The 69607-nt window shown below is 43.1% G+C and overlaps 1 protein-coding gene across 1 annotated transcript; it reads left to right on the forward strand.

Annotated features, from left to right (window-relative positions):
- Nucleotides 1-13890: 13890 nt before the first annotated feature.
- LOC112120000 (succinate--CoA ligase [ADP-forming] subunit beta, mitochondrial) lies at nt 13891-41106 on the forward strand. Its single transcript, XM_026648681.1, has 9 exons — nt 13891-13987; nt 14210-14372; nt 18717-18845; nt 19354-19492; nt 28480-28641; nt 28730-28872; nt 37148-37268; nt 37739-37827; nt 40352-41106. Exons 2-9 carry the CDS (start codon nt 14241-14243, stop codon nt 40424-40426), a joined length of 990 nt encoding a protein of 329 aa, XP_026504466.1. The 5' UTR covers nt 13891-13987; nt 14210-14240; the 3' UTR covers nt 40427-41106.
- The last annotated feature ends 28501 nt before the right edge of the window (nt 41107-69607 follow it).

Raw genomic sequence — 69607 nt, forward strand, 5'->3', positions numbered from 1 at the left:
ATATGTACAAAATTAAGTTTGATTTGCAGGACCAATTCCCCCCCCCCCATTCATCCCCTCACCCCTAAGCCAGTGCAATCCCAGTAAAGACAATGGGGTTGCCCAGGGTTATTTTAGGGCAGAACTTGGCCTGCAGGGTCTGTTACTAGCATTGTTTCGAACAGAAAAGAACTCAGTTTGAATTCGGAAAAAAAATCTCTTCACTTTCAAACTAACCTAACCTGATACAGAATCATTGAGGCAATATGTGAAACATCTCCACTAAAAAACATTCTCCAGTCATTTTATTATGTTTTGTCTTTCTAGAAATTCCCTCATTCCTCCTAAATAAGCAAATAAATTAATGTTCCAAGAGACAAACACAGGGCTGGTCCCTGTCTGAAGTTTTTCCCCAATTAATAAACTGTGGATATTCATAAGGGGGGGAGGGATAGCTCAGTGGTTTGAGCATTGGCCTGCTAAACCCAGGGTTGTGAGTTCAATCCTTGAGGGGGCCACTTAGGGATCTGGAGCAAAATCAGTACTTGGTCCTGCTAGTGAAGGCAGGGGGCTGGACTTGATGACCTTTCAAGGTCCCTTCCAGTTCTAGGAGATGTTATATATTAATTAATGGAGCTATCCTAATACTGGCACCTCAGATTTTGATGTCCTGAACAGATGCTGCATCTAAGTATAATTAACTTTCAAGCAGCCACTCTTTTCATCAGTGTTCATTGTACCAACTGTCTGAACAATTTCTGATCTTAAGTCCATTGTATTTAAGTTCCTTTTTAATTTTGATAAAATCCTAGAGAGATTCTTGGACAGAAATGTTATAACTACTAATGAAAGTGTCTGTTCGCTTTGAAATTTGTAGGTTGCATATGTAGCTTTCCTGTGCTTGAGTACTTGTTTAAATGGAAGGTATACCAGTATGAGGTAGGGTGTAAATGTAAACCACTGTAGTATTATAGATATGACTGTTTTATAGATATTATTCCAGTATGAGTTTTTTCCATATTAACTTATGTCACTTTGGAAATGGCATAAGATGAATGGGAGGGACCCCAGAGTAAGTGTGTTTTTGTTTTGTAAGTGTGTCCACATGGAGAGTTTCACTGCTATAACTACAACGGTTTAACTATACCTGTATAACTAGAAAAAATTTCCCATGTAGACAAGCACTGAGAGAACTACCACTTGAGGCATAACATTGTAGTAGTAAAAGTAGATGCTCACTTTATATTTAAAGGGGAAAGTATCACTTTATTTTATATTTTAGTGCTTGGAGGCCCCTATCAAGGCCTTGTTCTAGGTGTTGTATACACCCGTAATAAATAGGCCCAGAACTGCCCCAGAAAATTCATAATCTTAGCATCTGATGGGAGACAACAGATGGCTACAGCAAATAAGTGGAGAGTGGAATAGGACAAAGTAGTAATAAAATTAGAATTTAATATAAACAGTGGCTGTATCAAATGATTTCTTGATATTGCACTGACATTTCCTGTTCACTGTAATATGAGCTACAAGTTCACAATTTCCTTTGGTGGAGGTGCAATACTTCAGCATATGTACAGTTGCACTCCTTATTGTGTAGATGCTAACTTTTGTTCTTTATCGGTCACATTATCATACATCCAAGCCTTGCAGAGCACTTATCCCTGGGACTATGCTCCCTAAAACACCTCACACCATTCCGGTGCCCGAACTAACAGCCAGCGTCTGGCTCACTTGTGGCCCTTCTGTCTGAAATCTATTTTGCCACAAACTTGAAAATCACTTGGAACACTGAAGCTAGTAGGCTTGAGTGGTGGTTCTGACATTGTTTCTTCAAAAGTTTGGTGTTATGGAGTTTACCTGCTTTAGAGCCCAAAAATGTTATGGAACTAAGGGCTTGGCTACATTTGCGAGTTACAGCGCAATAAAGGAGCCCCGGGCGCACTAGCTCCCTACCCGTCCACACTGGTAAGGCATGTAGAGCGCTCTGACTCCGCGGCTACAGTGCTGCTGGTACTCCACCTCGGTGAGAAGAATAACGTTTGCTGCGCCTTGGCTACAGCGCCCTGGCGTCAATGTGAACGAGGTGTTGCGTTACTGTGCTCTGATCGGCCTCCGGAAATGTCTCATAATCCCCTTAAGTGAAATGGCCACTCTTGTCATTGTTTTGAACTCGCCTAGGAATGCGACTTTGAAAGCTCAGTTTCTGACAGCCGGCTCCAAGACAAAGCAATCATTACTGTGGAATGCTGTGGGGGGGAGGGGGAAGGGAGGTCTGCTGCTGTCTGAATTTACAAGACAGTATGCTGACATGCTCTCAGCCCCCCAAAAACCCACTCTCTCCCCCCCCATACACACAACACACTCCCTGTCACACTCCACCCCACCCCTCCCATTTTAAAAGCACGTTGCAGTCACTTGCATGCTGGGATAGCGGCCCATAATGCACCACTCCCAATGCCGCTGTAAATGTGGCCACGCCAGTGCGCTTGAAGCTGTCAGTGTGGACAGATTGCAGCGCTTTCCCTACTGCGCTCTATGAAGGCTGGTTTAACTCAAAGCGCTTTACATCTGCAAGTGTAGACATGCCCTATGATAGGGGTCGGCAACCTTTCAGAAGTGGTGTGCCGAGTCTTCATTTATTCTCTCTAATTTAAGGTTTCGCTTGCCAGTCATACATTTTAACCTTTTTAGAAGGTCTCTTTCTATAAGTCTATAATATATAACTAAACTATTGTTGTATGTAAAGTAAATAAGGTTTCAAAATGTTTAAGAAGCTTAATTTAAAATTACATTAAAATGCGGAGCCCCCCTGACTGGTGGCCAGGACCCAGACAGTGTGAGTGCCACTAAAAATCAGCTTGCGTGCCGCCTTCGGCACACGTGCCATAGGTTGCCTACCCCTGCCCTATGATATGGACAGCCAGCATTGAGGCGTCTAGCTCCGTTTCCTAGTCTTGTGTGTTGAGATAGATAGCTACTGAGCATGTAAATAATGTTCCCTTGCCATTTGCTTTGTAGTACTCTCCAGCAGGATTTTGTTGTGGCATCTTATTCCACCCCAATTAAAGAGGCAGCAGTAATGCGCTTGCTTTCTTAAACTGAGCCAAAGGTTAAGTGAACCTGTCTTTGTTTTTATTTTATTGAATTCTTTACTACCGTTTTTTGCCCGTTTGGGTGGGAGTGTGAGGAGGAGATGACCAAAAACCCTGTTCTAATAGCACTGGGTATCTAACTGAATTTAATGATATGCAGTTTTGTAGAATCTCTTAACATTTGTGATATCGCTACATCTGTTCCATTTAATAGCAGGTACACATATAAAATTATCAAACAAATCAAGACATTTTTACACAATAATTTGTGCAACACCTTTAATCAAGCATGTAAGCTCATTCACTGTACTTCTTAAAGAATGACTATTGAAGCACTAGGCATTAGATTTTTTTATCTGATAAATCAGTGTACAAGGTCCTGTCCATAAAACATTTTATAAATCTAGCTCAGTGATAATTTGAGGACTTTTTTGATATTAGCCAACATTTTTTAAAGTCTTGAAGAAGCTGTGGTGTGTTAACCCATTGACTGGATCACCAAGATGCAATCCTCCACACTAACTTCTTGTCTTGCAATTAAAATACAGACTCAATTCTTGAATAGTCAGGATATTTGGAGGTTATACCAAAGCTTTCATGCTGTTTAAAAGGTCTGCCTAGTCTAAGTTCATTATGGAATCAAAAGTAATGTCTTCTCTTGAAAAGACAATCTCTTCCCCTAAAGAGAATTTGCAAGTACATGAAGTACAGAAATGAAAAGAAATGGAGCCAGAAAGTCAAGTTACTGGGGCTGTAAAGTATTAAAACACTGTGACATTCCCCAGGGTACAATCTGGACTATTGAACAGCGGTGCCCCCTTAAGTCTCTAGCCTGGGATGCCTCTTACACTGACTTGCTGCCAGAACAGCCACACCTGGCCTGTTCATAGACAGCCTCCAGCATGTAACTTGCTCCCAGCTACACAGTATTGAGTGCTACAAGCCTAGCCAAACATAAATTACTTACACGGCGACACCTGCATATACCCAGTCCCAGCCTTGTGCCCCAGAAATGCGTGTCTTGCACTGCTCTGTATTCTTCTGGACAGTGTAAGCTCATCTGTCATTCCAACACTGGGTAATGATTCTGCACCAGCCTTGTCATCCTAAGTAGAGGTTCCCAAACACAACGGTTTAAATAAAACAAGTTTTTCATGTAGAGAAAAATAGATTTTAAGGATTAATAGTGATAAAATATAAAAGTCAGAATTGGTTACAAAAGAGATGAGAAGAGAAACACAAGCTACTACCTAAACGAACTTAAAAGCCAAATATCTCTCGCCATGAGCTGTAACAGTTCACAGGCTGGATTTTCTTTCAGCCAGGGACTGGTCCCTCAGTTCAATGTGCTTTAGTATTTGTTGATGCCCTGAGCAGAGGGATGGGAGGAAGAAAGGGGTGATGGGGAGGTCACTCTCTTCTTCTTAGGCCTGGTCTACACTAGGCTTTTATGTCGAATTTAGCGCCGTTATATCGAATTAACCCTGCACCCGTCCACACCAGGAAGCCATTTAGTTCGACATAGAGCTCTCTTTAAATCGATTTCTGTAATCCTCCCCAACGAGAGGAGTAGCGCTAAATTCGAAATGGCCATATCGAATTAGGCTAGGTGTGGATGGAAATCGACGCTAATAGCTCCGGGAGCTATCCTACAGAGCACCACTCTGTTGACGCTCTGGACAGCAGTCCGAGCTCGGATGCTCTGACCAGCCACACCCCGGGAAAATTTGAATTCCTTTTCCTGTCTGGGCAGTTTGAAGCGCAGTTTCTGTTTGGACACCGTGGCGAGCTCAGCAGCAGTGGCAACGATGCAGAGCTCTCCAGCAGAGATGGCCGTGCAATCCAATAGAAAGAGGGCCCCAGCATGGACGGATCGGGAAGTCTTGGATCTCATCGCTGTGTGGGGAGATGAGTCCGTGCTTTCCAAGCTGCGCTCCAAAAGACGGAATGCAAAGACCTATGAGAAGATCTCTAAAGCCATGGCAGAGAGAGGCTACAGCCGGGATGCAACGCAGTGCCGCGTGAAAATCAAGGAGCTGAGACAAGGCTACCAGAAGACCAAAGAGGCAAACGGACGCTCTGGATCCCAGCCCCACACATCCCGTTTCTACGAGGCACTGCATTCCATCCTAGGTGCGGCCGCCACCACTACCCCACCCCTGACCGTGGACTCTGAGGATGGGATATTGTCCGCGGCCGGTTTCTCCGACATGTTAGCTGACGGGGAAGATGAAGAAGGAGATGAGGAGGACGAGGCAGTCGACAGCGCTGGCACCGCTGATTTCCCCGACAGCCAGGAGCTCTTCATCACCCTGACAGAGATCCCCTACCAACCGTCCCCCCCCGTTACCCCAGACACAGATTCAGGGGAAGGATCAAGCAGTAAGTGTTTTAAATATCTAAACATTTATTTACAACATAACTGGCATATTTAAAATATTAACAGTGGGTAAAGTGCTTCAAAACATGTAAACAGGAAAGTCAAACAAAAGGGGAATCTGTGCAAAGTGTATCATGATTAGTCTGTCTTTGGGCGCCTCAATATGTAGTCCGAACCATTTTCAAAAAATTTCACAATGTCCGCTTCATGATTATAGTGCCCAAAACCCTGCAGTCATTTGTCCCTCCAAGAGCACCTAAGCCAAGAACTGGTCAATGTAACCGGGGATAGAGGCGAGATCCTCCGGGGAGAACTCCTCATACGCCTCCTGCAGGTGTTTTTCCAGCCTCATGAGCAGGTTCCTGGGCAGGGAGAGCTTATTAGGCCCCCCGTGGTAGGACACGTTTCCCTGCCACAACGCCAGCAGGTACTCCGGGATCATGGCCTTGCAGAGCATTGCAGCAAATGGCCCCGGTTTCTGCAGGCTGTCCCGGAGCATCTTCTCCTTCTGGCTCTCCGAGACCTTCAGGAGGGTGATGTCTGGCATGACTCCCTGCTGTGAATTAGGTAGGGGAAAGTTAGTATTGGGACTGCTTGCCCGTCCCTTTACAGAACTGCAACCGCCGGTTTACAGCCACGCGGTTTACAGCCGCGAGGGGGTGGGACAGGGCCAGAGTTCATGCTTGCAGGATTGCTGCCAGCAGAGACTCGCATTGCTTTCTATGTGAAAGGAGGCCAGTGCCACTCTTAAAGTTTTAAGCGGCCACAAGTCTACGGCTTACCATGTTTGCCAGCTAGACAAAGTCCGGTGTCCAGCCCTGCTCCTCAGCTCGCCACAGCAAGACCGCAGGCACTGTAAGCGAGGCCCGAAAATTCGACCTTGTCCTCAGTGCGCGTGTGATAGGTGCTCTGCATGGTCTTGTTCACAGAGAAAGACTATGTTCTCTGTTCACAGATACATTGCTCTGTCTCAGGAATTCACTCCCTTTTTCCAATTCCCACAGCCACATCTGCCCAGAGGCTAGCGCACATTAGGAGGAGGAAGAAGAGGACACGGGAAGACATGTTTGCTGAACTAATGGGATGCTCCCGAGCACAGGCAGCCCAGCAGACACAGTGGAGGGAGAACTTGTCCCAAATGCACCGGGCAAACATTGAACGGGAGGAGAGGTGGCGACAGGAGGACAGGCAGGCTACTCAAACGCTGCTTGGACTAATGAGGGAGCAAACGGACACGCTCCGCCGCCTTGTGGATGTTCTGCAGGACCGGAGGCAGGAGGAGAGAGCCCCGCTGCAGTCTCTCTGTAACTGCCCTGCCCCGCCACCAAGTCCCATACCCCCCTCACCCAAAGTCCAAACACGGAGGGGTGGAAGGGGCCGTGAAAAATTTCACTCCACCCCTGCGGACTGCTCTACCACTAGAAGGCTCTCATTCCCCAAAATTTGAAAAGTCCTTTCCTACCCGCCTCACACAAGACCCCGTCCAAGTTTCACGCCCCCGTTCCATGTGCGGTTGTTAATAAAGAATACGTTTCTGTTCATTTCTGTTTCCATCCTCTTCTTTTGGAGGGGAGTCTGTCTGAAGGGGGGGGGAAGGGGCTTGGTCATTGGACAGGACAGTCACCTTTAGCAGGGGGCAGGTGCAGCAGCAGGGCACATATACAGTGCAGTGACTAGTTATCCTGGTCAGTCTGGGAGGTGGTTTTCATGTTTTATGTGGTGGGGGGGGTGGTGTTGCTCTGTGACTTGGTGGCGGGGGAGGGCAGTTACAGATCTTATGCAGCGGTCCTTACCCTGCATCACAGAGCCGCGCAGCAGGGGATCTGTAACCCTCCTCCCCCTGCAAGACAGTCACATAGCCGACACATACACGCAGTCCCGGCCAGGAGGGCTGGCAGGCTCCGTTGAAACAACCAGTCCACCACCGCGGAGCCTGTCATTCCTGGAGTTTAGAAGCATCATTTGCATCACAACCCTAAACCCGCCCCCCGCCACAGTCTGCGTCCCAGGTTTAAAACATTCCCGCGAAAACAGTAATAAAGACAACGGTGTCCATTAACAAAACTGAACAGATTTTATTTTTTGGGAAGGGGGTGAAGGGGGTATGTAATTGGAGAGGATAGTCGACGGCAACTGGGTAAAGAAACGGGGGCAAGTTCTGCTTCTGTGTCCACAAACTTAAAAGTCACTGGGTACCCTGCTCAGCCTTGAAACTGGCTTTCAAAGCCTCCCGGATGCACAGCGCGTCCCGCTGGGCTCTTCTAATCGCCCGGCTGTCTGGCTGGGCGTAATCAGCAGCCAGGCTATTTGCCTCAACCTCCCACCCCGCCATAAAGGTCTCCCCCTTGCTCTCACACAGATTGTGGAGCACACAGCAAGCTGCAATAACGATGGGGATATTGGTTTCGCTGAGATCACAGCGAGTGAGTAAGCTTCTCCATCTCCCCTTGAGACGGCCAAAAGCACACTCCACCACCATTCTGCACTTGCTCAGCCGGTAGTTGAACAGTTCTTTTTCTGTGTCCAGGGCGCCAGTATAGGGCTTCATGAGCCAGGGCATTAGCGGGTAGGCTGGGTCCCCGAGGATCACTGTAGGCATCTCCACATCCCTAACAGTTATCTTGTGGTCCGGGAAGTAAATACCTTCCTGCAGCCGTCTAAACAGACCAGAGTTCCTGAACACGCGAGCGTCATGAACCTTGCCCGGCCATCCGACGTAGATGTTTGTAAACCGTCCCCTATGGTCCACCAGTGCTTGCAGCACCATTGAAAAGTAGCCCTTTCTATTGATGTACTGGCTGGCCTGGTGGCCCGGTCCCAGGATAGGGATGTGAGTCCCATCTATAGCCCCACCGCAGTTTGGGAATCCCATCGCAGCGAAGCCATCTATGATGGCCTGCGCGTTTCCCAGGGTCACTACCTTTGACAGCAGTACCTTGACGATTGCCTTGGCTACTTGCATGACAACAACCCCCACGGTAGATTTGCCCACGCCAAAGTGGTTCGCGACTGACCGGTAGCTGTCCGGCGTTGCAAGCTTCCAGAGGGCTATGGCCACTCGCTTCTGGACAGTCAGGGCTGCTCGCATGCGGGTGTCCTTGCGCTTCAGGGCAGGGGACAGCAAGTCACAAAGTTCCAGGAAAGTCCCCTTCCGCATGCGAAAGTTTCGCAGCCACTGGGATTCATCCCAGACCTGAAGCACTATGCGGTCCCACCAGTCCGTGCTTGTTTCCCGGGCCCAGAATCGCCGTTCAACAAAATCCACATGCCCCATTGCCACCGTGATGTCCTGGGCGCTGGGGCTCGTGGTTTCTGACAGCTCTGTGCTACTCTCCGACTTCAGGCCCTCACGGTGGTGCCGTAGCCTCCTCGCCTGATTTCTCTGCATCTGCCTCAGGGAAAGGTGTATGATAAGGTGCGAGGTGTTGAGAACGGCCACAACTGCAGCGATGGTCGCAGCGGGATCCATGATCGCAGTGCTGTGGCGTCCGCGCTGTCACTGATCAAAAAGTGCGCAAACTGATTTCCCGCCGGCGCTTTCAGGGAGGGAGGGAGGCAGGGCGGTAGTGACTGACGGATGACGACAGTTACCCAAAAGCACCCTCGCCACATTTTTTTACCCAGAAGGCATTGGGGGCTCGACCCAGAATTCCAATGGGCAGCGGGGACTGCGGGAACTGTGGGATAGCTGCCCACAGTGCACCGCTTCCAATGTCGACGCTTTCCCCGGTAGTGTGGACTGACAAAGTCGAATTACTGTCCTTAGTGTGGACACACACGTTCGACTTTCTAATATCGATTGCACATATTCGATTTAACTAAAATCGAACTACTCTCGTAGTGTAGACATACCCTTATAGCCTTCTCCTCTCTTTGAGGATTATCCCTCCCACCCCCTGGGTTGTAGACAAACAGTTATCTGTGTGCATGAGATTCAAACTGTCTCTGGGATGAAATGTAAATTTCTTGTTTATACCTTCTCCACTGCTGGTGGATGGCCAGTTAAGTATAGTAGGCCAGTTAAGGGCCAGGTAATGGCCCTTTAGCACCTTGCTAGTGTGCCTTTGTCTCTGAGGGCTTGTCTACACTACCAAGTTTTGTTGACAAAACTTATGTCGACAGCCAAAAGTCGACAAAACAAATCGCCGAAGGGTGTTCACACTTGCTCCTTCTGTCCACAGATCATGTCCACATTGGGGACACCATCTACAGGGTGAGCAATGCATCATGGGTATGTATCCCACAGTGCAGCGTTGTGGGAAGGAAGAGCTGATTGCTGCGCATCTTGGGATTCTCTCCCATTCTCCCACAGCCCCCTCAGCTGCGGAGAGCAGCATCATAAGTAGCTCTGTGAGCTCTCTGTGCTGAGGAATGGCAAAGCAGCACAGCAGTTTGTCCCCCTCCTCCTGCAGCAGCAGTCTGCCTGCTGCTGTGTCCCTAGTGCAGGGCAGATCAGGAGCATTCCAATTATTTGCTCTTTGTTTGTTCCTCAAACAGAGCAGCACACAGATACTTCCCCGCAGCTTTGAAACGAGAGGAGTGCATGCCTGCAGGGCAGCAGAGATCAAAACATTGAGCAGAGGGATCAGGGCAGGCATTGTGGGATACTGGCGGAAGCCAGTTCTGTGGACAAAACAATTAGCAGTGTCTACACTGGCTTTGCTGACAATAAAGGGAGGGGAAAAAGACAAAAGTCTCTCCTGGGGTGGAAGTTTTTTGTTGCCAAAACTGTGTGTTCTCCGTGACAAAAGTCCCATTGTAGCGTGTGTGTGTGTGTGTGTGTGCTCTTGCTGTTTTGTTGCCAAAAGGCAGTTTTTGGCGACAAAACTTGCCAGTGTAAACAAGCCCTCAAAAAATAATTTGTGGGTGTTACCCAGATTTGCAACATATTTCAGTAACAATCACATAGCAAAATCTCATCATTTTACATGCAGTGATGTTTGCATATGTTTCAACAAGATAATATTCAGCAGATTAAATTTTCAAATGATCACTCACAAGGCATACTTTGTACAAAATATATCATAACCATATAAAAGTGGTGAACATGGGGTACAGGGTATCACAAATACATAGGTCAGAGCAAAAGGTTCTTTTCAACAGTGTTTCTAAATAGAGAACTGGAGTGTGCTAGTTTTGGCCCCCAGGGGGGAAATGGGTGGTGAAGGTCTGCAGCGGACACACAGTTGAAGCCAAGCTGAAGAAAGAAGGCTAGAATATCTATTTTTTTTATCTATTTCCTTTTCAATAGCAGACTTTTCAAATCTTGATCACAGCTATCTTTTTGGGTCCTTCAGGAGACTCACGAGAAATTTGAATAGAGATGTAGACATACAGGAAATGGAATTCATCATAGCCAAACTCATTTTTTCCCCTGAGATACTTCTAGACAGTGGGGGGTGGAGGGGGATAGCTCAGTGGTTTGAGCATTGGCCTGCTAAACCCAGGGTTGTGAGTTCAATCCTTGAGGGGGCCACTTTGGGAACGGGGGTAAAAATCTGTCTGGGGATTGGTCCTGCTTTGAGCAGGGGGTTGGACTAGATGACCTCCTGAAGTCCCTTCCAACCCTGATATTCTATGACCTGATTAGCCCATAGTTTAATGAAGCAAATAAAAGGAAACACATTTACTAGATAGTATATTCAGATAAGATCTCCTTTAATGTTTCTTGCCTATTCTTAGATGAACAGAAAATGCTGAAGCTTATATTCTCATACTTTGGATTTCTTGTTGCTTCTTGTAGTCCAACAGGTTGGTTGTTTAAGTGAATTAGGATATTTCATGTTTCATGGCAAGAGAAGGTAGAGCTAAACTCTGCTGTATATTTCTCATTCTGTGTAATAGTTTCACATCACTACTGAATCCCTTGAATTGCTTTGAAAATCTCCTCTGTGGTCTGTTGAATTTTGAAATGGCTTGTTATACTTAAGGAGTGGACAGAGAGGTTGTGTACCAATAACATGTCTCAATTTATATATGTATTATAACTGCACTGTCTACAGTTTAAAGAAAACTTTAATGAAAAATAAACTCAGATTCTTCACTACTTATTCTCTGCTCATTTGTTGGAAATTTATTAAATCCAAGGCTGTCAGCTTTCCAGAGTCTAATCCTACTCAAGGGGAGAGAGACTTAAATAAAACCCAACAACAATAACAAAAATCCAAAACTACAAAACCTGCTTTAGTAAAGAATCCCCTTTCTCTCTTTAGTCAGCATTTCAGAAGGGCAAATACTGCTGGTGCTCTCCACAGCTGCCCACAACACTGTTGCTTGAGTTTGAACGGTTCATTTTCTGCTTATACCTGTAAAGTGGAACATACAAACACCCCTGTGTCCATTTCGTGTTCTCCAAACCTGTCCCTTTCAACTTCTTAAGGGAGGACAAAAAGATTGTTTGCGTGTTTCTAGCTGAAGCTGCTCCTTCTACTTTCTCTGGCACCTGGCTCTGCTGTGGTAGGATATTGACTTTTGTTCTAGTAGGTATGATGATGGCTAGAAAGAGGGGTTAAAATAGAATTCTAGATATTCAGGATTTGTCTGCTTATAGGCAGAAAATCTTTGAGTAAACTTAGTGGCTTAGAGAAATTAGGCTAATAAATATTGGTGTCAATCAAAAACAATGCCTGAAAACATCTATAGCAGGGGTGGCAAAACTGTGGCTCATGTGGCTTTACCATTAAAGTGCAGCTCACGAAGACCCCAAGGTTCCCCTCCATTCTTCACCTACCAGACTGCTGAGGGGAGCTCAGGACCTCTGCCTTGCAGCAGGGTGATGGGGCAGAGGCTTCTGCCTTGCGGGAAGGGGGGGTGTCTTGGGGCTTCAGCCGTGCAGGGCAGGGAGTGTCACGGGGCTTCAGCCCCACCTGGCGCAGGATCCAGGCTGAAGCCCCCAGCCCTGTCAGGTGCACCCCGGCTCTTGAACTTCTGAAGATTGTTATATGTGGCTTGGAGGGTCAGTAAGTTTGGCCATCCCTGATCTATAGAGAGGCACCTACTGCTTTGCAGATTTAGCCCAGGACTGGAAGTCCAGAGAACTGGATTCTCTTCCCAACATTGCCACTGAGTTACCCTGTGACGTTAGACAAATTATCCTCTCTTCTGGTTACTGAGTATCTGATGAAGAGCTTTGATGTATAGCAGTATTCCTCTACTGTTATCAAAATACCAAATATACATCTTTGTGAAAATCTTCATAGTGAAATGAGTATAACTTCTGATCTTCATAAAGCCACCCAAGTGGATTCTATCTGTCATGGAAGGATGTCTTTTTTTTTTTTTTTTTGTCCTGCCTTTGTACCTGTTTCTACTTTTCTTTTACCCATGTTGCATATTAACTTTTTTGGGTCAGTTCTCCATTAATGTATTCTTTGTAACAGATTGTTTGTATGTTGTAGAGTTTGAGTATTAGGTCCAGAGGCGGATTAAGTGTTTGTGGGGCCCTGGGCCAGAGCAAGTGGGGGCCCTTCCTCCCCCGTCTGCCTGCAGTCCCCTGGCAGGAGTGCCAGGCAGGCAGAGCGGGCAAGCCCCTGCTCCTGCTCCCTGGCACAAGCGCCAGGCGGGGTTCCCATTTTTCTGTGGGCCCCCCAATTGGCTGGGGTCCCTGGAGACGGGCCCCATTGGTCCAGTAGCTAATAGGCCACTGGGTAGGTCTGTTTTGTTTGCAGAGCAGAGTGTATAGCAATATCATTGGCCAATGAACACTAATCTTGTTTATATCTGGTGGTTGGTTACCTTATGTTTGACGCTAAACATAAGGCTTGTACAACTAAACGAAGACAGAATAGTCTAACGGAAGGGTAACATGAATAATAAGAGTCCAAGTATTTCTTTTATGACTTCTATGAAAATATTAGTCTAATCCAGTGATTCTCAAACTGTGGGTTGTGACTCCAAAATGGGTTGTGACCCCGTTTTAATGGGTTTGCCAGAGCTGGCGTTAGACTTGTTGGGGCCTGGGGCCGAAGCCTGAGCCCCACTACCCTGGGCTGAAGCTGAAGCCCGAGCCTCACAGCCAGGGCTTTGGCCCTGGGCGGCGAGGCTCAGATTACAGGTCCCCCCACCTGAGGCTGAAGTCCTTGGGCTTTAGCTCCCCCCCGGGGTAGAGGGACTCGGACAGGCTCAGGCTTTGGTCCCCTCTCCTGAGGTCGTGTAATAATTTTTGTTGTCAGAAGGGGGTCACGGCAATGAAGTTTGAGAACCCCTGGTCTAATCTACATGACATCCAGTATTCAGTAGATATAAAAATGGAATAGGATTGTGAAGATAATTCTCTTGGATGTAAAGGTCATAGTAAGTCTACATGTACTCACATCTTAACTCACAAACTGTCTTCAAATATTTTATACCAAAGAGATTGATAGTGACAGAAAATTTAAAGAGAGCTGCTTATAGCTTTTTTTTTTTTTTTTTTTTTTTTTCCTTTAATTCTAGGTTCAAAGGACCTTGTGGTAAAAGCTCAGGTTTTAGCTGGTGGTAGAGGAAAAGGAACCTTTGAAGGTGGCCTCAAAGGCGGAGTGAAAATAGTTTTTTCGTAAGTTGTATTTCTAAATTATCAGGTAAATTGAAAATATCTTCAATCCATTTATATGGCTTGGAATTTTAATTTGATTAAAATGCCTTGTGAACTATGAAGACATAAACTAGGTAAGAACATATATTTACTGTAGACTAATATACAGAACATAAATTAATTCATTCTACTCTCTTTACTCCAGCATTTCTCTTGTCACATTCTAAGCTTCTCTTATTCTAGTCCAGAAGAAGCAAAAGAGATTTCCTCCAAAATGATTGGAAAGAAGTTGTTTACCAAGCAGACAGGAGAAAAGGGCAGGATATGCAATCAAGTATTTATCTGTGAGCGCAGATATCCCAGGAGAGAATACTATTTTGCAATAACTATGGAAAGGTCATTTCAAGTGAGTAACTATAGAAATAGTGCTCTTAAAATGAATTTGCTATATTTGGAATTGAAAGAATATTACTGCTGTTCTTCACATGGGTCACATTTATATTTGAAACTGATTTATAGAGTTGTACGTGAACTTAACCTTCTGTTTGGTAGCATGACCTTGGACTGCATGCTTTTTAAACACTTCAACTACCAAAGCAATTTGCTGTGGCACAGTGCAATTAAATGAATGCTACATAACTGGATATCTGTAGTACTGACATTTCTGAACTGCAGAGTTGATCATTGCAGTTGGATAGAGAAATGATCTAATTTCTGTCTCCTTGACCACACTTAATTTTAAGTGCTGGGGATTAATTTTAAACATGCAGCCACATCTGTCAAAGAGGTGCAGAGCAAGAAGATGACCAAGATTTTAAAAAATGGGTGTCCAAAGTCAAGTGTCTATGTCCGTTTAAACATGTAGGTGACCTGACTTTTAAACTGCTGATAACTGGAGGAATTATATTAGCATATCTCCCCCTCCTAGAGAAGTTACATACAATCCAAAAATAGTATGTAAATCAGTGGTTTCCAACCTTTTTACGCACAGGATCACTTTTTGAATTTAAGATCAACCCAGCCTCTATGCCACCCACTTCATTTCCTCCCTCCCTTCATCACTTGCTCTCCTCCACCCTCACTCACTTTCATGGTGTTGGGGTGCGGGAAGGGGTGCAGGCTCTGGGCTGGGGCCCAGGGGTTCGGAGTGTGGGAGGGGCCTCTGGGCTGACCCTGGGGCAGGGGGTTAGGGTGCAGGAGGTGGTGAGGGGTGAAAGCTCTGGGAGGGAGTTTGGGTGCAGGCCCAGGACTGGGGCAGGGGTTGGGGTGTGGGAGGGGGTGTGGGGTCTGGGAGGCAGTTTGGGTACAGGAGGGGGCTCTGCGTTGGGGCAGAGTGTGGGGTGCGGGACGGGGTGAGAGATGCAGGCTCTGACTGGGAGGCGTTTACCACAGGCGACTCCCAGTCGGTGGCACAGCGGGGCTAAGGCAGGCTCCCTGCGTGCCCTGGCCCCACGCCGCTCCCGGAAGTGGCTGGCATGTCTCTGCGGCCCCACCGTGAGCTGCCACTGCCCCCGCCCTCCGACTCTGCAGCACCCATTGGCTGGGAACTACGGCCAATGGGAGCTGCGGGGGTGGTGCTTGCAGGCATGGGCCATGCACGGAGACCTGCTGCCCTCCTCCCCGGGCTGCAGTTCCCAGCCAATGGGAGCTATGGAGTCCGTGCTGGGGGGCGAGGGCATTGGCAGCTCACAGAGGGGGCAGGGGTAGTGGCAGCGCGCGGAGTCGTCTTTCCCCCTCCACCCAGGGCTGCAGAGACATACCGGCTGCTTCCAGGAGGGGCATGGGGCCAGGGCAGTCAGGGAGCCTGTCTTGGACTCGCTGCGCCGCCAGACTTTTAGCGACCGGAGATCGCGATTTACCGGTTGTTGACCACTGATATAAATGTTAGCATTTTTAATACAATGGACACCCGCAAGCCCACAAGCTTAGTTCAGTAAATTTTAACTTAATATGATGTTTGTACAGGTTATTGCATGTTTGTCTCGCCTTCCTCCCTCTTCTTTACTATACAATGGATGTTTAGGCTGTTCCTGTTTAATTCAGATCTGAACACTTAGTAGCCTTCCTTGAAGTCATCTGTGTGACTCTGGTTGTATTGGTGCCCAATTTTTAATTTTATAGAGGAAATGTGTGCAGCAGATTTTCTTTGAGCTAGTTGATTTGTCTATTAAGTACCTCACATTTCATGAAATAAATTTTGTAAGTTACCTGATATATGAACAAAATTAATAAATCATCATGGCTTCACTCCAGGAAAGAAGATGCCTTCTGGTCTCTAGAGGACTGAATCAAATTTACAAGCAGTATAGATACGGGATGAGCATTAAACTTAAAATTACACTAGCCCAATGAGGGTGACATGTAATTCTGTGGTGGTGATCCATTGCAACGTTTATAAGAAGTTATTTACTCTAGTGTCTAGCAAAGCTCCTTCCTTTTTATCTTAAGGATAGTGATGCCTCCTGGAGATGTCAGTGGTGTGTGTGCGTAGGATTGCAGCTGAGTCCTGCACAAACTGTGGGACTGTCCAGGTGGTGGTGGTGGTGTGAGCACCAGAACTATCTTCTCCCCAGGTTACGCCTTTCTGCTAGGCTTATTTCTGTTGAGTACAAAGTACAACTACATCATTAAAGCTCAGACCTGGAGCAGATGGCCTCCGCCAGCTTCCTTGGTTGGTGCAATAATGCTAGAAAGCCCGCAGAGAGGATGGTTCAGTAAATTCTGTAGATCACTCTCACTTATGTTATAAGAACTTTTTGGGAAACGATATCTGCTCTCTGATTTAGAACTTGTATGCAAATCAGGCATAATCGGTGAACTGGTAAATGTTTAACTTGTATTCTATCTACTCCTTTTCCCCCTGCTCTTCCTCTTAGGTTAAGGGGCCTCTTCCTTTTCATAGGAAACTGTCCAACATTTCAATGTTAAACATCTAAAAATCTCTAAACTGCTTTATCATGACATCCAGAGCTGTCTAATTTCTATACAAGAGTGACAAGGGGGTGGCTAAAAAGGTTTACCTCATTTATGCCACAAGGTGGCATTAAAATACCACAAATAGCTATATTTTATCCTCTAAAAATTTCATTGTTCAAACAACAATGTTTATCATGCAAGTTTCAGCCATGATAAGTTTAACCAAAGTAGATGGCCTTTTTCATGTTTGACTTGTAAAACAAAACTGTGTTGACAGGGTTGCATTGGTAATTACACCTCTACCCTGATATAACGCGACCCGATATAATATGAATTCTGATATAAGGTGGTAAAGCAGCGCTCCGGGGGGGGGGGGGGGGGGGGGGGGGGTCCTCGGGCGGATCAAAGCAAGTTTGATATAACGCGGTTTCACCTATAATGCGGTAAGATTTTTTGGCTCCCGAGGACAGCATTATATCTAGGTAGAGGTTTAGTTTATTGCTTATAAATTTGGGGACTCTTCTCTTTTGGATAAGAATTCTCCTAGTGATGGGTGATTATCAGCACCCAATTAACACCATATGTATTTTCCTAGACTTGTAAGAGTTTTTTAAAAAAACCCAAATATGAGGATTCTGTGGTGTATATCCTGCATTCTGATAGTGTCAAACCTTGCTTCAAAAAAATAAAACCCTTGCGGGCAGAAGCAGCTGAAGGAGTGAAATGTACTTGTCATGGCTTAAGCAAAACTAATACTTTTAGGCTCTAATGATACTGAGTAGTAATTATGCCTGAAAGTTTTCAAAAGCACTTGTAGCTCTCCTTGCAGCTGCATTCATTATGTAGTTGTCAAAATATTAAGAAATGGTTCTAGAATCTTTCTTTTGGAAGAAGAGCATCCAACATGATTTTCTTTTTATTTAAAAAAAAAAAAAAAAAAAAAGCCAGTCCAATGCAGCAACAACCATGCTCTCTACAACTGTAATTGAAGTTACACTTGTGAAGTATGTTTTTTAAACCCTACTTAGATGCTCACTGGAAGTACTGACTTAATAGTCTAGCTAGTGGAAGTCTCTCATTATGCATGCAACAAGTACTACACGTGTAGTGACAATGAATGTTGGTTCACTCATATGAGCAAACATGCCTCAACCCTGAACTTGATGGATCATTTCCAGGGTCATAGGATTGTTCAGTCTCCATGCCCTTTGAGTTTTTGGTGCCTCTGTTGGGATTAATTGTGAAAGTGGCTTTTTTGACACATTTTATGCACTGTGAAACGGTATTGACACCACTTAACTCATGTCACTGAACAGTCAAGCACTGTGTGAGAAGTTTTCAGAGGTGGTTATAGTTATCAAGGCTTATGATCCATGGTGAATAGAAATAGAGTGCAACAACTATTGCAAATGGCTGTGCAGACCTAGATTTACCTTCAGAGGCTGGAGTGTGGTAAACTATGAACACTGACAGCGTAACCAGAAGTGATACACAGGGTGTGATGTACCATTTCATAACTGCCTTTTTCTGTCCTAACTTTAAGCCAGTATGGTATGTTCTTCCCATAGTATAAATATGATAACCTAGGAAAAGCTTCCTTTTGATATAAGAGTTTAGAGTTGGAAAACTTCTTTGGTGATCGTATATCATAAAAGTATTGTGTAAGTATCTTGAATGAAAAGATAGCAACAGTAAGAGAATAAAAGACAACTTTAATGGATTGCCAAAAGCCAAGAATCTCATACTGAGAACAAGAGGTTCTTTGAAATATTTGTGGAAAGAATTAACATAGTGAATGATACAAATCTTACATTGAAATTTTCTCTTTCTTTAGGGTCCTGTACTTATAGGCAGCTCTCATGGTGGTGTTAACATTGAAGATGTTGCTGCAGAGACTCCTGATGCGATAATTAAGGAACCCATTGATATTGTGGAAGGCATCAAAAAGGAACAAGCTGTCAGGGTACTAAAGAGTACATTTCCACACAATCATAGTTAGAGGGAGTTTTGCTTTTGTAAATATACTTAGTAAATTTTATACAGCCTTTTGGCTGACTAAAGAAAACTGACACTTCCAAACATTATTAGTAAATTATTACTAGATATTTTAATGTAGTGTTTAGTTTGCAATAAAGAATGTAAATCTAGCTCCAGATGTGGGTACTTAGGCCAGTGTATAGCCTGGGAACCTTAATTTCACTGTCCCTTGTAGGATAAATGTGATTGACTGTTTTTAAAAAAAACCAAAAGCCAGGAGCCACTCCCTGCAGGGTAGGTAAAGTTCTGTAGCTACAGGCTAGACTTGTATAGCTGTGTTAAAATAATATATAAAAGTAATATTTAATAATAATCATACTTATATATTTAATATATAAAATTATTATATATAAGTAATATATAATAATTTATAAAATATTTTAATGCCTAATGTTATAAACTGATTACCAAAATACTTTGTGTTTTACTTTCAGTTGGCCCAGAAAATGGGATTTCCCCCTAACCTGGTGGATGAAGCAGCAGATAATATGATCAAGATATATAATCTCTTTATGAAATATGATGCCACCATGGTAGAAATAAACCCTATGGTAGAAGATGCGTCAGGAGTTGGTAAAGTACCTTCTTTATAGAATTTTTTAGATGGGCAGTTTGAATCTGCACAGAACATGTCTGTTTTAGGGGTTCTGCTAAAGTTTCTCCAACTATATACAGTAAGAGGATTTAGCACTAACATGGTACGTTGAAAAATGTAGTAAAAACTGACACTGGCACCTAAACATCTGCAAGCATATTCATCAGGGCTGTGGAGCGATGAAAAAGATTAATCGTGATTAAACAATAGAATACCATTTATTTAAATATTTTGGGATGTTTTCTACATTTTCAAATATATTGATTTCAGTTACAACACAGAATACAAAGTGTACACTGCTCACTTCATATTTATTTTTGATTACAAGTATTTGCACTGTAAAAAAAAGAAAAGAAATAGTATTTTTCAGTTCACCTGATACAAGTATTAGTGTACTTTCTTTATCATGAAAGTTGAACTTACAAATGTAGAATTATGTACCAAAAAAACTGCATTCAAAAACAAAACAATGTAACATTTTAGAGACTGCAAGTCCACTCAGTCCTACTTCTTGTTCAGCCAATTGCTCAGACAAACAAGTTTGTTTACATTTGCAGGAGATAATGCTGCCTGCTTCTTGTTTACAATGTCACCTGAAAATGAGAACAGGTGTTTGCATGGCACTGTTGTAGCTAGCGTCGCAAGATATTTACGTGCCCGATGCGATAAAGTTATATGTCCCTTTATGCTTCACCCACCATTCCAGGGGACATGCGTCCATGCTGATGATTGGTTCTGTTCAATAACAATCCAAAGTAGTGCAGACCAACGCATGTTAATTTTCATTATCTGAGTTAGATGTCACCAGCAGAAGATTGATTTTCTTTTCTGATGGTTCGGGTTCTGTAGTTTCCACATTGAAGTGTCACTCTTTTAAGACTTCTGAAAGCATGCTCCATCCCCCCTCCCCAACCCCCCTGTTCCTCTCAGATTTTGAAAGGCACTTCAGGTTCTTAAACCTTGGGTTGAGTGCTGTAGCTATCTTTAGAAATTTCACATTGGTACCTTCTTTGCATTTTGTCAAATCTGCAGTGAAAGTGTTCTTAAAATGAACAATGTGATGGGTCATCATCCGAAATCGCTATAACATGAAATATATGGCAGAATGCAGGTAAAACAGAGCAGGGGACATACAATTCTCCCCCAAGGAGTTCAGTTACAAATTTAATTAATGCATTATTTTTTTAATGAGCATCATCAGCATGGAAGCATGTCCTCTGGAATGGTGGCCAAAGCATGAAGGGGCCTATGAATGTTTAGTATATCTGGCATGTAAATACCTTGCAATACCGACTACAAAATGCCTGTTCTCACTTTCTGGTGACATTGTAAATAAGAGTGCAGCATTATCTCCTGTAAATGTAAACAAACTTGTTTGTCTGAGCAAGAAGTAGGACTGAGTGGACTTACAGGCTCTAAAGTTTTACATTGTTTTGTTTTTGAGTGCAGTCATGTAACAAAAAACAAACTATATTTGTAAGTTGCACTTTCATAACAAAAAGATTGCACTACAGTACTTTTGAGATGAATTGAAAAATACTATTTATTTTGTTGTTTTTACAGTGCAAATATTTATAATCAAAAATAATATACACTTTGATTTCAATTACAAAGCAGAATACAATATATATGAAAATGTAGAAAACATCTAAAAATATTTAATAAATTTCAATTGGTATTCTATTATTTAACAGTGCGATTAAAACTGTGATTAATCGACAGCCCTAATATTCAGCACTGGATCTGGGAGCCCTCTGCATGGCGTGAATTCTATGCAAATTACTGGGGGCTGGCTTCAAATTTCTCTAATGCTTTTTGGAATTTTCTTTCATTGTAAATGTGGACTGCAGTATTCATGCTAACGCCCTATATATTTAGATGTTCAAATCAGTTTTTGAATAGTAATTAAGGTGGGACTTAAAGTAGTTTGTGACATATTTGTGCTGTAAATATACATTCTCAGAGCATACAAAACTAGTGGACCATGCTGCTACTACTGAATGCATCCTAATGCTGCATGCATGGTAATCCATAAAGGCAACCAAGGTTTAACGTTCAGATTGAGATTGACACTGGTGTTATAACAAGCTTTGGTAGTATAGTCTATCAGAGTAAGTATTTTTTCCTGAGGAGAAGAACAAGAATGAAGTTGCATTCAATTGTGTGCAATAATAGCTTTTCCTCTTGGAAAGAATCCAAGCTCTTGCAATTCTTTAACTACAAATTTATCTTATTCCCTTTTGGCTTTGATGTTGAACTCTTCAGACAAGGTTTTAAGAAGTGACTTCACTTTTGTGTGCCCAACCTAAAGCACTTTGAAAGTGCAATTTTCAGACATTAGGCCCTTTCTGAAAATTGGGTCCATCTAAGATTTTTTTTCAAGCTGGCACCCAAAAACTGAGCAACCCAAAATACTAGTGACTTCTGACTCTTCATCTTAGACACTGAAGGAAGTGTAATGTCTTAACCCCACTTCCTTGCCAAATGTACTCTAGGTGCTTGAAGACACTTTGCTCTTTAGGGTTAGTTGCCTACCTCTTACGTTGCCAGCAGTAGATACTCTCTCGATGCCCAAACACAGATAACTAAATCCAAAAGATTGTTTCTTGTCTGAGTTGGGTTTGTTCCTTAATTTAGATCTCCTACTCTGAAGAGACTACAGACATGGGTGTAGTTTGGGGGAACACTGGGTGTTGCCCCCCAAACTGCAAGCCTCGGGCAGGTACAGAATTTGTGTCTCCCCCCTCCTCCCCCCATGCGCAGCCACATTAGCCAGACTGGAGCTGTCTCTCTCCCTCCCCTCCCCTCCCCCCCCCTCAAAATATAAAAGTCAAACTATGCCTATGACTACAGGATACCCAAGAAATGCAGTTTTTAATCAGATGTGGATTATTTTAAACTCTCCTCTCTGAAATAAAGCTATCTCAAAAGTCTGTGTATAAAATATTGCTTCTTTAGAGGATATTTCTTTTCTTCAGTTTTGACTTTGCAGCAATTAAGAATACCTGCCTTAAAGGCAACTGATAGTCTTAGAAGACTTGTTCAGACAGCTTGAATTCAGATACAACAAAGGTTAAATTATAGCTATTCTTCCTTCACCCAAAGCTTCTTACAGCATTTCATGCAGTTTCTTGGTGTGTAGTTAAGTTATAATGAAAACACTATCTTAATTTGGAAATGTAGTTTAAATAACAACCAGTTATAGTCCTTTCAGTAGAGTTCTACGGTTAGATTGGGTATTTGCACCTTCTCTTGTTTCTCATTTGTCTTAACTTTCCCCAGTATCTGTGATGGTGGGGTGAAAGTACAGCTACACACTTGAAGTGTCTTTCAGCCACTACAGGTTTGCTTTTTGTTGTTAGTAAGTATTTCTTTTGAAATCTGCTGGAATGTTGTAGGAATTGGCACATCTCTACTGTTCCTCCTTAAACATTTTCAGTATTAGTCTCAGCTTGATCCTTGCTGTTCAGATTTGCACATCTAGTTTGTGCAGGCAGTTCAGTGCACTTTTTATACAAGAGTGTTAGGATGAAGACTGTATTGTATGTCACTTTTTTTAGTGAAACTGTGCTTCACATTCTGAACTTAAACCTAACGTAATTGGGTCTCCTTTTTGTCAGTTTCCTTAGTACATGGTTAAGTAAGCTTGTCAGAGGTCAAGGAAGTAATGGATTCTGTGACTTTCAGAGACCTCCATGACATTTTTAGCTTCCCCCCCCGTTGCGGGAGGTTGAGGAAAGGGTGCCCGGAGGTCCCAGCTGCTGCAAGAGGGAAGAAAGGGGGCCCGGAGTTCTCAGCTGCTTTTGGGGGGGTGGGGAAGGAGGGTGGAGCTTCCATCTGGACTCCTCCTCACCACCCCACGGACCAGGGTTTGGGATCTCTTCTTCCCCCTTGGGGCCTGGGCTTCAGTTGTCTCCCCTCAGCCAGCTCCCCACCCAATAATTCTGTGGGCTTCATGAACTTTTGTTTCTTGCCCGTAACCTGTACATGACTTTTACTAAAAATAACTGTGACAAAATCTTAACCTTATACATGGCATTTCATTGATGCAAGGAGTCTGCTTAGGCTTTTAATATCATCTTCCCCAATGTCCCTCCACTATCTGTGGGAAAAACTTCCTTGGTGTTCTGCTGAGACTTTCTGCATTTCTTTTGACTTAGTTATATGCTCTCTTTAAGAAGCACATAAGTTTAATTTAAAAGCAGAAGCCTAAGTGGGTGGCTTTTTTAAAGATATACAAAGGGCATGGTGGAAGGATTAATCTGGTGCACAGTTTCTTAGGCCTGGTCTACACTGGGTGGGAGATCGATCTAAGTTACGCAACTTCAGCTACGTGAATAATGTAGCGGAAGTCGACGTGCTTAGATCTACTTACCACGGCGTTTTCAACTGTGGTAAGTTGTCTGCTGATGCTCCCCTGTCGACTCCGCCTGGGTCTCACTCTCCGGTGGAGTACCAGAATTGACGGGAGAGCGCTCGGCAGTCGATTTATCGCGTCTTTACTAGACGCGATAAATTGACCCTTGCTGGATCGATCGCTCCGGAGGTAAGTGTAGACATACCCTTATTTAGGTGAGTTTGTGTTAACTGTTCTAGACACGTTATTACTAAAAATGCAACAAATATTGTAAAAATCGCTCTTCAAAAAATGCATTTATACGTGTAAAGATACTTGCAAGTTAGGAGGCCAGAGATCAGGTAATGCCTCTAATGTGAGGTAATCTGGTATTAGCTAGTCCTGTGATATTTACCTAAAGTATTTTTAGCAGAACTTTGCATCCCAGGGTTTTAAAAGAGCTTGCTGAGGAGTTTGCTGAACCATTAATGTTGATTTGCAGTAACATTTGGAAGAAAATTAGTGTTGTGCCAATATTTAAAAGGGTAAACAGGATGACCTGGGTAGTTATGGGCTTGTCAGTCTAACATTGATCCTGGGCAAGATAAAGGAGCAACTAATACTCAAGAATTGAAGGAAGGTAATTGGGTTGATTAACAATCAACATAGGTTTATGGAAAATAGATCCTGTCAAATTAACTTAATGATTTTTTGATGAGATTATAAGTTTGATAAAGGTAATAGTGTTGATGTAATATACTTAAAACCTCTTCTGTAAGGCATTTGACTTGGTACTACAAGACATTTTGACTGAAAAACTAGAACATTACAAAATTAATATGGCACATCAAATAGTTTAAAAACTGACTAACTGATCGGTTTCAAAATACGATTGTATTTGGGGGGGGGGAGTCATCAAGCAGTTGTGTTTCTAGTAAGGTCCCACAGGGATTGATTGATTGGCCTGATGCTTTTTAACACCTTGATCAGTGATCTAGATGAAAACATAAAATCATCACTAATAAAGTTCGCAGATGACACAAATTGGAGGAGTGGTAAATAAAGAAGTGGTAAATAAAGAGGAGGACAGGTCACTGCTAGTGATCTGGATCACTTGGTAAATTGGGCAAAAGCAAACCGCGTGCATTTAATACATCTAGGAGAAAAGAGTACAGGTGAGTCGCATCATACGCGCATTTAACTTGCGCGAATTCAACTATACGCACTCGGCAAAAAAAAGAAAAACAACAAGATACCTGTAAATAGTGCGGGCGATTCCACCCACCATTCCAGTCAATGAGCGTGTGCCCCGGAGTGAGCATGAGATGGGAGACGTGAATCTGCTGTTCCCTCAGTCGGTCTCAGTTCCTGCGTGCCTCTCATAGTGTGAGCATCTCGCCGCATTGAGTGTGATTCTAGTGTTTAAAGATATGTATTTTTTCGTACAACATGGCCCCTAAACCCAAGCCAACTACTTCATCTGGTGCTCAACCGAAGAAACAGCGATCTGTTCCAACGCTGGAGGAAAAACTGGCTGTGTTGGACTTATTGAGAGACGGTATGTCAGTCTCCAATGTGGCGCGTAAATATGGCCGCAACAAATCTAGCATCTGTGCCATCAAGATTCAAGAGAGAAATTTGCCAAGCCGTGGCATCAAGTGCTCCAATAACTGCTAAGGTGACGAGCCAGGTGCATGATAAGACTCTAGTGAAGACTGAAAAGGCATTAAAGTTATGGCTGGAAGACATGAATCGTAAACGTGTGCCCATTGATGGCAACACGTTGCGAGAAAAGGCTCTTAGCCTCTACACGCTGTTCAAACCTCCTGCTGAAGAGGGACAGCCTTCTGATGAGAAGGAATTCAAAGCCAGCCAAGGTTGGCTTAACAGTTTTAGGAACCGCTTCAACCCCAAAAACGTGCAGATTGCTGGTGAAGCTGCATCTGCCAATGAAGAGGCAGCAAAAGCCTACCCCGAACAATTAAAGAAAATCATAGAAGAAAAGGGCTGTCTTCCGGAACAAGTTTTTAATGCTGACGAGACTGGGCTCTTCTGGAAAAAAAAAATGCCCAACCACACTTACATTTCAAAATCAGAAAGACAAGCCCCTGGCTTCAAAGCAGCTAAAGACCATGTGACTGTGTTGTTTTGTGGCAACGCTGCTGGGCATTTAATAAAGCCTGGCTTGCTCTACAGGGCTGCAAATCCCCATGCCCTAAAAGGCAAGAAAAAAAATCTGCCTGTGTTCTGGCAATCAAATAAAAAGGCTTGGGTGATGGCAGCAATATTTCTGGATTGGTTCCACAAGTGTTTCATTCTGGAGGTCAAGCGGTACCTCGAAGAGAAAGGACTTGACTTTAAAGTGTTGCTGATCATAAACAGTGCTGCTGGCCACCCTGCAGCACTCCGGTTTGCACATAACGATGTTGAAGTAGTCTTTCTTCTCTCCCCTCCCCCCCCAATACCACATCCATCCTCTCGACCAAGGCATGATTCACTGTTTCAAGGCCACGTACACAAGGCTTACGTTCTCACGGATACGTAGTGCTATGGATGCTGATCCCAATCTTAATGGGATGGAGTGTTGGAAGTCCTTAAACATTGCCGATTGCATCACTTATATTAAACAGGCAATGGATGCAATCAAGCCTGAAACAGTCAATGCATGTTGGCAAAACCTATGGAAAGAATGTGTGAATGATTTTAAAGGTTTCCCAACCATTGACAAAGAAGTGAAATGCATTGTTCAGGTGGCCAGGCAAGTGGGTGGTGATGGCTTCATCGACATCCTTGAGGAAGAAATTGAAGAATTAATTGAGAGCCATAGAGAAACATTGACTAACGAAGAGTTAGAGGAACTGATAAAATCGTCTACGGAAGACGAAGATGATGATGATGATGATGACGAACAAGAAGAGCCAGCAAGTTGGAATCTTCCTAAATTTGCTGAAGTGTTCCAAGCAGCGAAACACTTGAATGATTTAATTTCTGAATACTATCCCTCTATAGAACGAAGCCTCAAAATCACACATAGTATTACGGACGATTTGAGACCATATCAAGAAATGTTTGAGCAGCTCAAGAGACAACAGCGACAGTTGCCGATCACTAGGTTTTTTTTCAAGGAAAAACAACCAGCAGCAGATGAGCCTACGCAATCAACTTCTCGAGCTGAACCAGAGCCAACCACTTCGTCTACGACTTGCTCTCCGTCACCTAAGCTCTGTCACCTCCGTCTCCTGGATCGACATCAAGCCCTGACGACCCCCTGTAATTAAAAATACAGTACTGTAAATTATATTTTGCATATGTACTCTTTATTATACTTCTGTACAGGGTTGTATACACAAAACCATGTAAGTATACTGTACTTATGGGCAATTTAAGGGATTTTCAAGGGTAATTTTGACTATATGCGATTTTCGCCTTACATGCTGACTTTAGAACCTAACCCCCGCATAAGATGCGACTCCACTGTATAAGCCATTCTTACAAGATGCGGGACTCTGTGCTGGGAATCATGGCCTCTGGAAAAGATTTGGGGCTCGTGATGAGTATTCAACTGAACATGAGCTTCCAGTACGATGCTGTGTCCTAACGGGCTATTGTGATCCTTGCTTGCATAAATAAGGGAATCTCGGAGGAGTAGAGAGATTATTTTACCTCTGTATTTGGCACTGGTGCGACCACTGCTGGAATACTGTGTCCAGTTCTGATGCCTACAGTTCAAGAAGAGTGTTGATAAATTGGAGAGGGTTCAGAGATGCACCATGAGAATGATTGAAGGATTAGAAAATGTGCCTTAATAGTGAGTAGACTGAAGGAGCTCAGTCAGTTTAGCTCAGGGATCGGCAACCTTTGGCACTCGGCCCGCCAGGGTAAGCACCGTGGTGGGCCAGGCCGGTTTGTTTACCTGCCGCGTCCACAGATTTGGCCGATTGCGGCTCCCACTGGCCGCGGCTCTCAGTCCGAGGCTAATGAGGGCTGTGGGAAGCAGCGCAGATGTGCTGGCCGCGGCTTCCCGAGCCCCCGTTGGCCTGCAGCGGCAAACCGCTACAGGCTCGGCCCGCCAGGGTGCTTACTCTGGCGAGCCATGTGACAAAGGCTGCCGATCCCTGGTTTAGCTTAACAAAGAGAAGGTTAAAGAGTGACTTGATTAGTCTATAAATAAGTGGGGAACAGAAATTTGATGATAAACTGCTCTGTAATCTAGCAGACAAAGATGTAATAAGATCCAGTGGCTGGAAGTTGAAACTAGACAAATTCAGACTGGAAATGAAGAATATATTAATAATGGTAAGGCATAATTGGAACAATTTACCAAGGGTCATGTGGATTCTCAACTACTGGCAATTTTAAAATCCAATAGGATGTTTTCTATAATATGTGCTCTAGAAATTATTTTGGGGAAGTTCTATGGCCTGTGTTATATAGAAGGCCAGACTAGATGATCGCAATGGTCCCTTCTGGCCTTGAAATTTATGGAATGAAGGCTGCATGAGTTAGCATGTAATGCCAAAAAAAGAATTATTTGGTGCCCTAATATACAATAGAATAAGTATTTCAGAGAAGTATTTCACCTTTTTAAAGATAAAGGCATTAAACAATTTTTTTGTTTGTTTTCCCAAGTGATGTGTATGGACGCAAAGATAAACTTTGATAGCAATGCGTTCTATCGTCAGCAGAAAATCTTTGATATGCAGGACTGGACACAGGAGGATGAGAGAGACAAGGATGCAGCTAAAGCAGACCTCAACTACATAGGACTAGACGGAAACATAGGGTGTTTAGGTATGTATGTTCTACATAATAGATGTTTAGAATCCTTTGATGTACTTGCTGCTAATGGAATTCTTAATTGTAACTTTTTTTCTTACAGTGAATGGTGCTGGTTTGGCTATGGCCACAATGGATATAATTAAACTTCATGGAGGCACTCCAGCAAATTTCCTTGATGTTGGCGGTGGCGCTACAGTACATCAAGTAACAGAAGCCTTTAAACTTATTACTTCAGATAAAAAGGTAAAACAAGGATTAGTATTTCAAAGTTCTGCACTGTTGAGTAATTATTTTAAAATGCCTTATGACAATGTATGTATTGTATGTTTCCACTAGTAGACATGGATTTTAAAGGTGAGCTACAAAGAGGGGAGAACTGTGCTGTCTTTGCTACTTTACAATGTGCCTGAAAAACATGTTAAGGTTTTTTCCTACATGTTTCTTTCTTGTCAGGAATATCAGTCTTCAGTCCTTCAGCAAAGAACAGGAAGGAGAACTGAAGTAGGAAGTCTCAGCCCTCAGTTGAAGGGACAAGCATGAGTATTTGAATCTCCCACAGAGCCTTTTCTCAAAATGTCTGTCAATTGCACAGATTTCAGACAGTTGTGATGTAATTCACAGTAGTTCTCTACTTTTTCCAAAGCAGTTAACTGGCAAAATTAGTAGAGGATACCTAACACTTGTAATGTATCTGAGGGGAGGGGAGAAGTAGCAAACCCTGTTCTGAAGAAAACACTCAATTTTTATGTATAAAGTTTTTTATTAAAAGGAGGAGGCTACCAAACTCCCTTCTTTGCAAGTCATTTTTTTAGTGGGAATTAAAAATACTCCTTTTAAAAATAAAACTAGAATTTTCTAATAGAATTAGCATGAGAAAAGGGAATAAATAAACACTTTCCTATGTAATTTGAAGGGAGGTTAAAGATAGTAGCAAATTAAATAGAAACAGTTATTCTCTAGGAGCTGATGAAAGTCATTTAGATGCAGTATAAACATAGAGCAGATGCATTGTTACATGTATTCAGAATAAATAGTAAACAGCTTACCTTTTAATTATCTTCGCAGCTTCAGCTCTAGTGTACTTTTTTAAAGCGCAAATACACTTAGCAGACTCAAATGAACAACACCAGTAACTTGATCCCCAGTTTCAAAAATCACGTCTGTAGTACTGTAAGCAAGTACTGAGGTGCTGTTATTACCCTTTTAAAAAATTCTTAAATCTGTTTAACTGTCCTTGCTGAATAAACTAAGTGATTTCAAACCAGGCTGTCTTATTTTACACTAGATAAAGCAGAATTTCTTTAGCAATACCAAAATTATTTGTACTTAGATCAGTGGCCAGCTAGGCTAATATGGGGTTTCCTAGAATATCCTAAGTATGTCTTTTCCTTGTTTGAAAAGGAATTTGAAACTGTATGTATGTTGGTGTCATGTTAGACTCTTGTCCATCTCTGACTTGGGTACCAAACCTGCAACTAGATTCATGCTGGTGCACGTGTCTGTCTATGCAGATCCAGTTGCAGGATTCCAGACTTAGATTGTAACGGGTATTGTCTGATTTGTACATAAACGTTAAGATTCTAAGGTGCTATTTGGTAACATAGTAACATTGCAAGATAAAATTATTTTGATAACTTGTCTGGAAAGATACAAATGTCCCAGTACTATTTTGAAGAGTTCCAGGATCTTTGAACCTATGTTGGAATAATATATAAATTTTATTTGAATGTTAATTAAAGATTAACTGAGTATAATTTTGGGCAACAGGAGGAAGAACTCTATGGCTTCCCTAGTGACATACATTTACTGATGGATAGGAGTAATACCATGAAGGAAAGCTGAGTTTATTTGGCACTAACAACGTTTCACTTTAAGTTTGAGGCCTTCACCCACCCACTATCTGCTCACATTTTCTCCCCAATCATCCAGCGAAGGTTTTAAAAAGGTCACTCTGTTCCGTCTTCCCATCTTCTTTCCCTGAACCCCCAATCCTGTTTTTTCCTCCTGAATTAAATCATTCCTTCAGTGTGCTCAATTTCAAAGCACATCACAAAGCAGTATTGCCCATGAGTACTCATCAGTATCTTTTTGGAGTATTTCATCTCTCCCTGCAGAATGGAGAAGAGCTTGAAGTGAGTCACTAGAGCAATTCTGGTTTTGCTTATGAAGTACCCCTTTGACTTTGTATTATCAGTCACGCTGGCAAATAGAACTTGGTATCCATGGTATCACTGCTTGCTTGTATTCCACCTCCATTGAGGGTTAAGGCTGCAGCGAAAAGGGCTGGCTGGCAGATACAATGGATGTAAGTTGTGGTTCTGTATAACAGTGGGGCATTTAGTGGATGAAGGGAGAGATTAGTACAATTAAGAACAATACTATTATCTTTTTGTGGAATGCTGAGTGAAGAAGAAATCAGATGGCTAGTGACAGTTATGCAGCTGGAGGGTTGTGGTGATGAGAAGCGAGTGATTCCAGAGGGATGGAGGTTCGTGGGAGCTGGGAAAAAGATAGGAGATCTGTCCCTGGGCAATAGGTGAGGTGGACAGGAAGCAGAGGTGTAGAGACTGATGGTAGGAAACAGAGATGACTAATACAGCGATATGTGCTGCATTAAAAGCCTGAGGTGGCTGAGAGTTAGTAGGGGAGGAAATGCTGAGTTAGCTGTGGAGAGATGAGAGCTGACCAGCTTTGTGTAACCAAAGGGTTGCAGCATGATAGGAGTACTGACTCCTAGTTCACACAGTGACCTTGGTGCACTGTCATGTTAAGATGAAGGATTAGGGTAAAACACTCCTGTTCCTTTCTAAGGTTATAAATCAAGATAAAGTAGGTAATGTTACTTCTGCATAGCTCTTCAGATGAAAGATTCTTCACAGTGTTTTCCGTCAACATTCTATGTATGAAAGTGCATTGAGAGCCTACTTAACGCTGTAAACTCTCTTGGGTAGTAGTAGGAATGCATGTTCAATGTGTGGTGGGCTAGGACCATCTACTTTTTTTCAGGCTGGCTTATCTGCTGCTGCTGTGTAAATACAGAGTGAATGCTTGGATGGCTTGCTGACAAAACAGCTCTTTGATAGAAGCTGAATTGCTCGTCACCACTGTGTGCTGGGATCCCAAGATTTCATGTTTGTTCAAGCACCCAACAACAGGAATTGATAGGAAACTTGGCTGAAGCCTGTCTCCTCTTAAACCCTAAAAACACGTTGCCTGATGAAAACTATTGAGACAACAGTCTTGATACAAGGTGGCCAGTAGCAATGGAATGGTTTCATCAACAGTATTTGGTAAACCCCTGGCATAACCTCCCCATGGAGCATGTTCTATACATGTTGATATAATGTCTGGTCAAGGACCAAGAAGTCATGACATAATAATCCCTGTGAAGGGTATTTATTTGGAATCCAATTTCAGATATTTAATTTAATGTAAAGACCAAAATATTTTTCAGGTATTAATTTAAAGAACAAAAGAATATTCAAATTTTAGTCATTTGGCTGATTGACTGAAAAATGATGCTTGCATGTATAGCTTAAAGCGGCTTTAATGTACATTTAATTTTGTGAAGATAGACTTTCATGTCTTAAAAAAAAATTGTTAAATGATTGCCATTTAACTGCTAATAAGGTCACAGTTCTTACCATTTTTCCATGTTAATTTTGTTCTCTGATCATAGCATTTCAAGGGCTTTAAAATTTAACTTAAATGTATGCAGATTAAAATGATGGTGTTCTGTAGAATCTCTTCACAGCGGGCTGTAAATACATTTTTAAAACTCATGCATGGGGATGTCCTCAGATACGCCATCAAGATAGTTCTGACAACAGATGGGTTTTAAACTGGGTTGTGTTCGTCACCTTAAAGGAGGTTAGACAGCACAATGATAGATGACTTGACTTGGATACATTTTAAGGTGATGGGTGAACACCAATGGCTCTGAACTTGTAGCATCCTCAGAATAAATGACTCCCTTGAGTCATTGTGGTAGCTCAGTGAACACCTCTGTCCAGTGTAAAGCAGCATTTAAAATCTTAAAATGATTGAATGCATTTAGTAAAAGTACAGAAAACTTGACCTGATGAATCATGTACACAGATGAGCATGCTTGCTGTCATTTGCCTGGGATCAGGCATCTATGAAGGGATTGTCTTATTTGTCTCATTCAAGCATTTGGCGAATGCCTCCAATCTTTTCTGTAGCTAGAAAACCCCCTTGGGGGGAGGGATAGCTCAGTGGTTTGAGCATTGGCCTGCTAAACCCAGGGTTGTGAGTTCAATCCTTGAGGGGGCCACTTAGGGATCTGGGGCAAAATTAGTACTTGGTCCTGCTAGTGAAGGCAGGGGGCTGGACTTGATGACCTTTCAAGGTCCCTTCCAGTTCTAGGAGATGGGATATCTCCATTAATTTATTTATTAATTAATTTATTTATTTATTTATTTAAGATCAGCACAAGGCTAGCCCAGAATGCTGTGAAGAAGAGCTTCTGGAAGTAGCCTGAGTTGGCTTCAGCTACTGAATACCAACACTATGCTTCCCTCTGGGCCCAGTGTTGAGACATTGTCATTCTACAAAGCCTTGGGCTTCACTGCAAGCAGTGTGCCTGATATCAGTGGTACTGAGGTCCAGCTCACTGGATGACACTTTACCTCTCCAGGGGAAGTATCAGCAGGAAGTGCAGAGAGCAATTTGCTTTCCTGGCATTCTTCCGTTCTGAAGCCTGAACTCTGTAGCTCCACCTCAAAGCCTCTAGTGTCCTCTTCCTATAGACAGGGCCGGCACCAGGCACCCAAGCTGGTGCTTGGGGCGGCACCTGGAGGGGGGCGGCGCGGCGCGGCGGCCGCTGGGGAGAGCGGGGCTACAGCAGGGCTCGCTGCCCTGCCCCCGGCGCTCTGGCCGCCAGAGGGGGAGAGCCGAGCCCCAGCCGGGGCTCGCCGCCCTCCCCCCAGGGCTCCGGCCGCCCTCCCCCCCGGCGCTCTGGCCGCCGGGAGGGGGGCTCGCCGCGCCCCCGCCGGGGCTCACCGCCCTGCCCCCGCCGGGGCTCGCCGCTTCCCCCGGCGCTCTGGCCGCCGGGGGGGAGAGCCGAGCCCCAGCCGGGGCTCGCTGCCCTGTCCCCACCGGGGCTCGCCGCTTCCCCCGGCGCTCTGGCCGCCGGGGGGGCGCCCCGCGCCCCAGCCGGGGCCCGCCGCCCCGTCCCCGGCGCCCTCGCCCATGGGGGGGGAGAGCCGAGCCCCCGCTGGGGCTCGCCGCCCTCCTCCCAGGGCTCCGGCTGCCCTCCCCCCTGGCGCCCTGCCCCTGGCCGCCGGGGGGAGAGCGGAGCCCCCGCCGGGGCTCGCTAGCCTCCCCCCGGGGCTCCCTGTGGGGGGGGGGGGGGGGGCGGCCGGAGGCTTTTTCGCCTGGGGCGGCGAAAAAGCCAGAGCCGGCCCTGCCTATAGATTCAGGACTGGGAGACTGATCTGAAGTGGTGTTTGAGGACATATGCAGATTGTTCCTTTTCATCTTGAAGACCATAGTATTTCCTTTGATGCTTGCCGCAGACCTTGCTTTGAGAAATGTCAGAGCACTTATTGCAATCAAAGCACTCTTTGTGCATCATGCTGTCATGTCTTCTGACTTGGCTCATTTGGTTCATGAGGTATCGGCATTCACACTGATTTCCCTGCTGCCTTATGCACTGAAAGTCTTAGCACATCAATTGTTGAAATCTTCTGAAGCACTGCTGATGCTCTGGTCTTTCCCATCTCTCAGTATTGGTTGCCTGTGGTGAGAGCAGGACAGTGATCCAGTTAATCCCTTCCCTGTCCACCCTTATCAAATTTCTGCAGATGGGCCTTGTACTGTGCCCTGAAGGTTGTATTGGACTAGGTGAGGGCCCCTAACAACTTTTCACCAGTTTGTGTGTTTGACAGCTGGTTGGAAACTTAAGTTTTAAGTAAATCTTTATTAAAAATCTTTTTTATTCACACTGAAATGTTGTGGAGACTGAGTCAGGAATAGAACCCAGGATCCTGAATCCCAGCCCACATGCTCTAACCAAAAAACTGTGCGTCCTATCTGCTTGCTTTCCAGCCAAGCTCCTTACACCCTTCTGTAGAGCCTCAACCTTCTACTTTTTCTCTGATTTTTCTCCACCTCCCTCCATAATACTTTTTTCATGCCTCGGTGTACCAACACAGAGGCATTGCCTACCTAGTAGCTACAGAAATGATCAAATCACTCCCTCAGACATGTTGTAGGTGTGTTGGTCCCAGAATATTAGAGAGACGAGGTGGGTGAAGTAGTATCTGTTATTGTACCAACTTCTGTTGGAGAGAGAAGCTTTCGAGCCACAGAGGGCTTTTCTTCAGATCTCATCTGAAGAGCTCTGTATGGCTCGAAAGCTTCTCTTTCTCTCTCCCCAACAGAAGTTGGTCCAATAACCGATGTTACCTCACCCACCTTGTCTTCCTCTGAGAGAGGCAGTCAAGTTCTGAAAGTACTTTTAACCTCACAGTCCCGTAGCCTTGGCCTCTTTGCCATCTAGGCTTGTTTGAGGAGAGAAGATCATAACTTTTTCCTTTTGACTAAAATAATTTAAAACGGTTTCAATAAACTTGACTTTGTTTAAAGGGGGCTAAAATGCTGAAGAACACCTTTTAAAATGTAGCTTTTCTTTTTGTTCTAAGCTGAGTTTGTTTGCCTGTTTGGTTGCTTTCCCTACCACCTATATATTGTGTTAAAGCATATTTTCTGGTGCTGAAGACATCCGTATGGTAGCTGCTGTATCCCTTATCTAGGAAAGTAAAAGAATGAACATTGCAATATGCTGAAGTATTTGAAAATGACTTTCTTATGTTAGAGAACTTAATTTAGAGAACTTATTTTAACACACACTGTATTGAGTGGGCATTTTGTCCAGTTGAACTGGTCACTTGCAGTAGCGTCATACAGACTGTATAATAGAGCTCAAGAAGAATTATTGTCATTTTCCTGTGCCCCAGCCCTCTTACTCATAATCTAACTTCTAACATTAAATGTAATCTGCCAAGACATGGTGGTAAAGTTAATGACCTTCAGTCTAAAAAAAGCATGCTCATTCTCTCTTCTCATGTAGGTCCTTCAACAGAGTTCATGTTACAGGTGACAGGCCAAAGTATTAGTTTGAGGAATACTTCTAGCAGGATTGTCTTAAACTGGAAGGCCAAACTGTTGGCAAATGGAACAGTTATGACACTGATTTTAATAGCTGAGGTTTAATTATTTTTTTTCTTTGAATAAAAGTAATTGCTTTCTCCAGAAAATTGGTTGAGCAAGACTATCGAGAAAAGTCATGGTGCAGTCATTTTTACATTCTTGTTAGAGATCAAAAGGTTCTCTTTGGTTTGCATCTTATTTCAGTTACCTTTTAACAAATCAGGAATGGTTATTAGTGTCTGCTACTCTTGGTGCCTTAAAGGGCAAATATAGAACCTTCCAAAAACAAAAATAAATCACGGAGCGTCTTTGAAGTTTAAGTGGCAAACATCATTCTGGGATATATTAGCAGGAGTGTTGTAAGCAGGACACGAGAAGTAATTCTTCCACTCTACTCCATGATGATTAGGCCTCAACTGGAGTACTGTGTCCAGTTCTGGGTGGTACATTTAAGAAAAGATGTGGACAAATTGGAGAAAGTCCAGAGGACAGTAACAAAAATGATTAAAGGTCTAGAAAACATGACTTATGAGGGAAGATGGAAAAACTGGGTTTGTTTAGTCTGGAAAAGAAAAGAATGAGAAGGGGATATCATAACAGTTTTCAAGTACATAAAAGGTTGTCACAAGGAGGAGGGAGAAAAATTGCTCTCCTTAACCTCTGAGGATAGGACAAAAAGCAATGGGCTTAAATTGCAGCAAGGGCAGTTTAGGTTGGACTTTAGGAAAATCTGCCTGGTGGTTAAACACTGGAATAAATTGCCCAGGGAGGTTGTGGAATCTCTATCAGTGGAGATTTTTAAGAACAGGTTAGACAGACACCTGTTGGGGATGATCTAGATAATACTTAGTCCTGCAATAATTGTCTTGCAGTACAGTAGAACCCTGTTTATCCGATCATCCATTATCTGACTCCATATAAACGTAACAGTGCACACTGGTCCAGAAGCGGGCAATCTCTCATGTTGGCCACTAGATGGTGCTGCAGCCTCACACTGTCCCATATTCCAGATTATCCGAATCTTTGATTATCTTTCTCCCAGTCCCAATTAGATCAGATAAACGGGATTCTGATGTACATTATTTTAGAGACGAGTAACTTTTCTGCTGAGTTCTTCTAGAATATGAATGAAGGTTTTCTTAAACCATGTGCTTAGCACTGAATTTCTGGAGCTTGAATTTTTAGAACTGATTTTTGCCCATCTGAGTGGGCTGAATCCCTTTATCTGATGTGATGAGCTATTTGCTGCTTGTTAAAATTCTTCATAATATTCTAGTAGGATGGTGGACTTGATATGTGTTCTATCATTAAATGTATAACCTTACGTGCTGTTTTCTGTATGTAGGTACTGGCTATTCTGGTGAATATTTTTGGAGGCATTATGCGATGTGATGTTATTGCACAAGGTATCATTATGGCAGTAAAGGATTTGGACCTAAAAATACCTATTGTTGTACGGTTACAAGGTGAGCACTCTTCAATACTGTGTAAATCTAAGCCTTTGGATTTGTTTGTCAATAGTGCTCCTAGGTGCTAGAATAATACTAATAATAGTGATCACTGTGTTTAGTAGTTCACTTAATGCATAGCAAAATTGCTTGTATACAGAAGAATATTTTGTAAAGAGAAATATATACTAACATCTAAAATCTAGTGTTTTTCTTGATGACTCTATTAAATATTTATTTCTTACCATATTGTTTTTTTGGTAACTGTTTAGTTGACATTTTAGAACAGCAAATCTAACTTGCAGCTACTGTAAATGCCTTCTAGTGTATACTGTACTTATCTCAATTTTGAGATGTCTTGGTAGATCTGTCCTGGAAAACTTGATCATCACCAGCTCACATGGTCTCTGATTGAAGCGGATAGTTAGTAGGTCATTATTTCATTCAGTACTGAATTCTGTTGTTTAAAACTACTTCTCTTTCTTCAGGTACACGAGTTGATGATGCCAAAGCTTTAATAACAGCTAGTGGTCTCAAAATCCTTGCTTGTGATGACTTGGATGAAGCTGCTAAAATGGTGAGCAAGAAAGAGCTTTTTGCATAACTCTTCATAACAGATGGTATGCTTTAATATGTAGTCTTAGTAAAGTTGTATCTTCCCCCAGTCAACTTAAAACAGGAGTCTAGGATAAAATATTTGAAGCCTTGAAGATCACTGACACTATGTATCCAAAGTACACCTCTACCCCAATATAACACGACCCGATATAACACAAATTAGGATATAACGCGGTAAAGCAGCGCTCCGGGGGGGTGGGGCTGTGCTCTCCGATGGATCAAAGCAAGTTCGATATAACGCGATTTCACCTATAATGCAGTAAGATTTTTTTGGCTCCCGAGGACAGCGTTCTATCGGGGTAGAGGTGTATTTCACAAAGCAGTAACTAACTGGTAGGGCGGTGACTTTATAGGCAGAATTTATTTTACCCCAAACTAGGAACCTGCTCTATATTGCTAGAGAGGAATATTGCCCAGATTATTACCTATTTTTATAAAAGAGCCAAGAGATCTTTAATTTTGTAGATGGGCAGAAGGGGGACCTCAAGTGAAAATCTCATCTGAAAGGCTGCACTTCTAATGGTGCACCCCTCCTTGGTAGTGTACTTTTAGGTCAACACTTTTAGTAGTTCAAGGCCAAGGTAAGTATTGGAACTCCCTAATCAGCAAGGGTGCTACCAGTGTATAATCTGAATCATTTGTAATGTTACCTCCTGGGGTTGAACTCTCCAGAACTAGCTGCGTTCAGGGGAACAACCTACTCACCCTGATCCACAAAACTGAGTTTAAAGGCAGAGTGGAAATTCTGTTAAGCTGATCAAGCCCTTGGTTGATCATTACAATGCTTCTGCAGCAGAGAATTTGGGTTTTAGACCTATATTGCATTTGTATAAGGTGCCCACCATCCAAAGCTACTGGTACCATTTTATAAACGAAGAAATAAGTTTGTCAAGGTTAACATGACCCAAATTAATTTGTTTTGCTAATCTAAAATTATATCCTATATACCAACAGGTAAATCACTTTAAAAGGTACTAGTAGTTTAAAAATAACATAAATTTCTCCAGAGAATATTTACTTGTGTTAAAAAAGCACTCTGAGGCCCCAGTTGGATTGAGGCCTATTGTTCTGAGCACTGTATAAATGTATATTAAAATATAAGGGTTTGACTACACTTGAAAATTAACATGGATTAATTTTAAAGTGCAATGTGTGGGCATTTTCTTGTTCTGGAATGGGAGTGGCTTGTTCCTGTTTAGTTTAACCCACTTTCAACGTGGCTTAAACTAAACAGGAACAAGGCACTCCTGTTCCAGAATAAGAGTGTTATTCACATGCAACTTCCAGGTTAACTCTTCGTAGACAAGTCCTAACTCCCTGAAGAGCTTTGTTTTAAAATAATGCAGCAAGTAGGTTTAACAAACAAACGGAAGAGGGAAAAATGAGGGTGGCAGTAATAGGATCACATGATTGTGTAGATTACTTATGCACAATTTGTTGGTTTTATAACGTTATGAACAAACAACATCATTAGCATCTGTTAGATGCCAGGTGGCCAGCATGGATTACTAAACTAGACAAATGTGGACTAGAAATAAGGTGCATATATTAACAGTGAGGGTAATTAACAATTGGAACAACTTAATAAGAGTTGTGGTGAATTCTTCATCACAGGAAACTTCTTAAATCCAAAAATAACGAGGAGTACATTGTGGCACCTTAGAGACTAACAAATTTATTTGGGCATAAGCTTTCGTGGGCTAAAACCCCTTTATCGGATGCATGCAGTGGAAAATACAGTAGGATGAGGGGGAGGGATAGCTCAGTGGTTTGAGCATGGGCCTGCTAAACCCAGGGTTGTGAGTTCAATCCTTGAGGGGGCCATTTAGGGATTTGGGGCAAAAATCTGTCTGGGGATTGGTCCTGCTTTGAGCAGGGAGTTGGACTAGATGACCTCCTGAGGTCCCTTCCAACCCTGATAGTCTATGATTCTATTTGTGTGTGTGTGTGTGTGTGTGTGTGTGTGTGTGTGTGTGTATATATATGTATATATACACACACACACACACACACACACACACACACACAGAGAGAGAGAGAGAACATGAAAAAATGGGTGTTGCCATACCAACTCTAACAAAACTAATCAATTAAGGTGGGCTATTATCAGCAGGAGAAAAAAAACTTTTGTAGTGATGATCAGGATGGCCCATTTCAAACAGTTGACAAGGTGGTGTGAGTAACAGTAGGGAAAACTTTTTCTAAAAGAGATGCTCTAGTTCAACCAAAGGTATTGGACTTGAACCAGAAATTAAATTCAGGAAAGTCCTGTAGCCTGTGTCATGCATACTACATGATCACAATGGTCTCTTCTGGCCTTTAAATCTATGAATCTATTTTTTTTCTTATGGCAAGCTCTTTCTGACATCACTTTCTAAAATAGACTGTCTAGTTGAACTCCTAAAATTTAGTAGTGTCATTTGTTAAACTGTTAATATTTCTTGAATTATCTCTTTATAACTTTATTTCCTTTTCTCCCCCAGGTTGTGAAACTTTCAGAAATAGTGACCTTAGCAAAGCAAGCTCAGGTGGATGTTAAGTTTCAGTTGCCAATCTGATCTGAGTTGTCATGGAAGTGTCTAAAGTGTTATAGTCTCTGAAATACTGTGTTCTGTGGATTTTTTCCTCTTTTTTTTTTTTTTTTTTTCCCTGTGTGGAGGTTTTAATTGCTTGACAGGCGCACAAACTTTAAAGCACCTGGTTCTTAATGTTAATATTAAAAATGGTCAGAGTTCATGTAAAAGTGTCTGTATTGCTGATATGTAGACTTTTAGTTGCTGTCCCAACACTCCAGCTTCTGCTGCAGAATGTCGCTTGCAATATTCATTCATTATTGTCAAAAACAAAGTTTTTGTTGGAAAATAGATTCTTCTGAATAAAATCTGAAGTTACTTTAATTGTATATTCATATTAGCTTCAGTAAAGATAAATATGATGACTAGATTTCTAGCACTCAATGTGGAGGAATGTATTGAAATGGTATTTTTTTTATTGGAGACCTTTAATCTGCAGTATAATGAATGGATTTGAGCATACCAATCATAATGCATAAATAGTGCATTTGAACAAACCCAGCAACTTTCTAGAAGTGCATGGCGGATTTGACCAGTTAAATATCGGGACAATGTAACAATCACTACAAGATATACTGTAGCACTTAAGTCTTCATGGTTTCTGGTGTTATTAAAAAGCATCATGTAGCTTTGTATATGAACAATAAAGCATATTTCCTAAAGTGTGACAGACTTGACATACAGATCATTAGAATGTCAATTGTAAGTTGTTAAAATCTCTCCCAAGAGATCAGTATTACATTTTTCCTTTGTCCACTTTGATGAATAAGTCACACAGTTAAATGAGCCCATGAAGGAATTGGTAGGGTTTAAACCAACAGGTGAAGAGGTTTTGTAAGTAAATCTGTAAAGCAGCGTGTCTCTTCTGGCACTTCTTCATGAATTGCATTGCAGCATATAAACTTATGGGAACTTGATATGTGATACAATGTTGCTTTCATATTGTCTAGTGTACTGTATTATACTAAAAGTGAACATACAGATCTTCTCAGTCTGGCTTCTCTGTACTGAAAGGCACTATAATAGGAAGGCACTGGATAGCATCTGTGTTATGAGAAATTCAACTCAAACCAACCAATGGGATATCTTGTTGTGTGCCATTTTGCTTACCATGCAGCATTATTCAGTTTTAAATGACAAAAAAAAAGCTACAGGAATTCAGTCAAATATAATAATTCTCTTGCCTCTGGTGCTAACACACACTAAATTGACATTTAAAAAAAATCTAATTTACTTTTCACTATTTTGTTTTTGTTTTAACTTGTCATATCTGGGATAATGACAAGTTAAGTTAGTATCACTTGCTGGTTCTTTAGTATATTGACAGGGGTGTTGGGTTCACTGTCTGTGTGGAAGCTTTTTATTAGTTTTTATTACAATAGAGTCCAGAAGCCCCCATTGGGATTGTGTCCCCTTTGTGCTAGGTGCTGCACAAATTCACTTGTCCTACTGTTATTTAAAATGCAGTGATCTATCTATACTCCCCTTTATGGTGCATTTAAACACTGAAAAAATGCCCTTAAAAATCATTTAAATTTGTGTTCTGTGGGTTGGACGTTACATCATTAACCTTGCTCCTGATACATGTGTGTGCTTGGAGGTGCTGGCAGTGGATTTCACAAAGGGAACTTCCATAACTTCAGAGCTAAGAAACTGTCGGGGGAGAGGTGAGAAGAGGAAGGGAGTAAATGAGGTGTAGAAAAGTTCACAGAAAATTGTATGTTTGGGGGGAGGGCTGGGATTTGACATGTTAAACAGCTGAGGCTTAAAAATTCTGCAGTGAAATCAACTGGAAAAAGTGGCTAAAATAGGTTGTTTTTAATGGGTTTGTGAATTAAAATGAGTGAAAGATTTGACTTTAATCACTTGACAACCCTAGTTTAAAAAAATTAATTGTGATTAATCGTGCTGTTAAACAATAATAGAATACCATTTATTTAAATATTTTTGGATGTTTTCTACATTTTCAAATATATTGATTTCAATTACAACACAGGATACAAAGTATACAGTGCTCACTTTATATCTATTTTTGATTACAAATATTTGCACTGTAAAAAACTAAATAGTATTTTTCAATTCCCCCATTACAAGTACTGTAGTGAGATCTCTTTATCATGAAAGTTGAACTTACAAATGTAGAATTATGTACAAAAATAACTGCATTCAAAAACAAAACAATGTAAAATTGTAGCGCGTACAAGTCTACTCAGTCCTACTTCTTGTTCAGCCAATCACTCAGACAAACAAGTGTGTTCATTTGCAGGAGATAATACTGCTCGCGTCTTGTTTACAATGTCACCTGAAAGTCAGAACAGGCATTCGCATGGCACTGTTGTAGCTGGCGTCACAAGATATTTACATGCCAGATGCGCTGAAGATTCCTATGTCCCTTTGTGCTTCAATCCCCATTCCAGAGGACATGTATCCATGCTGATGGTGGATTCTGCTCTATAACGATCCAAAGCATATGGTCTGATGCATGTTCATTTTCATCATCTGAGTCAGATGCCACCAGCAGACGGTTGATTTTCTTTTTTGGGGGTTCGGGTTCTGTAGTTTCCGCAGCAGAGTGTTGCTCTTTTAAGACTTCTGAAAGCATGCTCCACACTTTGTCCCTCTCAGATTTTGGAAGGCACTTCAGATTCTTAAACCTTGGCTTGAGTGCTGTAGCTATCTTTGGAAATCTCACATTGGTACCTTCTTTGCGTTTTGTCAGATCTGCAGTGAAAGTATGTTTAAAACCAACAACATGTGCTAGGTCATCATCCAAGACTGCTATAACATTAAATATATGGCAGAATGCAGGTAAAACAGAGCAGGAGACATACAATTCTCCCCCAAAAGAGTTCAGTCACAAATTTAATTAACACATTTTTTAACGAGGTCATCAGCATGGAAGTGTGTCCTCTGGAATGGTGGCCGAAGCATGAAGGGACATACAAATGTTTAGCATATGTGGCACATAAATCCTTTGCAGTGCTGGCTACAACAGTGCCATGCGAACGCCTGTTCTCATTTTCAGGTGACATTGTAAATAAGAAGCAGGCAGTATTATACTCATAAATGTAAACAAACTTATTTGTTTTAGCAATTGGCTGAACAAGAAGTAGGACTGAGTGGACTTGTAGGCTCTAAAGTTTTACATTTTTTTGTTCGAGTGCAGTTATGTAACAAAAAATATCTACATTTGTAAGTTGCACTTTTATGGTAGAGAATGCATTACAGTACTTGTATGAGGTGAATTGAAATACTATTTCTTTTCTCATTTTTACAGTGCAAATATTTGTAATAAAAAATAAAAAGTAAGCACTGTACACTTTGTATTCTGTGTTGTACTTGAAATCAATATATTTGAAAATGTAGAGAAACAGCCAAAATATTTAATTTCAATTTGTATTCTATTGTTTAACAGTGCAATTAAAGCTGCGATTAATCACAATTAATTTTTTGAGCTAATCGCGTGTGTTAACTGCGATTAATCGACAGCCCTACTTTAAACTTGAATTAGTGTGCTTATAACTTGAAAAGTGATTAAAAATACATTAGGGAGGTCTGTGATTGTATCAATAGACTTCCATATCAAATGTCTTCAATTTATGTGTGTTTCTGGTCAGCCTTGCACACTCAGGTTTAGTTTGTGTGCTTTCTCTCAAAATTGCAATAACAAAGGTTTTTAAGGGCAAATTAGATCCTTGGTAATACCTGTGCAGCCGCACTGCCGTCAAAGGATTTACACAGGTTTGACTTTATTACATTTCTGTTGATGCACAAGAACGGATAGAATCCAGCCCACTATTAGCTTGTAGAGCTAACAGAACTAAAAAGCAATAAAAATGTCTGCCACTAAAATCAGATACAACTAAATACCTGATAAAACTGTTCCATGTGTTTAATATGTCACTTTTTTATAGTAAGTTTTTTAGAGTAAAACTTCACTTTAAAATGAAGAGGTGAAAGTAGAGGGCAGAAATACTTTGATGTAGTTAAATGTGATATACTAAAATTGGGAAACCATGCAAATTCTTTGGAATACAACTCATGGATCTTATTAGTCTCAAGATGGGTGAAGTATGATTTTTTTTTTATTATTTTTATTGGACCAGCTTCTGTTGAGAGAGAGAGAGAGAGAGAGAGAGAGAAGCTTTTGAGCTTACACACAGCTCATCATCTTGAAAGCTTCTCTCTCTGACTAACAGAAGTTGATTCAATAAAAGGTATAACCTCACCCACTTGTCTCTTTAATATCCTGGGACCAACATGGCTATAACACTGCATGAATCTGGTTGTCTGATAGCCAGAACTTAATCTCAGTTATTCATGGCAATTACAAATATTTAAACATCGTTAAAATCTGTGAGGAGAGTAATATAAGTCAGCACTTTGTCAAAAGATAGTTATGTAACCATTAAAATATTAGCAAACCCAGGTGACTTATTACACATTTTTAGTTGGTAATCTTGATTCACAAGTAGATTGACTTCAGGTGGAGTATAAAGGTCCTTTACCATTAAAATACTGTGGAAGTCTTGAATCAGGAATATCTGCATGAAAACTACAGTGGAGGCATGGAAGTGACAAAGCTATCAGAGGAGAGCTGCATACAAATATTTGACCACCCACTTGAAAAACGGAGGTGAGAGCCATGTCAGTGGTGGGTGTTTTTGTTTTTTGGTTTTTTTTTTAAATAGTGATGTGCACTGAGAAGGTCAGACAATTCTTTAAGTCCCTTCAGTATTGTCAAGCTTGCAGATTTATAATCATATGTTGTAATTTACTCTTGTAAAAAATTGTGAACTTTAGATTTTTTTGGCTGCATACTAATTTCTATTCAAATAACACCAGCGGCATGCAATGGCATGTAAAGTACATGGAGAACCTAGTATTTGGTTCATTTAACAAGGTACTAGGACTACATTGTACACTTCAGTTTGGTGTATTGAGTTGTGATCCTTTAGTTTATTTTGCAGAGATTTTAAATTTTGCTGCAAGAGAAATATTTCCTCTCTACTCCATGTTAAACATGGAATTGGTAGTTTTATATGCAGTTTGCTAGATTACATAGCCTACATGAGTCTGTCTGGGAGGCTAGGAGAGGTCAATATTGCAATGAAGAAGAGGGTAAGAAAAAGTTGTAACTTTAAATGTAAAGATGAATCAAAATGATTGACTTCAAAAAAGTTCAGATGGCGTTTGTGTAGGCCCATCTATAAATGTAGTACAGAGGAATATGAAACATATAACCATGATTCCATATTAGAAGCTCCTTATGTGGAAGTAAAAGAAGCATTATACTAGAATGCATAGGTTGTCGTCTCATGAAATCTGCACAATGTGCTGAGTTTTGCATCTGTCCAAATGCATCTTAAAAGCAAATGGCTTTTGTAAGAGCTATGCAAGCATTCTACCCTAGGAATTTAGACAAATATTAATCAAATAAAAACATCTCAGCTGTGTTACGTACCACAAAGCATCTACCACTGACTAAAGAGCTCATATTTAAGTATACTGCTAATTTATTATTGGCAAGTAGTACTACTGGGAAGCCAATGACTTAAAAGGGGTGAATTTTCTGCACTGTAGATTTTAAGTAAAATAGTCAGATGTTTTATGAAGATGACCCAAAATATTTGGCATCTACCCTACCAATTGTGGGATTGTGTGAAATACATTTTACCCTCCCACTCTGGAGTATCTATGGTGATAGAAGCCTGCTGTTGACTTCCTCCAAACAGTACAAAAATATGTCTTCATACAGGATACATCAATTTTTTTAATAGTACCAGCCAGACCAGTGTGCTTTTATATAAGAGGAACTTGTACAAAGAGCATTACTTAAATGCAGATTAAGACGGATCATTAAATTTTTGGCAAAACTACTTCTCATGTTATGGAAATCCCTGGAACTGCTCATGAAAAGGGGGATGAAATGAGATGCTGAGGAAGCTGTGAAAAAAGCTGGAGCAGAAGCGTTTGCGAAATGTCAGATTATAAATAGGCTTATTACTTTTATGTGGGGAGATACTATATAGACTTTCACTTAAGCATGGTTTGGAGAGCAGGTGCTATGCTCCCTGGAGCTAGAGAATGATTAAAAATTCCTCTTTCAGAAGAGTAATAGCAAGACATTTGAGTGTAGTTTAGTAGATAAAAGATCAGTTGTGTATGTAGTGGGAGTTAATTTCAAAGTAATGAGTGGAGAATTTTAAGTCCCATCAGTCAAAATAGCAAGCTGTTGTGTGATTTAGTTGGGGATTGGTACTGCTTTGAGCAGGGGGTTGGACTAGATGAGCTCCTGAGGTCCCTTCCAACCCTGATATTCTATGATTCTAAAGAAAGGTACGTGTAGGACTTGGAGAGCAGAGTGTCAGCCATCCCCAAACCTTTTATTCTGGAAAATTTCTACTCTGCTGCCTGATCAAAGTAGGGATTAAAAGAAAGAAGACACTTGGTCATGTTTCTCCAAGAAGTATTAGGGGGGATGGGGTGGGTACATGACCATATGAACCAGGCCCCACTAATGAGAGGAAAATCCAACCTCATCCACTACTCCTTCCTGAGTGGCTGACTATCTTTACTATGTGCCCCAACAACTCCTCATGTTAAGAGGAAAGGGCATGAGAGCTTAAGATAGTACACCCTACATATCTGCCAACATTTGAAGATGTGTGGCAGGGTCTCACCTCCTGATGAAAAAGGAGCAAAAGATCTGTGCCTAACCTCTCTTCAATCTTGGCGGAGGGGAAGGGGTAAGATGTGAGCCTCTTCCAGCTGAGGAGACTTAAATTGATTGGGCAAATGGGGGAGTGGGGAAAGGGAATCAGATGGCCCATTTTCTCACCCAATAAGGCAAGTTGGATGGCAGATAGTACAAACGGCAATAAAGCAAGGAGCTGGAGGGAGGGCAGCAGGAGAGGGACTGTACAGTCACTCCCTCTGATGGGAAGCTTTACTGTTTCACATCATTTGGAGAGGCAGCCACATTTTGGTATCCAGTAGTTCCAGGTAAAACTTCTTAATCAGAAATGTTAGAATCAATGTGATATTACTATTTATCTTAACAGGCAAATATGGCTGACTCAATTTCTGAGTTTTGATCAGTGCTGCAGGCTGATGAATAGTGTGTAGTAGCCTGACAGCTTGAAATTGTTTGTTTTTTTCTGATTTGGAATAAAAAAATCTTGTTTTCTACAAAACAAAATTCTGAAAAACTTGTTTCGGGTCAATTGAAATGTTTCATAGTTTTCTTTAATTGCATAGATTTCTTTAATTTTACTTTATAAATCAGTATAATATAAAATTACAATCTGGTGGTGCATTTTCCTTAATGTTAAGTGTCTCTGGAGGCGTCTATGAAAGTGAGAGAGAATAGACCTATGTGCATATATGTCATGCATTTTTCATTAACAAATTGGTTTGAATATTTTTTTGTCTGCTCTATGACCAGTGAAGATTGATCGTTTGCATTACTAGGGAATGTTGCTGCAGTGGTAAGGATTGATTGCTTGTTAGGTAAGGCCAGTGAACATAAAGGGTTCATTTTCCTCAAGACTTAAGCCTGGTCTACACTACAAAGTTAGGTAGACATAAGCTGCATTAGGTCGAGTTGTTAATGTATGTGTCTACACTACAGAGTCCCTTCCGCCGACCTAAAGGGCTTGTAAAGTCGACTTCTGTACTTAACCATTGTGATAGGCGTAGTGCTTGAGTCGACATTGGGAGAGTGTAGATGCTGCATTGTGTAATTCGAATGAATTGGCCTCCAGGAGGTGTCCCACAGTGCTCTGCTGTGACTGCTCTGGAGAGCACTTTCAGTTTCACTGCACATCAGCCAGGTACGCAGGAAACAGCCGCCCACCTGTTAAAGCCCTGAGAACTTTTGAATTTTCATTTCCTGTTTGATCAGTGTGGAGATCAACAGCACAGCTGGTCCTGCATGCTCAAGGCTACCTTCTGTCCTGGGCTGGTGGCTATGTGATAGTACACCATCTTTGTCCGCCTGGGGCGGGGCAATAGACTGGGTCAGTCTTTGTAGTTGTTGTCATCGTTCCACATTGAGCTCGTGCCCAATGTCAGCTGTCGTTGTATCAGGGCGTCTGGCCCTAATTCAGGTAAGGGGCAATTAGGATGCCCTCCTGGGCTTTCCAGGCCTTTAGGAAATTGATGTGGTACACCCGGGTCTCGCCGCCATCTGGGCAACCAGACCTTGTAATCTACCGGTCCCACCCTTCGGACTACTTCAAACGCTCCCTGCCATTTGGCTAACGGTTTGGACTCAGATGACGGGAGTAGCAACAAGACACGATCACCGGGTTCGAAGGTCCGCAGACGGGTGCCCTGGTTGTACCTCTGCTCCTGGGTCTGTTATGCTTTCATTAAATTCTCATGGGCAAACCCTCCAAGCCTCTTAAGGTGCTCTCGCAGTTGTAATATATATGGGATGGACCCAGTAACGCAGGACTCTCGTTCCTCCCAGGTCTCGTGAAGGAGGTCCAGGATCTCCCTGGGTTGCCTTCCATACAACAGTTCAAATAGGGAGACCCCAAGCGTCCACGGGGTTATCTCCTGTATTGCAAACAGCAAGGCAGGTAACAGTATCCCAATGCCATGGATCATCCTCTACGAATTTACAGAGCATTGATTTCAAGGTCCTGTTAAATCTCTTGACTAAGCCGTCAGTCTGGGGATGGTAGACTGAAGTCTTCATGGCCTGGATGTTTAGTAGCTTGCATAGCTCCGTTATTAGTCGGGATGAAAAGTTGGCTCCCTGGTCTGTCAGAATCTCTTTGGTATCCTGACTCGAGCAAGCATTTCTAAGGGTTCCTTTGCTATGGCGGCTGCCATTGTTGAATGCAAGGGGATAGCCTCAGGGTATTGAGTGGCATAGTCTACCACCACCAATATGTAGCAGAACCCAGAACTACTCTTTTCTAAGGGCCCGATTAAGTCCATGCCTCTCCTCTCAAATGGCACTCCTACCACTGGGAGGGGGATCACGGATGCTTTGGGTATTCCTTTGGGACTGGCGCGTTGACACTTCGGGCAGGAAGCACAGAAGTCACTTACTTCCTTATGGATGCTGGTCCAGAAAAACTTAAGGGCCACCCAGTGTAGGGTCTTCTCTTACCCCAGGTGTCTGGACCAGGGCACTGAGTGTTCCAGCTGCAGCAAGTCCTGCTGGAACTTACATGGCACTAGCAGTTGTTGGATCACTTGTTGGGTTTGTGGGTCCTTGGTCATCTGGTGTAGGAGCTCATTGTGCCCCTCAAAGCGGGGCTCTTGGGGTGGCCGTGGGTTGGTGTCCCTTTCCTCCTTGGTTGGGTCAATTGCTCCCATGCATGACTCAGGGTGGGGACCTCCCTTTGCTCTTTCGGAAAGTCCCCATCAGTCATCAGCCATTCATGCTCTGCTTCCAGTGTCCACCATTCCAATACCTGCTGCTTTCTGCAAATTCACATGGGCAGGTAGGGGAAAAATGAGGAAGGAGCTAACTGAATGGACATTGAACATGGGGACTTCCTGATCACCTCAGTGCAGCTGTTTGTGGTGGTAACTCTTCACAAAACTACTGTTGCTATGATATCTTTTTATTCCTTACGCCGATACTATGAAGGTGAATGTGGCATATGAGCCTAGGTAGACAAACAAATTAGGGTTAAGCAAATGATTAAATACAGAGAGAATCAGTTATTGCATTGAGAAAAATGTGTGATGTTTTCAGTAGTAAATCTTTCTAGTTATATGTACACATGGCAAACAAAAACCTACCATGGTAAAAGTGGTAAATAATGAATAATAACGTCCCTGATACAGAGCAGCCTGGATCACTTGGTAAGCTGGGTGCAAGCAAACAATATGCCCTTTAATACAACTAAAAGTAAAGTGTGGCACCTTGGAATAAAGAACATAGGCCATATGTGCAGGATTGGGGATTCTCTCTTGGGAAGCTGTGACTCTGAAAGACTTGGAGGTCATAGTGGATAATCAGCTGAACATGAGCTCCCTGTGTAGTGCTGTGGCCTAAAGGACTAATGTGATCCTAGGATGTATAAACAGGAGACTATCAAGTAAGAGTATAGAGTTCATGTTACCTCTGTATTTGGCACTGGTGTGAACAATTCAAGGGTGCTGATAAATTGGAGAGGGTTCAGAGAAAAGCCAGTGATAAAAGGACTGGAAAACATGCCTTATAGTGATTGAGCTCCTTGAGTCTATCTGTTTAGCTTGATAAAGAGAAGGTCGTGGGGAGACTTAATCACAGTACCTAAATAGGGAACAGAACTTTAATAATGGGCTCTTTAATTTAGCAGACCAAGATATAGCAAGAGCCAGTGGTAGGAAGTTGAAGCTAGAAAAATTCAGACTGGAAATAAGGTGCAAATTTTTAACAGGGAGGATAATTAGCATTGGAACAGTTTACCAAGGGGTTGTGGTCTATTCTCAGTCATTGGAAATTTTTAAATCAAGATTGGATGTTTTTTCTAAAAGATGCTCTAGTTCAAACAGGAATTAATTGGGAGAAGTCTTATGGGCTGTGAGGGTAGGAGGGCAGATAAGATGATCACAATGGTCATTTCTGGCTTTAAAATATGAACGTCACTACATGATTAGTGCTCAATTTCCAGAAGTTCTGAGTATGCTCAGCTGCCATTGACTTCATTTAGAGGTGACTCTGTTCAGCACTTCTGAAAATTAGAAAGCTGGGTGACTGGTGCCAGGGCACGTAAGTCAGTAACCGAGCCAGGACTAAGAACCCACAACTCCCAGTCTTGTGGATTGTCCACAAGAAAATCCTTCCTTTCCTTATCCTTTCTTCTCTCTTTTGATCTAGAGTAGCAGGTCTCAAACTGTGGGACGTGACCCCAAAGTGGGTCGTGAGTTCCCTTTAATGGGGGTCGCCAGGGCCAGTGTTGGACTTGCTGGGGCCCCAGGCAGAAAGCTGAAGCCGGAGTCCTACTGTCCAGGGCTGAAGCGTAAGCCTGAGGGCTTTGGCCCCAGACTATAGCCCCCTGTGTGGGGCTGTAGAGTAATACAGGGCACTGGGTTCCTGTAGCAATTTTTATTGTCAGAAGGGGATTGCAGGGCAATGAAGTTTGAGAACTGCTGATCTAGAGCAGTGGTTCTCAACCAGTGGTCTGGGGCCCCCTGGGGGTGGGGCTGCGAGCAGGTTTCAGGGGGGCCACCAAGTAGGGCCAGCATTAAACTCACTGGGGCCCAGGGCAGAAAGCTGAAGCCCTGCCACATGGGGTTGAAGCCCGGGCCCTGAACCCTGCCAGCCGAGGCTGAAGCTGAAGCCTGAGCAATGTAGCTGTGGCATGGGGCCCTAGGCAATGCCCTGCTTGCTACCCCCTAATGCCCGCCCTGGCTTTTATATGCAGAAAAGCCATTATTGTGACACAGGTGGGCTGTGGAGTTTTTATCGCACGTTGGGGGAGCCTCAGAAAGAAAAAGGTTGAGAACCCCTGATCTAGAGCATTTGGATCAGGCAATATAAAATTCATCAGTGTCATACAACGTAGTATATGTGACCCGGACACAACTCGTTCTAATTCACAGGAAAACATGGCCATACGGTGTAATACAAGGTCCAGAGATCACTGAGCAGGGAGTGGCATCCGTAGTCATGCCAGGAATTGGGTTGCCTGGGAAAAAACCACAATAGGCTTTCTGGGAGCCTTGTTTGTGACTGGCACTCTGCTCCCAGAGCGAGCCAGCTTACTTTCCTCTTCTGTCTGTATCTAGCCTTGGGTAGCTGTATGACATTTAAAATGTACAGGTAAATGGCATGTCTGTGTCAAACATTTACTTTCTCGGTGATCCCAGAGGTAACCCTAATTAAAATAACCCCAAAGTACAGCACTTCTATTAATTCCAAACAGTACAGTTTGCAAGGCTAGTCCTGCAGCATTTAGAATCATTACCTCACACACATCCTTATGTTCACAGTGGCAACCTCCTCACTTTAGTTTCATTCCTTATTAAAAAGCATATTGCAGTAATGTCATTTATTGTACCAACTTCTGTTGGTGAGAGAGACAAGCTTTCAAGCCACACAGAGCTCCTCTTCACGTCCGGGAAGGGTTCTCCCAGTGTCAGAGCAAATACAAGGTGGAACAGTTTGTTTAGCAAACATAGCACATGTTGTAAGGGATTATTCAAGGTAGAGTGGCCCATTAACACCTTTGCAATCATAAGACCAAAAGGGGGGGATAGTTGGTTACAGATTGTTGTAATAAGCCATAAATTCAGCGTGTCTGTTCAGTCCATGAGTTTTAGTGTCTAACAGAGTAATGAATTTAAGCTCCCAGCTCATCTTTTGGAAGTGGTGTGCAGGTTTCCTTTGAGGATGAGGACCGATGGGTCAGATACAGAGTGATCGCTTTGTGAGAAGTGTTCACCCACAGGTGATAGGCTGTTTTGTCTTCTATCATTTTCCTGTGTGAGTTCATTCAAGAGCATAGTGATCGTCTGGTTTCACCTACATAATTGTTGGGGCATTTAGTGCACTGGGTGAGGTACACCACATGTTGTGATAGGCATGTGTAGGACTCATGGATCTTGAAAGGTGTGTTGTGGGGAGTGTTGATCATTGTAGCAGTGGAGATATGGCTGCAGGTTTTGCATCTATTGTTCTGGCAGGGTCGGTGCTGCTTTGCATTCATGTGTCCTGGGCCGTGGGGAGCTTGCCTCTGATGATGAGTGTGGAGAAGTTGGGGCATGGGTGGTGGGTATAATAGGTCCTCCCCTAGCCCAGCTGCTGCCGCCGGACCTCAGTTGCGGGTTTGGAGGGTGGAATTTTTGCTTTTTATTATGTCCCATGCAGGTTCCGGGGCGACTGAGGAGATGGTATTTGCTATTCAGCTCCTGGGTTGCTTCCTGATCTCCAGGGAGATTACTGATGAACCCAGAAAGCTGAATAACACGTATTGCCGCCTCCGCTGCCCCGGAACCTGCATACAGCATATCAAAAGCTCAGATTCTTCTTCTGGAAAAGAGAAGACGCCAAGAACTTTTGAATTTTCCCACAGGGTGGCTTGGGGTCTGCGGAGGGGAGGCGCATCTGTGGTGGCTCCTCTGAGCAGGTTGGGGAGGGAGTGGGGGAGGCTCAGGGCTCTGGCTGACCCAGCACTCCTCTGGCCATGGGAGGGGGAGGCAGGGGAGCTCTGGCCGCGGAAGGGGTGGAGCTGGGGGCTAGTCTCCCCAAAGTGGGGCTCCACCTGCTGCCCATGAGTTGGGATGTTTGAAGGCTTGGGGTTCAGGACAGATTTTTTTTTTCAGGATGGGGTCCCCATTGGGTATGGGTTGTAGTTGTTGGATGCCCCGTATGTGTTCCAGTATGGGGTGGTAGGTGACAGCTAAGGGTGTGCAGTCAGAGGGGGTTTTATTTCTGTATTAAAGCAGGTTCTCTCAGGGTATTTGGGTGACCCGTTCCATGATGTGATCTATTTCTCTGGTGGAGTGTCTTTATTTGGTGAAGGTGGGTTTGAGTATGTTAAGGTGTATATCCTGGACTTTCTCCTCTTCTTTTCACCTTGCAATTTGCTTAGACACTGGGAGTACCCTTCCCAGACCAAAGAAGAGCTCTGTGTGGCTCGAAAGCTTGTTTCTTTAACCAACAGAAGATGGTCCAATAAAAGATATTACCTCACCCACCTTCTCTCTCTAGGTTTCGGAGTAGCAGCCGTGTTAGTCTGTATCCGCAAAAAGAACAGGAGTACTTGTGGCACCTTAGAGACTAACAAATTTATTAGAGCATAAGCTTTCATGGGCTACAGCCCACTTCTTCTCTCTCTAGTATCCTGGGACTAACACAGCTACAACTAAACTTGCATACTGTGAACATAGTGAAGTCCGATGTCAGCTTTTTCTTGGAAAATCTCAAGTCCTGTTGCCATGTGTTCAAAGCTGCTGCCACTGCTTGCATAAAAGGTGTAGTAATGAGTAAAGAACAGCATGTACAGTTTCTGGGAAAGGGCCCTGGTGTTTAGAAAACAGACTAAAGGATTGCACTTGAGATGAATTGTTGGCAAATGCCAACATGAAATATATGACCTGGTCACCCTTTTTAAGAAAGGACTGGCATTGAATTGAACTGCATGAGGACTTTAAAAGCACCTGGTTGCAACTGTAGTTTAAAAAAACATTTGCACAAAATAAAGGATTTGAAAAGGCCACAGGTTGCCAGAACCCCAGAACAATAGGATCAAAATGTCAGGCTGACATTGTGCAGTTGCAGTGTAAAACTCGGCTTGCACACTTTGCTTATGCATTTCAACAATACTTTTCAAAGACTGCAGGGAGTATATAGGGGATAAATCTGAGCTACAAGACAACCACTACCTTTCAAATCTACACAGCATGGTGGATAAATCTTCAGAGGGGAGTCAGCTGACGTACATAACCTCTTAGGAGAGCATAAGTCATATCAACCACAATTAATATATTTTAGCCTAACTAAGACTATTGGCTTGGGGGCTAGGGAGGGCAGGTGGAATGGAAATTCGTGAAGCTAATTCAGAACTGATGTTTGTAAGTGTATAGCCCCCCCGTGTGCACACTCATCCATATTCGACAAGTCCAGTCAGCCCAGGATCTGGAGGTTGTTAATACAAGGGTCATCCCAGGTTCAATTAGTTGGCATTGGAAACTACTCTCTCTTTCCGTTGCATCATAATATATCATATACATACTTGAGCCTAAAACTAGGGCTTGATCTAACTACTGAAGCCTGAGGGGGGTCTTTTGATTTCAGTGGGTATTGGCGCAGACCCTTGAATTGTAAACTGGGGTAGGGATCCTGTTACCTGTCCGGCACAGTTTATTAGTTACATAGTACTGTGTACACACCGATGATGCTCTATAACTTAAGTTATTGGAGAAGAAAGCTAGAACAGCATGAATCATCACGACCCAAATCTCTATCTGCCTCTTTCCCCCACTGAATTTGCCCTTGTTTCATGGGGATTTGTTCCTCTCCTCGCAGCCTAGTGCACACTTAAGAAAATCCTAGATCTCATCACACCTTTCTTTTGATCTTTTCCCCAGTAGCCTTGTCTAGGACTGAATGTCAGCTCTTTTTAATCCCCATAGTGTCAGAGGTTTCCTCTTGAACATTGTAATGGGCCATTAATATTAATAAAAATGAGAGCAGCCATTATGTCTGCTTCTGAGGGATTAATGAGAACTGGAGATTGGCTGCTCATAGCTGACAAACCACACATGCAGTCATTGGAATGCGAAATTTTTTTAATGTGAGTTACTGCTGGAGGGGAGTTGCCAGAACCTGTTGTGAGCACTGCTATACAACCCCCATCAAAGATGGCTAATCTCGGAGTATCACAGAACACTTCTGAGGAGCAAATGTTTTACCTTTGGTGTGCACTAGATTGCATTAATTTCCCTGAGGAGGAAACTCTTTTATCCCCATATGAGATCTTTACACACATTTCAAATTACATACAGTGAATGCTTTCAGGATCAACTTCCACCTCTGAGGTACATATTCTTTTGTCTAGGAGAGATGCAGTATACTGTATGTACCATGGATGAAGTGTGGTCTGGTGAATAGAGCTTGGGGCAGGAGGCAGAAGACCCAGATTTTGATCCCAACTTTTACTATATGACCTTGGGCAATTCACTTAATATCACTGTTACAATTTCCTCATCTGTGAGAAGGGGATAATCTTGCTTGCTTCACAGTGGTGATTTAAGGATTAGGTCCACATGGTAATCCCCATCCCCACATTGATGAGTAGCTACTCCACTAGCAATCTCTATGAAGTCAATGGGACCACTCGTGTCAGTAACAGCTCACCAGTGGGAGCCAGGAGTTCACAATCTCTTCCTAAATTAACATTTAGATAATACTTTGACATCTGCAGATGGAAGGTGGAAGGGCTAATTATTTTATTGTATTACTTTTTAATTTTCTATTGTACAAGTGGAAGAATCTCCTGGGGTTTATTCTTCCATCACTGTGTCTGGCATTCAAGCCAGATTCTTCTCACTACATTGGTTTAACAGCATTGTAACCGTATTGAATTCAATAGTGCTGCTTCTCACTTACACCAGTGTAAGAAGAGAATTCTTCCACCAGCAAGAATTACTTGCATAAATACCTGAAGCAGTGATGGAGAGTGGACTCTCATATCTAGCCCTCACAATAAAAACAAGAACCTGGATATCTTTTAATCAAAGGCTATCATTAGAAATGATCTCGTGCTATTTTTCTTCTTTTCCTTTGGTTTATAGTCAGAAATTGGCATAGTGAGCCATCCAATTAACAGTATGCCTTTAACTGTATGTAATTTCAATTCCTTCTGTTATTTTTATCCCTGTTTATAGGAAATGGATGTCCCCATTTATTTGATTCCATCCATTTCTTGAAGTAAATTTCTAATTGATCTTTAGATTGTGTTATTGGAAGTCCTGTAGTGACCCTCAGGCTGACAGCGAAAGGCCTATTTCCTAATTAGTTTATTCAATTTTTTTTTAGCAAGTTGGTTAATTTCAGTTGAAGCAGGATATAGCGCTGTTTAAATGGGCTGGGCTTTGAAATCAAATGTGTTTGTAACAGAGCAGGCTGAACTCCACCTTTTGCAGCAAATAGTTCTTTCCTCTCTCGCTGCCGTCTCATGTCCAAAATGCTGACTCAGACCCAAGTTTTCTGTTGGTTTTAAATGTCTGGCTCCCAGGACTGAGTGCGCTACCTGTTAGTCTCGATGATGTGGGCTGAAAGTTTCAAGTTCAAATGAACATCTTGATTTCTCTGAGGGTTTAAAATTAACAAGAAGTAGCAATGAGAGGCCAGCAGCTTGTTTTTTTCATAGACAGTGTCCTGCTTTTGAACATACGAACAGCCATACTGGGCCAGACCAAAGGTCCATCTGGCCCAGTATCCTGTTTTCCAACAGTGGCCAATGCCAGGTGCCTCAGAGAGAATTAACAGAACAGGTAATCATCAAGTGATCCATCCCCAGGATCAGCACCTCGTACAGGAGTGAAAATAAGCTGGTACGGTCCAGTATGGTTTACCGGTAAGAAAAGCTGTCTGTACCGGCAGGGCCGCTGATGGGTGGGGGTGAGGTGGGCAAAAGGAGCAGCTGCCCTGGGGCCCAGCGATTTTAAAACGGTCTGGGGTTCCCAGCAGTGGCCAGAGCCTCTGGTCCTTTAAATTGCTACCAGAGCCCTGGGACTCCCGGCTGCTGCCGTCGCTACCTCACCAGCGTCCGGAGCCTTGGGCCCTTTAAATCACTGCTGGAGCCCTGGGCGGCGCGGGCCGGGCAGTGCTGAAAGGGCTGGCTGGGGGAGTCTGACCCTAGCCCCTTCTGCTCAAGGCCACGCCCCTTCTGCTTGAGGCCCCACCCCTTCTGGGGGCCCAGAGCCACCTGCACCACCTTACCCAGGACCCCGGCCCTGCATAATGACAGTCAGGTCAGACATTTCCTTTGCAGTCAATGGCCAGCTGATCATTAATTGCCAACCGATGTCTGAGCTGGAGGTCATCATTGCTTAAACAGTCCAATAACACGTTGACTGTAAAGCTCTTCTTTTGAGTGTTAAATTTATCTTAAAGCAAGACAGGAACTGGCTTAGAACATGGGATCCCTGTACTGTTGATGTGTCACAACTGTCACTTTTCAGCAACCTGAAGGCTTCCAAAATGAGACTCAAGAATGTCTCTTCTACTGAGAACCTTTATTTTCAAACATAATTCTTAGTTTTTGCTTAGTAAGTGGGTCTTTCCCCATGTGCACTTTCATATTGTTGTAGTGAGCAATTTTTTTCCATCTTTGTTACACTGAAGTGGAGTTGGTTTGACGGGCAGCCAATTGCTTGGCTTATAATTGCACTCCTGGGTTCAGCCCTGGATTTATACTCCAGCGATTGGATCAGGAGAAAAATGAACTGCAGAGTAGATAAATTGATTTTCTAGAGCAATGGTTTTCAACTTTTTTTTTCATTTGTGGACCCCTAATAATTTTCAGATGGAGGTGCAAACCCCTTTGGAAATCTTAGACATAATCTGAGGACCCCCAGGGGTCCACTGACCACAGGTTGAAAACCACTGCTCTACAGTGGTGTCTGCTAACCTGTGCCAGATGAGCAACTGAATGGTGCTCATGAGGGAGCTGTTCACCTTCCCAGAGAGGAGGAGGAGGGATATCAGACAGCATTCTGAATAAGGAAACAAAAGAAGAAAGAAAGCTAATTAGAAACCGAGACAGAGAAAAACTGGTGGTGGTGTAAAGCTACAAGAGAACTTTTTGAAGCACATAAAATACAAGTGGCTGTAAGTGAATTTTACTCTGCACAGGAAAGAGTAAATGTTAAAGCAAGCTTGAGTAATGCTCTGTTAAAATGTGCTTCATGTAGATTTGGAAGCACTGTTTGGTGGTGGCTTTGACCCAGATTTTTAAAGGTACTTTGATGCCAAAAGATGCAGGTAGGCACCTAGAGATGCCCAACTTTCATTAGAAATCAGTGGGAGTTAGGCACCTAGGTGCTTTTAAAAATTCCCCTATGGGATTTTTAAAAGCATTTATCTGCATCTGTAGGCACCTAAATATCCTTTAAATGCTGTCCCTCTGTTCCTTCTTGGTTCAGTTTAAAAAATACTATCTATTCACTAAAGAAAGAATTGGTAAATATTGGGGGCCTGCTCCTGCATCCATTGAACTCAACAGCAAACTCTCAGGGACTTCATTAGGAGCAGCATCAGGCCCTATGTTCCTTTGGGAATTTATTACTGGGGGGAAAAAAGAAGCACTCAACTGCAATTTTTCCTAATTTAGTGTTTTGTGGAGCTGAGCCAGTGAAAGGAGCAGCACCCAAGGTAATGAATGTAGAGTGCCCAGAAAATTGTCTTTACTGACAAGCTCTTTGGAAGGAATTTGTCTCACCCTTGCATTTCCAGCCCACTTAGTACCTCTGATTCTGGTGCAGGAAGAAAATAAGCAGAAAGAGCACTTCAGCGCAGAAGCGTGTATACAATGGCTGCTGTGAAGCTGTGAGAGACCCAGAGATGTCTAAAGTCTGAAGGAGCTAGTCCTTGTGGGAACCACCCTCTGTGATCTGAGTTCAGAAGGGGACAAGAGCCTTTGTTTTGTTGTGTGTGTGAAAGAGTGAGCACTGGCAAGCAAAAGTCACAGAACTAGAGTTCTGCCCAGGTGGGGGAATTGTAGCCCTCTCAAGTGGAAGCCAAGGGCAGTGTGATGGTTCCCTGAAGTACGAACAGCGCTGTTTTCTGAGCTGTGTTTGCTCTGCTGTCTTTGATGGCTCCTATTTGGAAAGCTGCCATTTTGTAGATGCAAACTAAAGGAGCTGCTTGGCTGCAGGCCAGCAACCCAACTGCCTAATTTATCAATGAAAACTTTCAGGAATGTGGAAAGTTTGCTAGAAAGCAAGTCTGTCTTGTAACCAGGCCACCCTGTTTTTTTCCCTATGTACATTGGAATATCTGAGTAAAAGTAGGATTATGTGGAATATCTGGGTAGAATTAGGACTATGTAGAACATATATACATTATACAGAGAGACGCACTTAACTCTTCAAGATGTGCCCATGACAAAATGGACTAACTAAGTGAAATTTTTACTGGGACTCTTGTCTTCCCTCACCCCACTGCTTTTTAGTTTGTATGTTATCCTCACCCTGTGGCTCACCTCTCCATTTAGATTCAAAACCCTTTGACTTTGAGTGAAATCCTGGCCACAGTGAAGGCAGTGGCAAAATTCCCATTGACTTCATTAGGGTCATCATTTCACCCTTTGTCTTTTATTCACTCTGTAAACCAGACCTAGCACTCGTTGAGCACCATAAAATACGTAAAGAGTAATTAATTTCCTAGCTATATCTGCCTGGGGTGCATCTCTCTGGTCAGGCAAGTTGAGGGAAATATCTTTAGGATCAGCAGCTCTTTAGGATCTGGACATAGGTATGTGAAGTAACCAAAGCCACATGCAGTAATATGGGTCCAGATTCATCCTTGAGATAACTCCAGTAAAGTCACTGCATTGTTATAAACTCTGGAAACCTCCAGGCTCACATGCATACATCACCATCACCTGTCAGGACACTGTCTTGTTCATGATAGGCCTCTGTAACCGGATGAGAGCTTTCTTTTATAGATTCTTCTCCTATAAAAATACAAAAATCTCCAACAACAATTGTAATGAGGTCACTATGGAGCCAGGGCCATGTGTTCACTCATTTCTTGGCCCTGGCTCCATAGTGTTTAGGTACAGAGTCCACCTCTTGCAACAGAACTTTGCTCAAGAGTCTAACCTTTCATTAAAAAAAATTCTATGAACCAAATGCCATTCGATGAATTGATGTTTGCCTGAGTCTGCAACCAGCCTGAAACGAGAACTCTCAGAAAGATGTGCACTGTCCCATTCATCTCAGTGTGTGGGGTCCGCTTTGAAAAATGATAATTTAATGTCAACACAGTTAGCTGTTTCACTGCTGATCATTTTAGCAGAAACAGCCAGCTAATATACGTACTCTATGATTTCAAACTGTCTCCCACACCTTCCAAAGCATAAAAGTCCCAACTATTCCCTACTTATTTGCCAAAACATCCAGCTTTCTCCCTAAGAACTTTTGCATTTTCTGTACCAAATTCTGCAGCACATGGAACATTAGAAATGTTGGACTGCATGAAATCAATTAAATGTAATAATAAATTAATAACACAGGTAATACTGTATTGATTGTATTATTCATGTTAATGTTTAATTCAATAAAACCTTAATTTTTTAATGTACCTGATGCTGCTGAGGAATTTCCAATCTGCTCTCCTGGACTTTCACAGAATCCAGGCTCCTTGCCACAGTATTCATGAGGCCTTGTATATTATGGCAGTCACTGAGGTTCTCTTACCGTCTGAGTCACAATCAATAGCAAAAAAGCAACTTCAGAAAAAGAACAAAGAGGCAAAGACCATGGTCCAAATTCAACCCTGGTACAAGTCCATTGATTTAAACTTCTCCACTTACCAGTCCCACCTCAGAGATCAGAATTCCTCCTGTACCTTCAGCATTTTTCTCTCTGTCCCTTACTTCCTGGCCTCAAGGTGACTCCTCCTTGAGCTGGTTCTTCTAAAGATCCTGATGGTGAAGTTCCTCCACTGTACAGTAAGTAGTAGGATCTTAGTGGAGCCCTCTCAGACTTGGCCAGATGGGTCGGCCACACATTGCAGAAGACAATTATTAGTAAATATTAATGTTCTGAAATGTATGTGGCCACTAGTATGTGTGGTTCTGCCCATACAAGTTCTCAGTGGCTAAGACATGGTGTTGAAGTCCAAACCAATGTTTATGTTAATATTTAGCCTCTAAAGATATTGAATGGAATTTACCTTTCTTTAAGGAATGTTAACTTTATGGCCTAAATATGCTGACTGTCTCTTTGAAAGAAACCAAGAGAGAGCTGAATGATATGATGGTTTAAGGACCTACGGGTCTTACGTTCCACTGGGTCCAAGGATTATGTCCTGAAACCTCTAATATGGTTTGAAATCCTAGGCAGAGCAATTAAGTGTGAGCTTCTGGACCTTAAGAAAGAGACAGTGGGAGTCTGCTAAAATCAGGTCTTTGCTGGAGAAGGAAAGAAAATTAGTGAAATTTTCAGCCATGACACAGAAGGAGGATCATTAGGAACCTTTGTAGGGAAGTCTTTAGCTACTGTAAGAAAGTATCTGATTAGGTTTCTATTGACTTCCAAATTTATCATCTTTGTAGGGTAGGGACTCAGTTCTGTAATCCTTATTCTTGAAAGTAGCTGTTACTCATGTGACTAGTGCCATTGATTTCAGTGGGACTATGGCACCACTCCTACTCCCACTGAAATCAGTTGCAAAACTTCCAAAAACTTAAACGGTGCATGTAAAGGTTGCCAATTGATGTTTTTCAGGAGATGAAATGAGATTGCAGAATCCGTTTACCAATTGTTTTGAGACTCTGTAATAATATTACATACAAAAAACAATGTTAAAGGAATGATAAGTTTACAAAAGTTAGGAAATGTCAGAATTAAGGCTGCCTGTGCCCCCTTTGTGTATGCGTTATGATAGTCTTTAATTATATGATCACATACTATTTTTTCCACACGACCTCTGTCTTACAGTGCACAGGATGGAAAGTGCTCATTTAATGAGCAGCTATTCAACATTTTGATTTCTCCTCATTGTTCAATGTGTGACCCTAGGCCGTATTTATTGCATGCTATTCAAACCCTGCTCTGCAGATAGAATTATTGATTTCCTCATGGGCTATTCTATGGTGCTTATCACTAGAGTAGTTGAGAGCTTCACAAATACTGATTTATGTTCATAACACTCCTGTGAGGTGAGGGGCTATTATTATCCCCATTGTACATACAGGGAACTGAAGCACAGAGAGATTAAGGTCAAAAGTATCCACTAATGTGGGGTGCTTGATTTGAAACTCCTGGGATCTTATTTTTTTCTGAGTACTTAGCGTTATATAGCATTTTACAAGTCCAAAGCACAGCTCCCCTTGACTTCGGTTGCTGCTGTGAGTGCTCAGCACTTCTGCAAATCAGGCCCTAGCATCTCAAGTTGGGCACTTGGAAAATGAGGAACACCTGATTAGTGACCCCCTGGGAAAAGTGTGGTTCAAGCAATTTGCCTAGCATCACATAAGAACTCTGTGTCAGAGGCAGGGATAAATCCAGTTCTGCAGGGCAGCGCTGAACTACATTAACCATTAGACCACCTATTATCTTCCTGTAATCCCCTGCCCAACTCACTACACACCTTCCAACTTCTGCAAAAAAAAAAAAAGGGCAGGGGGCCCTACGGACAATAGTCCACTTCATTACACAACCCTGGTTTATCCCCAGAGCATGGTCCACCCCAGAAAAAACATAGTATATGATGACCATGTAACTACAGACTGTCATAAAGCATACACACAAGAGGGCCTCTCCATACAAGTCTGTCTTTCTCCACCCTGTCTCTCGCTCTTCCTCCCTGAGTACCTCATCCTAGTCTCTTCTTCAGGCTCCTTGCCCCAGACTCCTTGCCCAGCCAGTGCCAATTTCCCTCCAACTTGGCTCCTTTCCCCAACCTATGTCTTCCATCTCCCGGTCTGGCTCTTGTCCTCTCTGCATTCAAGTCAGGCAGCTTCCTCCTCCTGCACACTGCCTGGGTGCCAGCAGAGGGAGCATTGAGAGAACAGGAGAGTGTGTCTCCCTGCTCTCAGTTTCCATTCCTGGCACCACGGTGGTCCCTGACAGCCAAGAGGAACAATTGCAAGGAAGGTCCTGCTCAGCCCCTGCAGCCCTGGGCTGGACTATGCTCAGTACAGATGGAAGCTTCAGAGAATTTAGCTGCCAAACTCTAACAAGTCTCTACTGAGCATGTGCAAACTGCAGTTTTTCAAAGGTTTAGAACTTAGCAAAATGTGGGTGTTTTTTCATGGAAACAGCAAAACGCTGACTACAGGGTAACACTCTCAGCTAACACTAAGTCCTTGCTCTGGAGCTTCTCATTACAGCTTCTCAATTAAATATCTGAAACATTATTTTGCATGTTAAAAATATTCTATTTTCCCCTCATTTCATTTTTGGAAAAAGTTGAATCATTTTTGCTAAAACTACAAAAAAAAAAAAAAAAAAAAAAAATTTAGCCTCAGGCAGACACCCAGCTTGGAAAATGACAGCCCAAATGGTTAAACCTGGGTAATGTTATAAACAACTGAAAACAGGGTCTTATACTGGGAAGTGTTTGGCAACCTTAACTGTGAACAAACAGATTGAGATCTGACCTTGATATTGCCTGATGTAACTCTATTGAGTTCACTGGAGTTACTCCTAATTACACCAGTGTAAATGAGAACAGAATCTGGCTCATTTTATCTTTCCACATGAATATTTTTTTCTTCCAACTGTCCAAACACCTCCTATTTCTGGCTGCTAATAATGTAGCTACTGAAACCTGTCTCATAAGCACGTAGTCCTGGGATTATAGTACTGCATACTTATCAAGACAGGGAATTTGCTGTGAAAAGTAATATGGGCCTAGGAAACAGAATAGAGATCTGGAATCAAGGGCTTCTAAGCAGCCTGTATTTGAAAGCATCTGATCTTTACCAAATGATCCTCTTCATTTTGAACTGTGATGTAGGGCCTAGATTATCATCCTAATGTGTGGGTGTGACACTCTGTACCTCGGGAGAACACCCTGCACCCCCATGTTCATCCTTATAATACAATTGTGTGGTATCCAATGCAAAGTTTGTCATGTCGGGTGTCTTTGGAAGGCTCATGATGCACTGAGCATTGTTGTTATAGTTATGTTATAGGTTGTAATTCATGTATATAGTTATGAGGCTGAAAATGTCCTCATGGCTTAAAACAAGCCCAGGCAAAACTCTCCAGGAGCAGCAGGGCAGTTCAAACCTCATCAGGGCATGTATGGGACAAACCCAGCCCAGCCTCACAGGAACAAAGGATACTGGCCTAAGCAGCAACAAAGAATCTGTTGGGCTGTTGAGTGAGTCACCCCCCTTCCCTTGGTCAGTTTGGGACTGTGATGAGGTAATGCTCACTTGACTCTGAAGGAAGGGGGAGATAAGCCAAGAGGGAAGAAAGAACATGATAAAAGGAAGAGACGTTTACCATGCTCTCTTCCACCTCCATGTGCACAGACCACCACCAAGCGACTGAAGCGCTGATCAAAGGGGAGAGCCTGGCTGAAGGGCAACCAGCCAGCCTGTGGTGAGAAGCATCTAAGTTTGTAAGGGCACTGAAAGTGTTAAGATCAGCTTAGAATGCATTTTTGCTTTTATTTCATTTGACCAAATCTGACTTGTTGTGCTTTGACTTATAATCACTTAAAATCTACCTCTTGTAGTTAATAAACGTGTTTGTTTGTTCTACCCGAAGCAGTGCGTTTGGTTTGAAGTGTCAGAGACTCCCCTGGGGATAACAAGCCTGGTACATATCAATTTCTTTGTTAAATTGATTAACTTATATAAGCTTGCAGCGTCTGGTGGGCACAACTGGACACTGCAAGACAGAGGTTTCTAGGGTTATGTCTGGGACTGGAGATACTGGCTAGTGTCATTCAGTGGCACAATCTAAGCAACAGCTGGCCAAAAGTGTTTTCATGTAGCTGGGAGCAGCTTACATGCTAGAGGCTCTACGTGTACAGCCCAGGAGTGGGGGTTCTCACAGCAGAGCAGGGTAAGGCTGGCTTCCAGAGTCAAGGATTGGAGTGACCTAGCAGATCACCGGTCCACATAACAGGAGGGGAACATCACAGTGGGTCTGACCCTCAGTTAAGGATGTTGGTATTTTGAATACCAGGATGTGGAATGTAGCCTGTTTACCGCATACATCCTCTGCTACCAATCTTGCTTACAAGTATAACTAATTGTGATAGCATGGAGCAGCAGAAAGAGGTTGAGAAATTGTACAGATTGAAAGTAAGTGCTTATCTTCTTCTGGTAATAACTACATATCCGACCAAAGGGCCTGGTGGGGGAAGGTGCTGATTGTCTCCTGCAAAGAGCAAAGTGCTCTCAATTTCAAACAAACTCTTTATTGAACATGACTTCAGTGGAAATTGTGGGTACTCAGCACCTGGCCAGATCAGCCCCAAGATAAGACGTGGCTGTTGCAATAATCATAGTATTACAGTTGGCAGCATTGTGTGACTTATGTCTCCTGGAGAGAATTTTAAGTGGAAACAGCTCATGGCCATGAATAATATAATTTCCCTTTCACATCAGTAGCCCTACTGCAGCTTTTTCAAAGGCATGGAAATCCAAGGCTGACAGTTCATAGCAGCTCTCGGGTGTCTTTTTTTTTATTGCAAGCACAGAAAGTGGAGCACATGCCCCGTACTCGAGTGGGCTGGATAAATAGATGCTTTTAAAGGCAAAGTTCAGACAATTATATCTGAGGATGCTGTTTACTAATGAATTGTATGAATCATAAAAGATCACAAAAAGCATTCAAGTGACTACGGACTGGCTCTGGACAAGGGCTTTCAGAGAGATGTACTGTGATAATAAATATCAGCAATGTTTCTGAGAAGCAAGCAGGAGAGGCGTTCCAAGTTGTAAGCGTGTTTTGTTTTTTGTAATGTTTGGGCTGCTACAATGACACTGAAAAACCAATCAGTGGGCTGTAATGGGTGTGCTTTCATTCTGGCCTGTGGAACTTAGGGTATGTCTACACTACGGGATTAATCCGAATTTAGATAATTCGAATTTGGGAAACAGGTTGTATAAATTCGATTGTATGCGGCCACACTAAGCACATTAATTCGGTGGTGTGCGTCCATGTACCGGGGCTAGCGTCGATTTCTGGAGCGTTGCACTGTGGGTAGCTATCCCATAGCTATCCCATAGTTCCCGCAGTCTCCCCTGCCCATTGGAATTCTGGGTTGAGATCCCAGTGCCTGATGGGACCAAAACATTGTCGCAGGTGGTTCTGGGTACAGCCTCACCCCTCCCTCCCTCCCCCCCTCCCTGCATGAAAGCAACGGACGGCAGACAACCATTTCGCGCCTTTTTTCCTGGGTGAACGCAGCAGACTCCATACCACGGCAAGCATGGAGCCCGCTCAGCTCAAGACAGCAGTCATGAACATTGTAAATACCTCGCGCCTTATCGTGCAGTTTATGCTGAACAAGAACCGGGAAAACCAGGCGGAGAGGAGCAGGCAACAGCAGCGCGGTGACGACAGTGATGAGGATATAGACATGGAATTCTATCGAGCCGCGGGACCCGGTGCTTTGGAGATCATGCTGTTAATGGGGCAGGTTATAGGCATGGAACGCCGATTCTGGGCCCGGGAAACAAGCACAGACTGGTGGGACCGCATAGTGTTGCAGGTGTGGGACGATTCCCAGTGGCTGCGGAACTTTCGCATGCGTAAGGGCACTTTCATGGAACTTTGTGACTTGCTTTCCCCTGCCCTGAAGCGCCAGAATACCAGGATGAGAGCAGCCCTCACAGTTGAGAAGCGAGTGGCAATAGCCCCGTGGAAGCTTGCAACGCCAGACAGCTACCGGTCAGTCGGGAATCAATTTGGAGTGGGCAAATCTACTGTGGGGGCTTCTGTGATACAAGTAGCCAAAGCAATCACTGAGGTGCTGCTACACAAGCTAGTGACTCTGGGGGATGTGCAGGTCATAGTGGATGGCTTTGCTGCAATGGGATTCCCTAACTGTGGTGGGGCGATAGATGGAACCCACATCCCTATCTTGGCACCGGAGCACCAGGGTACCCAGTACGTAAACCGCAAGGGGTACTTTTCAATGGTGCTGCAAGCACTGGTGGATCACAAGGGACGTTTCACCGACATCAACGTGGGGTGGCCGGGAAGGGTTCATGATGCACGCGTCTTCAGGAACACTAATCTGTTTAAACGGCTGCAGCAAGGGACTTACTTCCCGGACCAGAAAATAACCGTTGGGGATGTTGAAATGCCTATAGTTATCCTTGGGGACCCAGGCTACCCCTTAATGCCATGGCTCATGAAGCCATACACAGGCAGCCTGGACAGGAGTCAGGAGCTGTTTAACTACAGGCTGAGCAAGTGCAGAATGGTGGTAGAATGTGCATTTGGCCGTTTAAAAGCGCGCTGGAGATCGCTACTAACTCGCTCTGACCTCAGCCAAAGAAATCTCCCCATTGTTATTTCTGCTTGCTGTGTGCTCCACAATCTCTGTGAAAGTAAGGGGGAGACCTTTATGGCAGGGTGGGAGGCTGAGGCAAATCGCCTGGCTGCTGATTACGCGCAGCCAGACACCAGGGCGATTAGAAGAACACACCAGGAAGCGCTGTGCATCAGAGAAGCTCTGAAAACCAGTTTCATGACTGGCCAGGCTACAGTGTGAAATTTCTGTTTGTTTCTCCCTTCATGAAACCCAGCCCCCTTCATTCTCATTCATTCTCTGTAAGCAACCCACCCTCCCCCCAGCTTTCTTTCAAAGGTAATAAAGTCACTATCGTTTAAAAATCATGTATTCTTTATTAAGTGATTATAAACATAGGGAGAGAACCAAGAAGGTAATCTGGGTGAGGTTTGGGAGGAGGATAAGAGGGAAGTCTAAGGCCACTGATCAAATTCAATATAATGACAGCCTTTTGGTTGGGCTGTCCCCTGGGGTGGAGTGAGAGGGTGCACGGAGCCTCCCCCCCCGCGTTCTTACACGTCTGGGTGAGGAGGATATGGAACATGGTGAGGGGGGAGGTAGGTTATACAGCGGCTGCAGCGGCACTCTGTCATCCTGCTGCCGTTCCTGAAGCTCCACCAGACGCCGGAGCATGTCCGTTTGCTCACGCAGCAGCCCCAGCGTTGCAGCCTGCCACCTCTCATCTCGAGCATCCCTCAAGACCTCACGTTCACTGGCATCTTTCCTAAATTTAGATACAGTGTCCTTCCACTCATTCAAATGAGCTCTTTCATTGTGGGTGGATTTCATTATTTCTTTGAACATGTCGTCTCGCGTCATCTTTCTATGACGCCTTATCTGAGATAGCCTTCTGGACGCAGGAGGGAGGCTTGAAACATTTGTAGCTGCTAGAGGGAGGGTTGAAAAAAAGTAGAGAAGTTTTTAAAATGATACATTTTACAGAACAATGCTTATACTCTTTCATGGTGAACACTATTCACATTACATAGCACATGTGATTTCAGTACAAGGTCGCATTTTCCATCTTAATATTGAGTGCCTGTGGCTTTGGTGTTAGAGATCACAGACGCAGGTCCGGGCAACAGAATTCAGCTTGCAGGCAGCCATGGTAAGCCATTGTCTTTCGGCTTCTGCGCCCTCCTTTCCAACATACCAATCAAAGCCTGTTGACTGCTGAGGTTTTCCTGTTAACCTTCATCAGCAGAAACCAAACTAACCCCCCCGCCCCCTCCTCCCGCCATGAATTCCCTGGAATGATCAATGTACCCCTCCCCGACCGCGTGGCTGGTAACAGGGAAAATCCCTGCAGAAACCAAACTAACCCCCCCACCCCCCCCTCCCGCCATGAATTCCCTGGAATGATCAATGTACCCCTCCCCCGACCGCGTGGCTGGTAACAGGGAAAATCCCTGCAGAAACCAAACTAACCCCCCCGCCCCCCCTTCCCGCCATGAATTCCCTGGAATGATCAATGTACCCCTCCCCGACCG

The sequence above is a fragment of the Terrapene carolina genome, unplaced genomic scaffold (assembly GCF_002925995.2).
Source record: "Terrapene carolina triunguis isolate 2854851 unplaced genomic scaffold, T_m_triunguis-2.0 Scaffold17, whole genome shotgun sequence".
Lineage (NCBI taxonomy): Eukaryota > Metazoa > Chordata > Testudines > Emydidae > Terrapene > Terrapene triunguis.

What these genes read in the sequence shown, in the direction of transcription:
- LOC112120000 (XM_026648681.1), top strand. Translation starts at nt 14,241, where the DNA reads ATGATTGGAAAGAAGTTGTTTACCAAGCAGACAGGAGAAAAGGGCAGG. An exon ending in TTATTACTTCAGATAAAAAG is followed by an intron (nt 28,873 to 37,147) that starts GTAAAACAAGGA and finishes TTCTGTATGTAG; the next exon opens with GTACTGGCTATTCTGGTGAA. An exon ending in TGGATGAAGCTGCTAAAATG is followed by an intron (nt 37,828 to 40,351) that starts GTGAGCAAGAAA and finishes TTTCTCCCCCAG; the next exon opens with GTTGTGAAACTTTCAGAAAT.